This window comes from Mya arenaria, chromosome 13 (assembly GCF_026914265.1).
Source record: "Mya arenaria isolate MELC-2E11 chromosome 13, ASM2691426v1".
NCBI lineage: Eukaryota > Metazoa > Mollusca > Bivalvia > Myida > Myidae > Mya > Mya arenaria.
In genome coordinates this window covers 43577168-43649256 of record NC_069134.1, presented here as the reverse complement: position 1 = coordinate 43649256, position 72089 = coordinate 43577168, and the positions used below count along the sequence as shown (strand labels likewise).

The following is a 72089-nucleotide window of genomic DNA, read 5'->3' as shown; positions in this document are numbered from 1 at the left end:
ATTTTTCTTTCATCATGGGTATGTTGAAAACCAGGACCATGAATTTAAAAACATACGAACTCTTATCCTGAAACGGTTGAACAAATACATGGAAATAGTTTAAGCCCGGAATGACAAATATTCTAGTTTTCTCCTAAGCTAATCAGAATCATTGATCTGTTACATGAATTTTAATAGCTCGAAAACCTTTCATTTATACCGGCATGGGGAAACCCCAGTTATGTGAATTCTGGGCTATATTTATAGACTAATCACCTTTAAAGAGAAACAAATTAATAGAGGATGATTGTTTGTTTCAGTGTACGATCGTAATATATTTCACCGAGTGAGCACCAAAATTCATATTTCACGAATTCGGAGCCACGAGTGAAATATTCACTATAAGTGTTCACGAGATATACAGCTGCAAAATGCAAATACGGAATGTATCTTTTTGTTTCGTACTAATTCTGAAAAAAGTGTATTGCCTTTAACCATTTCGAAAGGAAACATCAATTTTAATTGTTTCCTTTAAATTTCTTAATCGTAGCACACTTAAAAAGCGTGTGAAGTTGTTATTTTTATCAATTTATAACAGGTAATTTGCTCTTGATAATTAAGCAGAACAAGAGGCGGACGCCGCTAATTATAACCACGCGTTGATTGGCCAAGCTGACCGCATGACAGGTAATCGGCTTACTGTGAGCCAATAGGAAGGCGTCTACTATCATTACACCTTTTTGTCAACAAATCCACGAATAGGCATATTTAATATCAGAAAAAAATGTTTCGACAATCAAAGTCGGTTCTCATCTGTTATCACTTACATTTAAATAAAAATTGTTCTAGTGAAACTGTGGATGTTTTTTTACAAAAACGCAAATATGGACTACAGATATTTGATGTAAGTAATAAAATGAGTTATAAAAAGCAACAGCAATATAAACGTTTTATTGTTCGCCATACATGTCTATTCGGCAATGGACCATGCCTCTTCGTATAGTCAACACATTCAAACTACTCACACTGAACGATTTGGAACAAGTTACTATTTATTTTCACATGTTGAATTGTAGAAGTGCTTCCTCGTTCTACATGTATAATGAAATCCGTCCTTATTTTTGTTTCAGCATGGTCGTTGTGGTTCTAGAAGTGGTGCTGTCAATAGTGGAGACCAAAGAAACACCAGCAGGTAAATGGGTGCTTAATGATTTAAAACAATTACGTTTAAAATTTCATTGCGAGAAAAAATAAAGATCATCAACATAGAGAATGTTTATGAAACTGTGGCCTTTTTATCATTTCATACATTGGACGTTTTTACGAATATAAAAAGGGCGATGTAGCGATGCTTATTCAAGGCCAACAAGTTATGTACTTGAATGTCTATATGTAATACTGGTGCTTAATTTGAGCTTAACTTAACAAACCAGACGCTTTTATCTTTCTGTATGTACTGTACCGCAGTCATGCTATCGCAAAGAATCTTCAAGTTTATCCAGATTATGACGAGTAGTAGAGATTTCGGCGCTCCGTGTTGCAATTCAAATGTCCGGATTGAAATGTTTAACCACTCAGTGCTTGTTTAGAAAGGTTGATATTTTTAGCGAATTGCGAAAGAATAAGGGGGTCTGAGTTGAACAACTACCTCAACTTGATATACCGAGTATTTGCCATAAACACTAACAAATACTTATGCATATATATTTTCTAAAAGGCATATTATTATCCGGATTTGAAAAATGGACACACCTATGACAATAGCTTTATTCTTAGACAATTTTAGAGTATATTAGGCTTAAAGGGGTCCCTAGACTTACCGAAATACGATTATTTACCGAAAGACGGATAAAATTACCGAAATACGCATGAAAGTTACCGAAAGACGCCTTCTAATGCATTTATTTTTATATAATCTTGTATATATAATGATTATACGCATTGTAGCCAAAAATTATAAAATAATATTTAGAAATAATGACTTTATTGACAAAAGAATTTCCCTTTTTTAGTCAAATAGAGTTATCTTCCGTCGTCAACCGAAATACGATTTATGGATATGGTTAAACTGGAGTAAACATGATAGAAATTTACCGAAAGACGCTTGCTATTGTATTTATTTTTAATATTCATATATATTTGATGATTTTACACATTGTAGCCAAAAATTATAAAATAATATCTAGAAATAATGAGTTTTTTGACAAAAGAATTTCCTTTATTTAGCCAATAAGAGTATTCTCCTGTTCTCAACCGAAATACTATTTATTGATATGTTTAAGGTGAAGTAAGAACATGACAAATATAAACAGTTAACTTAATACTATATTTCTATTTTATTTTTCATCATTTCTCTACATACATGACACATACAATTAGAACAATGTATGCATTGATCACTACTACAGTCAACAAAACATATAGCACAAGGAAACTCATCCATCATTAATGATTTCAGAGTATAAAGTTCTATTAATTTGGACTTCTTTAATACTCACAGCAATAACTTACCTTTTTACTCGCGATTGTTATTTATGAATCTTCAAATGAAGCCGTTAATTTGTGTGAAAATCACCCGCAATTATAAATGTACACGTAATGCGGTCCTTTAATGCGTTATTATTATGGTATTTACTCAACACGTGTCACAGAGCCGAAAAGGGTTTACCCAAATTAATACACTTTCAATAATACCAAACTGTCCCCCAAAAAACGTGCCGCTACTTTGTGGGGTGTCATATACCGGGTGATAATTATGTTGTTTTAAACATCGCCTGATTCTGTGTATTTGGTGTGGTCTGGTTATTAGTGTCCATAAGTAAGCTAATTTATCTAAAGATGAGAACTTCGCTGTTTAAAAACTTCTTTTTTCAATTTTCATATAAACAAAAAATAAAATTTGAAAGCCCTGAACTATACTGTACTGCAGTAGATCTAAGTTAGTTTAAAAGAAAATGATTTTAGCGACATTTTCGACCTATTTCAAAGACAATGTTTCAAGTATATTCCAAAATACTTTCAAATGCTGTTTATTGATCTAACATTTCCATTAGAATATAAATTATATTATTTGAATCCAAATTCAATCATTTTCATAATACAACAACTAATAAGTTATTTTTACATGCGTTAAATCGTCTTTCGGTTGGCGAAGGGAGACAACTATTTCACTGACATATTGTCTTTATTCAATTGAACAATAAGTAAATATTTTCATGAACTTTTTCATTTTTATGAGTGTGTTTTAGTTATATGAATATTATGAGATCATCATTAATTGGAATAATTGATTATTTTGGAAGCTTTTATCTGTCTTTCGGTTGGCATGCGGAATTCGATCTCGAACACTGAAATTTCAACTGCCTATTACATCATTATATTTTAATATTTTTCTCTAAAATTTTGTTTGGTAATGTATTTGTATAATATTAATATAAAAACAATAAAATAAATGCACTAGAAGGCGTCTTTCGGTAACTTTCATGCGTCTTTCGGTAATTTTATCCGTCTTTCGGTAAATAATCGTATTTCGGTAAGTCTAGGGACCGGGCTTAAAGGCTTATACATGTTAAGAACATGATAATAAGGAAATGGGATCGAATCTTTTCATGCGCAGTGCTAATTTACCCGTTAAAGGTTTAAGCTATTGTTGTAAAGATCCAAAGATTAAAGTTTAGATTGTATGATGATCTTTATATTTTAAAACGTACCTTAAATACAATATTTGCTAATTTGTTAAATCTTGCTCGACATTTTTTTATTTTCTATTTTAATAGAAAGAAAACGTAAACTTCTTTGAAACCTTCGTATTTGGAAAATATACCTACTCTATGGTTTGACCACGGCTTTCTTTACTCACAGACCAAAAGCCCCGATAAGCCCAAAACATATGGTACAAGAACATCATAAATATTGAGTGCAGTATGCGCCAAACACCAGAGACCACTTCAGAAACTTTTACTTCCACCTTTGTTACCAGCTTTAAAATTATACGACCAAGAGTCATAATCGCTTCAAATCATGGTCATACAAGACTGGATAAGCTATATAGCTCAATAGCGATAAACGTTTTCTGAATTCGAAAGGATTTGAACATTAGTTAAAGTGACTTCTGTATTTAGAAAGTATTAAAATCTCACCATATCTCCTATTTTCAGATGTTCTGGGAAAGTCTCTCCGTTCTTCAAACCAAGAGATTATCATACCCGGGCCAAATATAGACAACACCATCGGTAAGTCAATGCTTACATAACTATTCATAATAAGTGAACTAATTTTAAAACACTGGATGCTAAATAATAATATTTTGCGAAACTTAATGGTGCCGGATAAACCAGATACAGAATGTTCGATTTGAGAAAGTTATTTTATCTTCCTAAGACGCTATTTTCTTTCGCGACCTTTATATAAATGGTAGATTATAACGTATACTAGTATAATTAACGCGGGACGTTGTGTACCAGGTTTGTTTTGATTTTAATAAAAGTGTCATTGGTGGCACTTTAGGGCCGCATTCCTTATAAGGTGAATTATTATCTGATCTGCTAGGCGAGTGACACGTGCATTATGGCAACTTGCTATACACAGAGCGATGACATTTGAGATGTTCAGTAGCTGATTATTGACATGGCCCCAAGATTGACATCCACATAAGTGTGAAGGGCCATGCAAGGAGACCCTTGTCCCTTTTGGAATGCCCATCATTTAAATGATTACCTACCTATGGTGCCCACTTCTCAAATCAAATAGAATTATACCTGACAGTATGACTAATGTATAACAATATAAAGGAATGCATGAAATGAGGGGGTGGGGGGAGGCGGTGTAAATGTATTTGCAATTATAATTGTTTCTTGACACAAACTACTTAAACACATACTAGATACCTTACCTACGAAGTGTATGTCAATATATACTCTTATTAATTAATTTAGCTTATAAGTTAATTCACAAACCGATTCCCACAAATGTTCCCACTTATATTTATTCGTCACTATTTCGCATTACAGAGGTATTGCCGACGCCGACGATGTCGGATGACGGTTACGAGCTGATTGGCGGCAACAAGGACGATAACTGTTGTCTCAACGGCGGGATCTGCATCATGAAATCATTTTGTTACTGCAGCGAGTAAGTTTTCCGTCAAAATATAAACTTTTTCTATCAAAGAAACTACATCCCGATTATAAGAATATTTAACGGCAAACCTTTGACTTTTAGTTATTTTTATAACCATAAATTACTTTTCAATTCTGTACATTTTGTGATCACGGACTAATGTTACAAGACTCATCGTCGGATACCAACAGTCACCCCTTTCCATAATCTCCATTCATTGATCCGTCAATGAACATGGCAAACAGTGGTCATAACCCAGTACTTAGCAATACAAAATCAGTTTTCATTTATGGAATCTTTCACTGTTTTCAGAGAGTATTACGGCAGATTTTGCGAACACCGCATGCAGGAGCGCTCGTGTGGAACATTACCTCACGGCACGTGGATGGCGGCCGGATGTCATCTGTGTCACTGCTTTGACGGCCAGCTCCGCTGTAAGGTCACCAGCATCAAGGGGTGTGGTAAGTACATTTGAAGTTACGAAGAAAACAAAGACATAATCATGTATTTAAGACCCTTCATTTGTTTTTAAATATAATGCATAATAAGTAGAAGTATAAGGTTTTAGTCTTAACGTCATGTTGCTTAAAGTTGTCGTACCATCCTACGTAAGTAACGTAACGTATTTTATCTATTCTAAAAACTATTCAATAAAACTGCAAGTACACTGATGCTGTTCTCCGACTATTTCAGACGGTCACGGTCTTGTGGAAGGTGTAGAGGAAGATCCCGAATATTACGTAGATCAAGACGTCAAGAATTCCGATTATGACGATTTCTACACTGACACACCTGCAAATGAGGTCGACATGCCCGCTGATGACGTCAGCGCACCTGCCACTTCCAGTTCAACAGTTGCCATTGTGACGAGAAGCTTTATTGTTGGTGTGATGTTGTTCTATATGATCTCCCGACGCGAATGGTCTTGATAGATGAAAATACAGTGTGCGTTTGGAAATAAGCTACGTTGACTTAATTGGGCTTTCCGAGTCCTCCGGTGTTTGGGCATCGAGATGGCAGTGGCTCTATGCGGAGCTGTCGGTGCTAGTTTTGCCGTTACAACAGCTGCTGGTGTGATTCCATTTCAAAACATAGTGAAAAGTAAATTGCTCTGACTGCAAATGAATGTTCGAGTCTCTGTATATTATGTGCTAATATGAAACATGTTTGACATGGCTATATTATATGCCTTCCAACTCGTATTGAACAGAAGTGCTTTTTATTACTGACTTAATAGCAATGGCCTTCAGGTAAAACTACGAGGAAGACATAAGTATAGAGTGTCAATAGAAGGAATTGATGTGTGCAATACTATTTGTATTGCATGTCGTTTTCTGATTATAATAATATGTGACTTCAAGGGGAAAAAAACAACTTTTCTAAACCCACGCATTGTATTCATACTGTGTTTTTATGCAGTTCCGATTGTGCTTTTATTATTGTAATTCTGGTCATTATTGGTGCAAAACATCTGTTGTTACAATATGCAGTTTTTAATTATTGTTGAAAATATTAATAAAAAGATAAGAAAATAAAAACATGCGTAAACACATTTCTTTTGATATTTTTGGCTCATGAACTGCATTTGTCGTTGTGGTTGTTTTTGTTTTGAATGATAAAAAACAGTTTCCTTTGACGTCGTCTTAGTCGTGAAAAACACGTCACCCCGTGACCACCAATCAAATGTTCGAAACGACTCCCATTAATGGCATGTTTACACAGTTTTAAGAAATCATCTAAAAAGTTTACCCTTAAATATTATATTTTTTAAATGAGGGAACAGTTTATATTTCTGCCACAAATAAAATTAAACGAAAATTATTTTCAATTTTGAGGTATTTTTCATACTTCAACCTTGAAAGACATTGACCTTGACATTGAAGTTGTCAATGGCACGTGTCAATTTGAAATTCATTGTAGGAGAAGAAATATATCCATGTGAATATTCACCCCTATATTTTATTGATTATTGCCGCATTCCAATATAATGTTTTAACTGAAATTGCAAGTTATGGTGGCCATCTTGGGCGCCATCTTAGATTTCTCTATCTTCAACACGTGTTTGCAATTAATCACACCAGCTCCATATACTTGAGACTTTGCCAAACATTTGGCTTTATACCATTGTTTGTTTTACTTTCGTTTCCAGTCTTCACCAAAGCCCTCTGATTGTCACTAAGCTATTAATGCCAATACAGGTGGTGTATAACCTTTAAACCTTAACTGTAATTGTGGTGTATAACCTTAAAAGGACCTTAACCGTTATTTATTCTCAAGTTAAATGCTTCATACATGATACATTGCCACAGATCATTCATTTATAAGAATTTAAAGTATTGATGTTTACATATAAATTAAATCATTTAATTGCCAAAAATAAATAAATGAATATTGTTTGTTGATTAAAAATTGTATTAGAAATTGTTCAGAAAAGTCGATATAAGGAGGTGGTACGTAATAGTCTGGTGTATCTTACCAGAATATCTTATGCGGTTCTCTTTTGGCTTAATATGATGGGAAATGATAACATATTATTTAAATATATGCTCTTTGAATGCAATATTGCATTAGATTGCAAACGATTAAAAACAATTTGAGGTAAATAACTGATATTTTAGCACTTTTTCACATTTCGACCTTGAAATGACCTTGACCTTGACCTTTGCTGACCTTGATGGTCAGTGTGTTAGAAAGCATAGCATATGTACATAACTTACTTCAAATATTTAAGTCAATAAATGTTTATGTTAAATAGTTATAATAAATACTGTAAGACAAGTCATGGGATATGAAAACGGCGGCCATCTTGGCTGTTGTCTTGGTTACCATGGTAACCTGGGGGATGCCAGCTGTCCACACTTGCTAAAAATGAACTTCAGACATCCCCCGACACAAATGTCCGCCCGGTTAGCTCAGTCGGTAGAGCGTTGGACTGCGAATCGGACAACCCCGGGCGGACCAAGTCACTTCTGTTGTGATTGGTTATGAAATCCTTTCTACGACCATTCACACTGTACCACTGCCCCTGGCATGTACAGAAGTTGTCAGTTCCTTGCAGAGGTGAAGGCACCTAGTACTGGTTAACCGCCCAGGATATGTGTGCGGTGGTTGAACTGTCACTCTGGGACCCTTCAATGTGCTCACGCCGGGACCCGGAGTATAAACTACTAACACTACCACCCCCGACACAAATATACCAAGAAACGCTATGGACAAAACATGCACACAAAGACTCTAGGGACTAGACTGTCTAGATGTATTTTTCTTTCATCATGGGTATGTTGAAAACCAGGACCATGAATTTAAAAACATACGAACTCTTATCCTGAAACGGTTGAACAAATACATGGAAATAGTTTAAGCCCGGAATGACAAATATTCTAGTTTTCTCCTAAGCTAATCAGAATCATTGATCTGTTACATGAATTTTAATAGCTCGAAAACCTTTCATTTATACCGGCATGGGGAAACCCCAGTTATGTGAATTCTGGGCTATTTATAGACTAATCACCTTTAAAGAGAAACAAATTAATAGAGGATGATTGTTTGTTTCAGTGTACGATCGTAATATATTTCACCGAGTGAGCACCAAAATTCATATTTCACGAATTCGGAGCCACGAGTGAAATATTCACTATAAGTGTTCACGAGATATACAGCTGCAAAATGCAAATACGGAATGTATCTTTTTGTTTCGTACTAATTCTGAAAAAAGTGTATTGCCTTTAACCATTTCGAAAGAAAACATCAATTTTAATTGTTTCCTTTAAATTTCTTAATCGTAGCACACTTAAAAAGCGTGTGAAGTTGTTATTTTTATCAATTTATAACAGGTAATTTGCTCTTGATAATTAAGCAGAACAAGAGGCGGACGCCGCTAATTATAACCACGCGTTGATTGGCCAAGCTGACCGCATGACAGGTAATCGGCTTACTGTGAGCCAATAGGAAGGCGTCTACTATCATTACACCTTTTTGTCAACAAATCCACGAATAGGCATATTTAATATCAGAAAAAAATGTTTCGACAATCAAAGTCGGTTCTCATCTGTTATCACTTACATTTAAATAAAAATTGTTCTAGTGAAACTGTGGATGTTTTTTTACAAAAACGCAAATATGGACTACAGATATTTGATGTAAGTAATAAAATGAGTTATAAAAAGCAACAGCAATATAAACGTTTTATTGTTCGCCATACATGTCTATTCGGCAATGAAGCATGCATTTTCGTATAGTCAACACATTCAAACTACTCACACTGAACGGTTTGGAACAAGTTACAATTTATTTTCACATGTTGAATTGTAGAAGTGCTTCCTCGTTCTACATGTATAATGAAATCCGTCCTTATTTTTGTTTCAGCATGGTCGTTGTGGTTCTAGAAGTGGTGCTGTCAATAGTGGAGACCAAAGAAACACCAGCAGGTAAATGGGTGCTTTATGATTTAAAACAATTACGTTTAAAATTTCATTGCGAGAAAAAATAAAGATCATCAACATAGGGAATGTTTATGAAACTGTGGCCTTTTTATCATTTCATACATTGGACGTTTTTACGAATATAAAAAGGGCGATGTAGCGATGCTTATTCAAGGCAAACAAGTTATGTACTTGAATGTCCGTATGGATTATTGATGCTTAATTTGAGCTTAACTTAACAAACCAGACGTTTTTATCTTTTTGTATGTACTGTACCGCAGTCATGTTATCGCAAAGACTCTTCATGTTTATCCAGATTATGACGAGTAGTAGAGATTTCGGCGCTCCGTGTTGCAATTCAAATGTCCGGATTGAAATGTTTAACCACTCAGTGTGTTTAGAAAGGTTGATATTTTTAGCGAATTGCGAAAGAATAAGGGGTCTGAGTTGAACAACTACCTCAACTTGATATACCGAGTATTTTCCATAAACACTAACAAATACTTATGCATATATATTTTCTAAAGGCATATTATTATCCGGATTTGAAAAATGGACACACCTATGACAATAGCTTTATTCTTAGGCAAGTTTAGAGTATATTAGGCTTAAAGGCTTATACATGTTAAGAACATGATAATAAGGAAATGGGATCGAATCTTTTCATGCGCAGTGCTAATTTACCCGTTAAAGGTTTAAGCTATTGTTGTAAAGATCCAAAGATTAAAGTTTAGATTGTGTGATGATCTTTATATTTTAAAACGTACCTTAAATACAATATTTGCTAATTTGTTAAATCTTGCTCGACACTTTTTTATTTTCTATTTATAGAAAGAAAACGTAAATTTCTTTGAAACCTTCGTATTTGGAAAATATACCTACTCCATGGTTTGACCATGGCGTTCTTTATTCACAGACCAAAAGCCCCGATAAGCCCAATACATATGGTACAAGAACATCATAAATATTGAGTGCAGTATGCGCCAAACACCAGAGACCACTTCAGAAACTTTTACTTCCACTTTTGTTACCAGCTTTAAAATTATACGACCAAGAGTCATAATCGCTTCAAATCATGGTCATACAAGACTGGATAAGCTATATAGCTCAATAGCGATAAACGTTTTCTGAATTCGAAAGGATTTGAACATTAGTTAAAGTGACTTCTGTATTTAAAAAGTATTAAAATCTCACCATATCTCCTATTTTCAGATGTTCTGAGAAAGTCTCTCCGTTCTTCAAACCAAGAGATTATCATACCCGGGCCAAATATAAACAACACCATCGATAAGTCAATGCTTACATAACTATTCATAATAAGTTAACTAATTTTAAAAGACTGGATGCTAAATAATAATATTTTGCGAAACTTAATGGTGCCGGATAAACCAGATACAGAATGTTCGATTTGAGAAAGTTATTTTATCTTCCTAAGACGCTATTTTCTTTCGCGACCTTTATATAAATGGTAGATTATAACGTATACTAGTATAATTAACGCGGAACGTTGTGTACCAGGATTGTTTTGAATTAAATAAAAGTGTCTTAAAAGAGCCATTGGTGACACTTTAGGGCCGCATTCCTTATAAGGTGAATTATTATCTGATCTGCTAGGCGAGTGACACGTGCATTATGGCAACTTGCTATACACAGAGCGATGACATTTGAGATGTTCAGTAGCTGATTATTGACATGGCCCCAGATTGACATCCACATAACTGTGAAGGGCCATGCAAGGAGACCCTTGTCCCTTTTGGAATGCCCATCATTTAAATGATTACCTACCTATGGTGCCCACTTCTAAAATCAAATAGAATTATACCTGACAGTATGACTAATGTATAACAATATAAAGGAATGCATGAAATGAGGGGGTGGGTGGAGGCGGTGTAAATGTATTTGCAATTATAATTGTTTCTTGACACAAACTACTTAAACACATACTAGATACCTTACCTACGAAGTGTATGTCAATATATACTCTTATTAATTAATTTAGCTTATAAGTTAATTCACAAACCGATTCCCACAAATTTTCCCACTTATATTTATTCGTCACTATTTCGCATTACAGAGGTATTGCCGACGCCGACGAAGTCGGATGACGGTTACGAGCTGATTGGCGGCAACAAGGACGATAACTGTTGTCTCAACGGCGGGATCTGCATCATGAAATCATTTTGTTACTGCAGCGAGTAAGTTTTCCGTCAAAATATAAACTTTTTCTATCAAAGAAACTACATCCCGATTATAAGAATATTTAACGGCAAACCTTTGACTTTTAGTTATTTTTATAACCATTAATTACTTTTCAATTCTGTACATTTTGTGATCACGGACTAATGTTACAAGACTCATCGTCGGATACCAACAGCCACCCCTTTCCATAATCTCCATTCATTGATCCGTCAATGAACATGGCAAACAGTGGTCATAACCCAGTACTTAGCAATACAAAATCAGTTTTCATTTATGGAATCTTTCACTGTTTTCAGAGAGTATTACGGCAGATTTTGCGAAACCGCATGCAGGAGCGCTCGTGTGGAACATTACCTCACGGCACGTGGATGGCGGCCGGATGTCATCTGTGTCACTGCTTTGACGGCCAGCTCCGCTGTAAGGTCACCAGCATCAAGGGGTGTGGTAAGTACATTTGAAGTTACGAAGAAAACAAAGACATAATCATGTATTTAAGACCCTTCATTTGTTTTTAAATATAATGCATAATAAGTAGAAGTATAAGGTTTTAGTCTTAACGTCATGTTGCTTAAAGTTGTCGTACCATCCTACGTAAGTAACGTAACGTATTTTCTCTATTCTAAAAACTATTCAATAAAACTGCAAGTACACTGATGCTGTTCTCCGACTATTTCAGACGGTCACGGTCTTGTGGAAGGTGTAGAGGAAGATCCCGAATATTACGTAGATCAAGACGTCAAGAATTCCGATTATGACGATTTCTACACTGACACACCTGCAAATGAGGTCGACATGCCCGCTGATGACGTCAGCGCACCTGCCACTTCCAGTTCAACAGTTGCCATTGTGACGAGAAGCTTTATTGTTGGTGTGATGTTGTTCTATATGATCTCCCGACGCGAATGGTCTTGATAGATGAAAATACAGTGTGCGTTTGGAAATAAGCTACGTTGACTTAATTGGGCTTTCCGAGTCCTCCGGTGTTTGGGCATCGAGATGGCAGTGGCTCTATGCGGAGCTGTCGGTGCTAGTTTTGCCGTTACAACAGCTGCTGGTGTGATTCCATTTCAAAACATAGTGAAAAGTAAATTGCTCTGACTGCAAATGAATGTTCGAGTCTCTGTATATTATGTGCTAATATGAAACATGTTTGACATGGCTATATTATATGCCTTCCAACTCGTATTGAACAGAAGTGTTTTTATTACTGACTTAATAGCAATGGCCTTCAGGTAAAACTACGAGGAAGACATAAGTATAGAGTGTCAATAGAAGGAATTGATGTGTGCAATACTATTTGTATTGCATGTCGTTTTCTGATTATAATAATATGTGACTTCAAGGGGAAAAAAACAACTTTTCTAAACCCACGCATTGTATTCATACTGTGTTTTTATGCAGTTCCGATTGTGCTTTTATTATTGTAATTCTGGTCATTATTGGTGCAAAACATCTGTTGTTACAATATGCAGTTTTTAATTATTGTTGAAAATATTAATAAAAAGATAAGAAAATAAAAACATGCGTAAACACATTTCTTTTGATATTTTTGGCTCATGAACTGCATTTGTCGTTGTGGTTGTTTTTGTTTTGAATGATAAAAAACAGTTTCCTTTGACGTCGTCTTAGTCGTGAAAAACACGTCACCCCGTGACCACCAATCAAATGTTCGAAACGACTCCCATTAATGGCATGTTTAACACAGTTTAAGAAATCATCTAAAAAGTTTACCCTTAAATATTATATTTTTTAAATGAGGGAACAGTTTATATTTCTGCCACAAATAAAATTAAACGAAAATTATTTTCAATTTTGAGGTATTTTTCATACTTCAACCTTGAAAGACATTGACCTTGACATTGAAGTTGTCAATGGCACGTGTCAATTTGAAATTCATTGTAGGAGAAGAATATATCCATGTGAATATTCACCCCTATATTTTATTGATTATTGCCGCATTCCAATATAATGTTTTAACTGAAATTGCAAGTTATGGTGGCCATCTTGGGCGCCATCTTAGATTTCTCTATCTTCAACACGTGTTTGCAATTAATCACACCAGCTCCATATACTTGAGACTTTGCCAAACATTTGGCTTTATACCATTGTTTGTTTTACTTTCGTTTCCAGTCTTCACCAAAGCCCTCTGATTGTCACTAAGCTATTAATGCCAATACAGGTGGTGTATAACCTTTAAACCTTAACTGTAATTGTGGTGTATAACCTTAAAAGGACCTTAACCGTTATTTATTCTCAAGTTAAATGCTTCATACATGATACATTGCCACAGATCATTCATTTATAAGAATTTAAAGTATTGATGTTTACATATAAATTAAATCATTTAATTGCCAAAAATAAATAAATGAATATTGTTTGTTGATTAAAAATTGTATTAGAAATTGTTCAGAAAAGTCGATATAAGGAGGTGGTACGTAATAGTCTGGTGTATCTTACCAGAATATCTTATGCGGTTCTCTTTTGGCTTAATATGATGGGAAATGATAACATATTATTTAAATATATGCTCTTTGAATGCAATATTGCATTAGATTGCAAACGATTAAAAACAATTTGAGGTAAATAACTGATATTTTAGCACTTTTTCACATTTCGACCTTGAAATGACCTTGACCTTGACCTTTGCTGACCTTGATGGTCAGTGTGTTAGAAAGCATAGCATATGTACATAACTTACTTCAAATATTTAAGTCAATAAATGTTTATGTTAAATAGTTATAATAAATACTGTAAGACAAGTCATGGGATATGAAAACGGCGGCCATCTTGGCTGTTGTCTTGGTTACCATGGTAACCTGGGGGATGCCAGCTGTCCACACTTGCTAAAAATGAACTTCAGACATCCCCCGACACAAATGTCCGCCCGGTTAGCTCAGTCGGTAGAGCGTTGGACTGCGAATCGGACAACCCCGGGCGGACCAAGTCACTTCTGTTGTGATTGGTTATGAAATCCTTTCTACGACCATTCACACTGTACCACTGCCCCTGGCATGTACAGAAGTTGTCAGTTCCTTGCAGAGGTGAAGGCACCTAGTACTGGTTAACCGCCCAGGATATGTGTGCGGTGGTTGAACTGTCACTCTGGGACCCTTCAATGTGCTCACGCCGGGACCCGGAGTATAAACTACTAACACTACCACCCCCGACACAAATATACCAAGAAACGCTATGGACAAAACATGCACACAAATGACTCTAGGGACTAGACTGTCTAGATGTATTTTTCTTTCATCATGGGTATGTTGAAAACCAGGACCATGAATTTAAAAACATACGAACTCTTATCCTGAAACGGTTGAACAAATACATGGAAATAGTTTAAGCCCGGAATGACAAATATTCTAGTTTTCTCCTAAGCTAATCAGAATCATTGATCTGTTACATGAATTTAATAGCTCGAAAACCTTTCATTTATACCGGCATGGGGAAACCCCAGTTATGTGAATTCTGGGCTATATTTATAGACTAATCACCTTTAAAGAGAAACAAATTAATAGAGGATGATTGTTTGTTTCAGTGTACGATCGTAATATATTTCACCGAGTGAGCACCAAAATTCATATTTCACGAATTCGGAGCCACGAGTGAAATATTCACTATAAGTGTTCACGAGATATACAGCTGCAAAATGCAAATACGGAATGTATCTTTTTGTTTCGTACTAATTCTGAAAAAAGTGTATTGCCTTTAACCATTTCGAAAGAAAACATCAATTTTAATTGTTTCCTTTAAATTTCTTAATCGTAGCACACTTAAAAAGCGTGTGAAGTTGTTATTTTTATCAATTTATAACAGGTAATTTGCTCTTGATAATTAAGCAGAACAAGAGGCGGACGCCGCTAATTATAACCACGCGTTGATTGGCCAAGCTGACCGCATGACAGGTAATCGGCTTACTGTGAGCCAATAGGAAGGCGTCTACTATCATTACACCTTTTTGTCAACAAATCCACGAATAGGCATATTTAATATCAGAAAAAAATGTTTCGACAATCAAAGTCGGTTCTCATCTGTTATCACTTACATTTAAATAAAAATTGTTCTAGTGAAACTGTGGATGTTTTTTTACAAAAACGCAAATATGGACTACAGATATTTGATGTAAGTAATAAAATGAGTTATAAAAAGCAACAGCAATATAAACGTTTTATTGTTCGCCATACATGTCTATTCGGCAATGAAGCATGCATTTTCGTATAGTCAACACATTCAAACTACTCACACTGAACGGTTTGGAACAAGTTACAATTTATTTTCACATGTTGAATTGTAGAAGTGCTTCCTCGTTCTACATGTATAATGAAATCCGTCCTTATTTTTGTTTCAGCATGGTCGTTGTGGTTCTAGAAGTGGTGCTGTCAATAGTGGAGACCAAAGAAACACCAGCAGGTAAATGGGTGCTTTATGATTTAAAACAATTACGTTTAAAATTTCATTGCGAGAAAAAATAAAGATCATCAACATAGGAATGTTTATGAAACTGTGGCCTTTTATCATTTCATACATTGGACGTTTTTACGAATATAAAAAGGGCGATGTAGCGATGCTTATTCAAGGCAAACAAGTTATGTACTTGAATGTCCGTATGGATTATTGATGCTTAATTTGAGCTTAACTTAACAAACCAGACGTTTTTATCTTTTTGTATGTACTGTACCGCAGTCATGTTATCGCAAAGACTCTTCATGTTTATCCAGATTATGACGAGTAGTAGAGATTTCGGCGCTCCGTGTTGCAATTCAAATGTCCGGATTGAAATGTTTAACCACTCAGTGCTTGTTTAGAAAGGTTGATATTTTTAGCGAATTGCGAAAGAATAAGGGGTCTGAGTTGAACAACTACCTCAACTTGATATACCGAGTATTTTCCATAAACACTAACAAATACTTATGCATATATATTTTCTAAAGGCATATTATTATCCGGATTTGAAAAATGGACACACCTATGACAATAGCTTTATTCTTAGGCAAGTTTAGAGTATATTAGGCTTAAAGGCTTATACATGTTAAGAACATGATAATAAGGAAATGGGATCGAATCTTTCATGCGCAGTGCTAATTTACCCGTTAAAGGTTTAAGCTATTGTTGTAAAGATCCAAAGATTAAAGTTTAGATTGTGTGATGATCTTTATATTTTAAAACGTACCTTAAATACAATATTTGCTAATTTGTTAAATCTTGCTCGACACTTTTTTATTTTCTATTTAATAGAAAGAAAACGAAATTTCTTTGAAACCTTCGTATTTGGAAAATATACCTACTCCATGGTTTGACCATGGCGTTCTTTATTCACAGACCAAAAGCCCCGATAAGCCCAATACATATGGTACAAGAACATCATAAATATTGAGTGCAGTATGCGCCAAACACCAGAGACCACTTCAGAAACTTTTACTTCCATTTTGTTACCAGCTTAAAATTATACGACCAAGAGTCATAATCGCTTCAAATCATGGTCATACAAGACTGGATAAGCTATATAGCTCAATAGCGATAAACGTTTTCTGAATTCGAAAGGATTTGAACATTAGTTAAAGTGACTTCTGTATTTAAAAAGTATTAAAATCTCACCATATCTCCTATTTTCAGATGTTCTGAGAAAGTCTCTCCGTTCTTCAAACCAAGAGATTATCATACCCGGGCCAAATATAAACAACACCACCTCGAAGTCATGCTTACATAACTATTCATAATAAGTTAACTAATTTTAAAAGACTGGATGCTAAATAATAATATTTTGCGAAACTTAATGGTGCCGGATAAACCAGATACAGAATGTTCGATTTGAGAAAGTTATTTTATCTTCCTAAGACGCTATTTTCTTTCGCGACCTTTATATAAATGGTAGATTATAACGTATACTAGTATAATTAACGCGGGACGTTGTGTACCAGGTTTGTTTTGAATTAAATAAAAGTGTCTTAAAAGAGCCATTGGTGACACTTTAGGGCCGCATTCCTTATAAGGTGAATTATTATCTGATCTGCTAGGCGAGTGACACGTGCATTATGGCAACTTGCTATACACAGAGCGATGACATTTGAGATGTTCAGTAGCTGATTATTGACATGGCCCCAGAATTGACATCCACATAACTGTGAAGGGCCATGCAAGGAGACCCTTGTCCCTTTTGGAATGCCCATCATTTAAATGATTACCTACCTATGGTGCCCACTTCTAAAATCAAATAGAATTATACCTGACAGTATGACTAATGTATAACAATATAAAGGAATGCATGAAATGAGGGGGTGGGTGGAGGCGGTGTAAATGTATTTGCAATTATAATTGTTTCTTGACACAAACTACTTAAACACATACTAGATACCTTACCTACGAAGTGTATGTCAATATATACTCTTATTAATTAATTTAGCTTATAAGTTAATTCACAAACCGATTCCCACAAATTTTCCCACTTATATTTATTCGTCACTATTTCGCATTACAGATGTATTGCCGACGCCGACGAAGTCGGATGACGGTTACGAGCTGATTGGCGGCAACAAGGACGATAACTGTTGTCTCAACGGCGGGATCTGCATCATGAAATCATTTTGTTACTGCAGCGAGTAAGTTTTCCGTCAAAATATAAACTTTTTCTATCAAAGAAACTACATCCCGATTATAAGAATATTTAACGGCAAACCTTTGACTTTTAGTTATTTTTATAACCATTAATTACTTTTCAATTCTGTACATTTTGTGATCACGGACTAATGTTACAAGACTCATCGTCGGATACCAACAGCCACCCTTTCCATAATCTCCATTCATTGATCCGTCAATGAACATGGCAAACAGTGGTCATAACCCAGTACTTAGCAATACAAAATCAGTTTTCATTTATGGAATCTTTCACTGTTTTCAGAGAGTATTACGGCAGATTTTGCGAAAACCGCATGCAGGAGCGCTCGTGTGGAACATTACCTCACGGCACGTGGATGGCGGCCGGATGTCATCTGTGTCACTGCTTTGACGGCCAGCTCCGCTGTAAGATCACCAGCATCAAGGGGTGTGGTAAGTACTTTTGAAGTTACGAAGAACACAAAGACATAATCATGTATTTATGACCCTTCATTTGTTTTAAAATATAATGCATAATAAGTAGGAGTATAAGGTTTTAGTCTTTACGTCATGTTGCTTAATTTGTCGCACCATCCTACGTAAGTAATGTAACGTATTTTCTCTATTCTAAAAACTATTCAATAAAACTGCAAGTACACTGATGCTGTTCTCCGACTATTTCAGACGGTCACGGTCTTGTGGAAGGTGTAGAGGAAGATCCCGAATATTACGTAGATCAAGACGTCAAGAATTCCGATTATGACGATTTCTACACTGACACACCTGCAAATGAGGTCGACATGCCCGCTGATGACGTCAGCGCACCTGCCACTTCCAGTTCAACAGTTGCCATTGTGACGAGAAGCTTTATTGTTGGTGTGATGTTGTTCTATATGATCTCCCGACGCGAATGGTCTTGATAGATGAAATCACAGTGTGCGTTTGGAAATAATCTACGTTGACTTAATTGGGCTTTCCGAGTCCTCCGGTGTTTGGGCATCGAGATGGCAGTGGCTCTATGCGGAGCTGTCGGTGCTAGTTTTGCCGTACAACAGCTGCTGTGTGATTCCATTCAAAGCATAGTGAAAAGTAAATTGCTCTGACTGCAAATGAATGTTCGAGTCTCTGTATATTATGTGCTAATATGAAACATGTTTGACATGGCTATATTATATGCCCTTCCAACTCGTATTGAACAGAAGTGCTTTTTAAACTGACTTAATAGCAATGGCCTTCAGGTAAAACTACGAGGAAGACATAAGTATAGAGTGTCAATAGAAGGAATTGATGTGTGCAATACACTATTTGTATTGCATGTCGTTTTCTGATTATAATAATATTGACTTCAAGGGGAAAAAACAACTTTTCTAAACCCACGCATTGTATTCATACTGTGTTTTTATGCAGTTCCGATTGTGCTTTTATTATTGTAATTCTGGTCATTATTGGTGCAAAACATCTGTTGTTACCAATATGCAGTTTTTAATTATTGTTGAAATATTAATAAAAAAGATAAGAAAATAAAAAACATGCGTAAACACATTTCTTTTGATATTTTTGGCTCATGAACTGCATTTGTCGTTGTGGTTGTTTTTGTTTTGAATGATAAAAAACAGTTTCCTTTGACGTCGTCTTAGTCGTGAAAAACACGTCACCCCGTGACCACCAATCAAATGTTCGAAACGACTCCATTAATGGCATGTTTTAACAAGTTTTAAGAAATCATCTGAAAAGTTTACCCTTAAATATTATATTTTTTAAATGAGGGAACAGTTTATATTTCTGCCACAAATAAAATTAAACGAAAATTATTTTCAATTTTGAGGTATTTTTCATACTTCAACCTTGAAAGACATTGACCTTGACATTGAAGTTGTCAATGGCACGTGTCAATTTGAAATTCATTGTAGGAGAAGAAATATTCCATGTGAATATTCACCCCTATACATTTTATTGATTATTGCCGCATTCCAATATAATGTTTTAACTGAAATTGGCAAGTTATGGTGGCCATCTTGGGCGCCATCTAGATTCTCTATCTTCAACACGTGTTTGCAATTAATCACACCAGCTCCCATATACTTGAGACTTTGCCAAACATTTGGCTTTATACCATTGTTTGTTTTACTTTCGTTTCCAGTCTTCACCAAAGCCCTCTGATTGTCACTAAGCTATTAATGCCAATACAGGTGGTGTATAACCTTTAAAACCTTAACTGTAATTGTGGTGTATAACCTTTAAAGGACCTTAACCGTTATTTATTCTCAAGTTAAATGCTTCATACATGATACATTGCCACAGATCATTCACATTATAAGATTTAAAGTTTGAGTATTGATTTACATATAAATTAAATCACTTTAATTGCCAAAAATAAATAATGAATATTGTTTGTTGATTAAAAATTGTATTAGAAATTGTTCAGAAAAGTCGATATAAGGAGTGGTACGTAATAGTCTGGTGTATCTTACCAGAATATCTTATGCGGTTCTCTTTTGGCTTAATATGATGGGAAATGATAACATATTATTTAAATATATGCTTTTGAATGCAATATTGCATTAGATTGCAAACGATTAAAAACAATTTGAGGTAAATAACTGATATTTTAGCACTTTTTCACATTTCGACCTTGAAATGACCTTGACCTTGGACCTGCTGACCTTGATGGGTCAATGTGTTAGAAAGCATAGCATATGTACATAACTTACTTCAAATATTTAAGTCAATAAATGTTTATGTTTAAATAGTTATAATAAATACTGTAAGACAAGTCATGGGATATGAAAACGGCGGCCATCTTGGCTGTTGTCTTGGTTACCATGGTAACCTGGGGGATGCCAGCTGTCCACCCTTGCTAAAAATGAACTTCAGACATCCCCCGACACAATGTCCGCCCGGTTAGCTCAGTCGGTAGAGCGTTGGACTGCGAATCGGACAACCCCGGCGGACCAAGTCACTTCTGTTGTGATTGGTTATGAAATCCTTTCTACGACCATTCACACTGTACCACTGCCCCTGGCATGTACAGAAGTTGTCAGTTCCTTGCAGAGGTGAAGGCACCTAGTACTGGTTAACCGCCCAGGATATGTGTGCGGTGGTGGTGAACTGTCACTCTGGGACCCTTCAATGTGCTCACCCGGGACCCGGAGTATAAACTACTAACACTACCACCCCCGACACAAATATACCAAAAAACGCTATGGACAAAACATGCACACAAATGACTCTAGGGACTAGACTGTCTAGGTGTATTTTTCTTTCATCATGGGTATGTTGAAAACCAGGACCATGAATTTAAAAACATACGAACTCTTATCCTGAAACGGTTGAACAAATACATGGAATAGTTTAAGCCCGGAATGACAAATATTCTAGTTTTCTCCTAAGCTAATCAGAATCATTGGATCTGTTACATGAATTTTAAATAGCTCGAAAACCTTTCATTTATACCGGCATGGGGAAACAACCCAGTTATGTGAATTCTGGGCTATATTTATAGACTAATCACCTTTAAAGAGAAACAAATTAATAGAGGATGATTGTTTGTTTCAGTGTACGATCGTAATATATTTCACCGAGTGAGCACCAAAATTCATATTTCACGAATTCGGAGCCACGAGTGAAATATTCACTATAAGTGTTCACGAGATATACAGCTGCAAAATGCAAATACGGAATGTATCTTTTTGTTTTCGTACTAATCTGAAAAAGTGTATTGCCTTTAACCATTTCGAAAGGAAACCAATTTTAATTGTTTCCTTTAAATTTCTTAATCGTAGCACACTTAAAAAGCGTGTGAAGTTGTTATTTTTATCAATTTATAACAGGTAATTTGCTTAGATAATTAAGCAGAACAAGAGGCGGACGCCGCTAATTATAACCACGCGTTGATTGGCCAAGCTGACCGCATGACAGGTAATCGGCTTACTGTGAGCCAATAGGAAGGCGTCTACTATCATTACCACCTTTTTGTCAACAAATCCACGAATAGGCATATTTAATATCAGAAAAAATGTTTCGACAATCAAAGTCGGTTCTCATCTGTTATACACTTACATTTAATAAAAATTGTTCTAGTGAAACTGTGGATGTTTTTTTACACAAAACGCAAATATGGACTACAGAATATTTGATGTATGTAATAAAATGAGTTATAAAAAGCAACAGCAATATAAACGTTTTATTGTTCGCCATACATGTCTATTGGCAATGAAGCATGCATTTTCGTATAGTCAACACATTCAAACTACTCACACTGAACGATTTGGAACAAGTTACTATTTATTTTCACATGTTGAATTGTAGAAGTGCTTCCTCGTTCTACATGTATAATGAAATCCGTCCTTATTTTTGTTTCAGCATGGTCGTTGTGTTCTAGAAGTGGTGCTGTCAATAGTGGAGACCAAAGAAACACCAGCATGAAATGGGTGCTTTAATGATTTAAAATAATTACGTTTAAAATTTCATTGCGAGAAAAATAAAGATCATCAACATAGAGAATGTTTATGAAACTGTGGCCTTTTTATCATTTCTACATTGGACGTTTTTACGAATTAAAAGGGCGATGTAGCGATGCTTACAAGGCAACACACAGAGTACTTGAATGTCCATATGTAAACTGGTGCTTAATTGAGCTTTAACTTAACAAAACCAGGACTCTTTTTTGATCTTTCGTATGTACTGTACCGCACGCTCATGCTATCGCAATAGAATCTTCAAGTTTATCCAGATTATGACGAGTAGTAGAGATTTCGGCGCTCCGTGTTGCAATTCAAATGTCCGGATTGAAATGTTAACCACTCAGTGCTTGTTTAGAAAGGTTGATATTTTTAGCGAATTGCGAAAGAATAAGGGGGTCTGAGTTGAACAACTACCTCAACTTGATATACCGAGTATTTGCCATAAACACTAACAAAATACTTATGCATATATATTTTCTAAAGGCATACTATTATCCGGATTTGAAAAATGGACACACCTATGACAATAGCTTTATTCTTAGGCAAGTTTGGAGTATATTAGGCTTAAAGGCTTATACATGTTAAGAACATGATAATAAGGAAATGGGATCGAATCTTTTCATGCGCAGTGCTAATTTACCCGTTAAAGGTTTAAGCTATTGTTGTAAAGATCCAAAGATTAAAGTTTAGATTGTGTGATGATCTTTATATTTTAAAACGTACCTTAAATACAATATTTGCTAATTTGTTAAATCTTGCTCGACATTTTTTTATTTTCTATTTTAATAGAAAGAAAACGTAAACTTCTTTGAAACCTTCGTATTTGGAAAATATACCTACTCTATGGTTTGACCACGGCTTTCTTTACTCACAGACCAAAAGCCCCGATAAGCCCAAAACATATGGTACAAGAACATCATAAATATTGAGTGCAGTATGCGCCAAACACCAGAGACCACTTCAGAAACTTTTACTTCCACCTTTGTTACCAGCTTTAAAATTATACGACCAAGAGTCATAATCGCTTCAAATCATGGTCATACAAGACTGGATAAGCTATATAGCTCAATAGCGATAAACGTTTTCTGAATTCGAAAGGATTTGAACATTAGTTAAAGTGACTTCTGTATTTAGAAAGTATTAAAATCTCACCATATCTCCTATTTTCAGATGTTCTGGGAAAGTCTCTCCGTTCTTCAAACCAAGAGATTATCATACCCGGGCCAAATATAGACAACACCATCGGTAAGTCAATGCTTACATAACTATTCATAATAAGTTAACTAATTTTAAAAGACTGGATGCTAAATAATAATATATTTTGCGAAACTTAATGGTGCCGGATAAACCAGATACAGAATGTTCGATTTGAGAAAGTTATTTTATCTTCCTAAGACGCTATTTTCTTTCGCGACCTTTATATAAATGGTAGATTATAACGATACTAGTATAATTAACGCGGAACGTTGTGTACCAGGATTGTTTTGAATTAAAAAAGTGTCTTAAAAGAGCCATTGGTGACACTTTAGGGCCGCATTCCTTATAAGGTGAATTATTATCTGATCTGCTGCGAGTGACACGTGCAGTATGGCAACTTGCTATACACAGAGCGATGACATTTGAGATGTTCAGTAGCTGATTATTGACATGGCCCAGATTGACATCCACATAACTGTGAAGGGCCATGCAAGGAGACCCTTGTCCCTTTTGAATGCCCATCATTTAAATGATTACCTACTATGGTGCCCACTTCTAAAATCAAATAGAATTATACCTGACAGTATGACTAATGTATAACAATATAAAGGAATGCATGAAATGAGGGGGTGGGTGGAGGCGGTGTGTAAATGTATTTGCAATTATAATTGTTTCTTGACACAAACTACTTAAAACACATACTAGATACCTTACCTACGAAGTGTATGTCAATATATACTCTTATTAATTATTTAGCTTATAAGTTAATTCAAACCGATTCCCACAAATTTTCCCACTTATATTTATTCGTCACTATTTCGCATTACAGATGTATTGCCGACGCCGACGAAGTCGGATGACGGTTACGAGCTGATTGGCGGCAACAAGGACGATAACTGTTGTCTCAACGGCGGATCTGCATCATGAAATCATTTTGTTACTGCAGCGAGTAAGTTTTCCGTCAAAATATAAACTTTTTCTATCAAAGAAACTACATCCCGATTATAAGAATATTTACGGCAAACCTTTGACTTAGTTTTATTTTTATAACCATTAATTACTTTCAATTCTGTACATTTTGTGATCACGGACTAATGTTACAAGACTCATCGTCGGATACCAACAGCCACCCCTTTCCATAATCTCCATTCATTGATCCGTCAATGAACATGGCAAACAGTGGTCATAACCCAGTACTTAGCAATACAAAATCAGTTTTCATTTATGGAATCTTTCACTTTTCAGAGAGTATTACGGCAGATTTTGCGAAAACCGCATGCAGAGAGCGCTCGTGTGGAACATTACCTCACGGCACGTGGATGGCGGCCGGATGTCATCTGTGTCACTGCTTTGACGGCCAGCTCCGCTGTAGGTCACCAGCATCAAGGGGTGTGGTAAGTACATTTGAAGTTACGAAGAAAACAAAGACATAATCATGTATTTAAGACCCTTCATTTGTTTTTAAATATAATGCATAATAAGTAGAAGTATAAGGTTTTAGTCTTAACGTCATGTTGCTTAAATTTGTCGCACCATCCTACGTAAGTAATGTAACGTATTTTCTCTATTCTAAAAACTATTCAATAAAACTGCAAGTACACTGATGCTGTTCTCCGACTATTTCAGACGGTCACGGTCTTGTGGAAGGTGTAGAGGAAGATCCCGAATATTACGTAGATCAAGACGTCAAGAATTCCGATTATGACGATTTCTACACTGACACACCTGCAAATGAGGTCGACATGCCGCTGATGACGTCAGCGCACCTGCCACTTCCAGTTCAACAGTTGCATTGTGACGAGAAGCTTATTGTGGTGTGATGTTGTTCTATATGATCTCCGACGCGAATGGTCTTGATAGATGAAAATACAGTGTGCGTTTGGAAATAAGCTACGTTGACTTAATTGGGCTTCCGAGTCCTCCGGTGTTTGGGCATCGAGATGGCAGTGGCTCTATGCGGAGCTGTCGGTGCTAGTTTTGCCGTTACAACAGCTGCTGGTGTGATTCCATTTCAAAACATAGTGAAAAGTAAATTGCTCTGACTGCAAATGAATGTTCGAGTCTCTGTATATTATGTGCTAATATGAAACATGTTTGACATGGCTATATTATATGCCTTCCAACTCGTATTGAACAGAAGTGCTTTTTTATTACTGACTTAATAGCAATGGCCTTCAGGTAAAACTACGAGGAAGACATAAGTATAGAGTGTCAATAGAAGGAATTGATGTGTGCAATACTATTTGTATTGCATGTCGTTTTCTGATTATAATATATGTGACTTCAAGGGGAAAAAAACAACTTTTCTAAACCCACGCATTGTATTCATACTGTGTTTTTATGCAGTTCCGATTGTGCTTTTATTATTGTAATTCTGGTCATTATTGGTGCAAAACATCTGTTGTTACAATATGCAGTTTTTAATTATTGTTGAAAATATTAATAAAAAGATAAGAAAATAAAAAACATGCGTAAACACATTTCTTTTGATATTTTTGGCTCATGAACTGCATTGTCGTTGTGGTTGTTTTTGTTTTGAATGATAAAAACAGTTTCCTTTGACGTCGTCTTAGTCGTGAAAAACACGTCACCCCGTGACCACCAATCAAATGTTCGAAACGACTCCCATTAATGGCATGTTTAACACAGTTTTAAGAAATCATCTAAAAAGTTTACCTTAAATATTATATTTTTAAATGAGGGAACAGTTTATATTTGCCACAAATAAAATTAAACGAAAATTATTTTCAATTTTGAGGTATTTTCATACTTCAACCTTGAAAGACATTGACCTTGACATTGAAGTTGTCAATGGCACGTGTCAATTTGAAATTCATTGTAGGAGAAGAAATATATCCATGTGAATATTCACCCCTATATTTTATTGATTATTGCCGCATTCCAATATAATGTTTTAACTGAAATTGCAAGTTATGGTGGCCATCTTGGGCGCCATCTTAGATTTCTCTATCTTCAACACGTGTTTGCAATTAATCACACCAGCTCCATATACTTGAGACTTTGCCAAACATTTGGCTTTATACCATTGTTTGTTTTACTTTCGTTTCCAGTCTTCACCAAAGCCCTCTGATTGTCACTAAGTATTAATGCCAATACAGGTGGTGTATAACCTTTAAACCTTAACTGTAATTGTGGTGTATACCTTAAAAGGACCTTAACCGTTATTTATTCTCAAGTTAAATGCTTCATACATGATACATTGCCACAGATCATTCATTTATAAGAATTTAAAGTATTGATGTTTACATATAAATTAAATCATTTAATTGCCAAAATAAATAAATGAATATTGTTTGTTGATTAAAAATTGTATTAGAAATTGTTCAGAAAAGTCGATATAAGGAGGTGGTACGTAATAGTCTGGTGTATCTTACCAGAATATCTTATGCGGTTCTCTTTTGGCTTAATATGATGGGAAATGATAACATATTATTTAAATATATGCTCTTTGAATGCAATATGCATTAGATTGCAAACGATTAAAAACAATTTGAGGTAAATAACTGATATTTTAGCACTTTTTCACATTTCGACCTTGAAATGACCTTGACCTTGACCTTGCTGACCTTGATGGTCAGTGTGTTAGAAAGCATAGCATATGTACATAACTTACTTCAAATATTTAAGTCAATAAATGTTTATGTTAAATAGTTATAATAAATACTGTAAGACAAGTCATGGGATATGAAAACGGCGGCCATCTTGGCTGTTGTCTGGTTACCATGGTAACCTGGGGGATGCCAGCTGTCCACACTTGCTAAAAATGAACTTCAGACATCCCCGACACAAATGTCCGCCCGGTTAGCTCAGTCGGTAGAGCGTTGGACTGCGAATCGGACAACCCCGGGCGGACCAAGTCACTTCTGTTGTGATTGGTTATGAAATCCTTTCTACGACCATTCACACTGTACCACTGCCCTGGCATGTACAGAAGTTGTCAGTTCCTTGCAGAGGTGAAGGCACCTAGTACTGGTTAACCGCCCAGGATATGTGTGCGGTGGTTGAACTGTCACTCTGGGACCCTTCAATGTGCTCACGCCGGGACCGGAGTATAAACTACTAACACTACACCCCCGACACAAATAACCAAGAAACGCTATGGACAAAACATGCACACAAATGACTCTAGGGACTAGACTGTCTAGATGTATTTTTCTTTCATCATGGGTATGTTGAAAACCAGGACCATGAATTTAAAAACATACGAACTCTTATCCTGAAACGGTTGAACAAATACATGGAAATAGTTTAAGCCCGGAATGACAAATATTCTAGTTTTCTCCTAAGCTAATCAGAATCATTGATCTGTTACATGAATTTTAATAGCTCGAAAACCTTTCATTTATACCGGCATGGGGAAACCCCAGTTATGTGAATTCTGGGCTATATTATAGACTAATCACCTTTAAAGAGAAACAAATTAATAGAGGATGATTGTTTGTTTCAGTGTACGATCGTAATATATTTCACCGAGTGAGCACCAAAATTCATATTTCACGAATTCGGAGCCACGAGTGAAATATTCACTATAAGTGTTCACGAGATATACAGCTGCAAAATGCAAATACGGAATGTATCTTTTTGTTTCGTACTAATTCTGAAAAAAGTGTATTGCCTTTAACCATTTCGAAAGAAACATCAATTTTAATTGTTTCCTTTAAATTTCTTAATCGTAGCACACTTAAAAAGCGTGTGAAGTTGTTATTTTTATCAATTTATAACAGGTAATTTGCTCTTGATAATTAAGCAGAACAAGAGGCGGACGCCGCTAATTATAACCACGCGTTGATTGGCCAAGCTGACCGCATGACAGGTAATCGGCTTACTGTGAGCCAATAGGAAGGCGTCTACTATCATTACACCTTTTTGTCAACAAATCCACGAATAGGCATATTTAATATCAGAAAAAAATGTTTCGACAATCAAAGTCGGTTCTCATCTGTTATCACTTACATTTAAATAAAAATTGTTCTAGTGAAACTGTGGATGTTTTTTTACAAAAACGCAAATATGGACTACAGATATTTGATGTAAGTAATAAAATGAGTTATAAAAAGCAACAGCAATATAAACGTTTTATTGTTCGCCATACATGTCTATTCGGCAATGAAGCATGCATTTTCGTATAGTCAACACATTCAAACTACTCACACTGAACGGTTTGGAACAAGTTACAATTTATTTTCACATGTTGAATTGTAGAAGTGCTTCCTCGTTCTACATGTATAATGAAATCCGTCCTTATTTTTGTTTCAGCATGGTCGTTGTGGTTCTAGAAGTGGTGCTGTCAATAGTGGAGACCAAAGAAACACCAGCAGGTAAATGGGTGCTTTATGATTTAAAACAATTACGTTTAAAATTTCATTGCGAGAAAAAATAAAGATCATCAACATAGGGAATGTTTATGAAACTGTGGCCTTTTTATCATTTCATACATTGGACGTTTTTACGAATATAAAAAGGGCGATGTAGCGATGCTTATTCAAGGCAAACAAGTTATGTACTTGAATGTCCGTATGGATTATTGATGCTTAATTTGAGCTTAACTTAACAAACCAGACGTTTTTATCTTTTTGTATGTACTGTACCGCAGTCATGTTATCGCAAAGACTCTTCATGTTTATCCAGATTATGACGAGTAGTAGAGATTTCGGCGCTCCGTGTTGCAATTCAAATGTCCGGATTGAAATGTTTAACCACTCAGTGCTTGTTTAGAAAGGTTGATATTTTTAGCGAATTGCGAAAGAATAAGGGGGTCTGAGTTGAACAACTACCTCAACTTGATATACCGAGTATTTGCCATAAACACTAACAAATACTTATGCATATATATTTTCTAAAGGCATTATTATCCGGATTTGAAAAATGGACACACCTATGACAATAGCTTTATTCTTAGGCAAGTTTAGAGTATATTAGGCTTAAAGGCTTATACATGTTAAGAACATGATAATAAGGAAATGGGATCGAATCTTTTCATGCGCAGTGCTAATTTACCCGTTAAAGGTTTAAGCTATTGTTGTAAAGATCCAAAGATTAAAGTTTAGATTGTGTGATGATCTTTATATTTTAAAACGTACCTTAAATACAATATTTGCTAATTTGTTAAATCTTGCTCGACACTTTTTTATTTTCTATTTAATAGAAAGAAAACGTAAATTTCTTTGAAACCTTCGTATTTGGAAAATATACCTACTCCATGGTTTGACCATGGCGTTCTTTATTCACAGACCAAAAGCCCCGATAAGCCCAATACATATGGTACAAGAACATCATAAATATTGAGTGCAGTATGCGCCAAACACCAGAGACCACTTCAGAAACTTTTACTTCCACTTTTGTTACCAGCTTTAAAATTATACGACCAAGAGTCATAATCGCTTCAAATCATGGTCATACAAGACTGGATAAGCTATATAGCTCAATAGCGATAAACGTTTTCTGAATTCGAAAGGATTTGAACATTAGTTAAAGTGACTTCTGTATTTAAAAAGTATTAAAATCTCACCATATCTCCTATTTTCAGATGTTCTGAGAAAGTCTCTCCGTTCTTCAAACCAAGAGATTATCATACCCGGGCCAAATATAAACAACACCATCGATAAGTCATGCTTACATAACTATTCATAATAAGTTAACTAATTTTAAAAGACTGGATGCTAAATAATAATATTTTGCGAAACTTAATGGTGCCGGATAAACCAGATACAGAATGTTCGATTTGAGAAAGTTATTTTATCTTCCTAAGACGCTATTTTCTTTCGCGACCTTTATATAAATGGTAGATTATAACGTATACTAGTATAATTAACGCGGAACGTTGTGTACCAGGATTGTTTTGAATTAATAAAAGTGTCTTAAAAGAGCCATTGGTGACACTTTAGGGCCGCATTCCTTATAAGGTGAATTATTATCTGATCTGCTAGGCGAGTGACACGTGCATTATGGCAACTTGCTATACACAGAGCGATGACATTTGAGATGTTCAGTAGCTGATTATTGACATGGCCCCAGAATTGACATCCACATAACTGTGAAGGGCCATGCAAGGAGACCCTTGTCCCTTTTGGAATGCCCATCATTTAAATGATTACCTACCTATGGTGCCCACTTCTAAAATCAAATAGAATTATACCTGACAGTATGACTAATGTATAACAATATAAAGGAATGCATGAAATGAGGGGGTGGGTGGAGGCGGTGTAAATGTATTTGCAATTATAATTGTTTCTTGACACAAACTACTTAAACACATACTAGATACCTTACCTACGAAGTGTATGTCAATATATACTCTTATTAATTAATTTAGCTTATAAGTTAATTCACAAACCGATTCCCACAAATTTTTCCCACTTATATTTATTCGTCACTATTTCGCATTACAGATGTATTGCCGACGCCGACGAAGTCGGATGACGGTTACGAGCTGATTGGCGGCAACAAGGACGATAACTGTTGTCTCAACGGCGGGATCTGCATCATGAAATCATTTTGTTACTGCAGCGAGTAAGTTTTCCGTCAAAATATAAACTTTTTCTATCAAAGAAACTACATCCCGATTATAAGAATATTTAACGGCAAACCTTTGACTTTTAGTTATTTTTATAACCATTAATTACTTTTCAATTCTGTACATTTTGTGATCACGGACTAATGTTACAAGACTCATCGTCGGATACCAACAGCCACCCCTTTCCATAATCTCCATTCATTGATCCGTCAATGAACATGGCAAACAGTGGTCATAACCCAGTACTTAGCAATACAAAATCAGTTTTCATTTATGGAATCTTTCACTGTTTTCAGAGAGTATTACGGCAGATTTTGCGAAAACCGCATGCAGGAGCGCTCGTGTGGAACATTACCTCACGGCACGTGGATGGCGGCCGGATGTCATCTGTGTCACTGCTTTGACGGCCAGCTCCGCTGTAAGGTCACCAGCATCAAGGGGTGTGGTAAGTACATTTGAAGTTACGAAGAAACAAAGACATAATCATGTATTTATGACCCTTCATTTGTTTTAAATATAATGCATAATAAGTAGGAGTATAAGGTTTTAGTCTTTACGTCATGTTGCTTAAATTTGTCGCACCATCCTACGTAAGTAATGTAACGTATTTTCTCTATTCTAAAAACTATTCAATAAAACTGCAAGTACACTGATGCTGTTCTCCGACTATTTCAGACGGTCACGGTCTTGTGGAAGGTGTAGAGGAAGATCCCGAATATTACGTAGATCAAGACGTCAAGAATTCCGATAATAACGATTTCTACACTGACACACCTGCAAATGAGGTCGACATGCCCGCTGATGACGTCAGCGCACCTGCCACTTCCAGTTCAACAGTTGCCATTGTGACGAGAAGCTTTATTGTTGGTGTGATGTTGTTCTATATGATCTCCCGACGCGAATGGTCTTGATAGATGAAATCACAGTGTGCGTTTGGAAATAATCTACGTTGACTTAATTGGGCTTTCCGAGTCCTCCGGTGTTTGGGCATCGAGATGGCAGTGGCTCTATGCGGAGCTGTCGGTGCTAGTTTTGCCGTTACAACAGCTGCTGGTGTGATTCCATTTCAAAGCATAGTGAAAAGTAAATTGCTCTGACTGCAAATGAATGTTCGAGTCTCTGTATATTATGTGCTAATATGAAACATGTTTGACATGGCTATATTATATGCCTTCCAACTCGTATTGAACAGAAGTGCTTTTTATTACTGACTTAATAGCAATGGCCTTCAGGTAAAACTACGAGGAAGACATAAGTATAGAGTGTCAATAGAAGGAATTGATGTGTGCAATACTATTTGTATTGCATGTCGTTTTCTGATTATAATAATATGTGACTTCAAGGGGAAAAAACAACTTTTCTAAACCCACGCATTGTATTCATACTGTGTTTTTATGCAGTTCCGATTGTGCTTTTATTATTGTAATTCTGGTCATTATTGGTGCAAAACATCTGTTGTTACAATATGCAGTTTTTAATTATTGTTGAAAATATTAATAAAAAGATAAGAAAATAAAAACATGCGTAAACACATTTCTTTTGATATTTTTGGCTCATGAACTGCATTTGTCGTTGTGGTTGTTTTTGTTTTGAATGATAAAAAACAGTTTCCTTTGACGTCGTCTTAGTCGTGAAAAACACGTCACCCCGTGACCACCAATCAAATGTTCGAAACGACTCCCATTAATGGCATGTTTAACACAGTTTTAAGAAATCATCTGAAAAGTTTACCCTTAAATATTATATTTTTTAAATGAGGGAACAGTTTATATTTCTGCCACAAATAAAATTAAACGAAAATTATTTTCAATTTTGAGGTATTTTTCATACTTCAACCTTGAAAGACATTGACCTTGACATTGAAGTTGTCAATGGCACGTGTCAATTTGAAATTCATTGTAGAGAAGAAATATATCCATGTGAATATTCACCCCTATATTTTATTGATTATTGCCGCATTCCAATATAATGTTTTAACTGAAATTGCAAGTTATGGTGGCCATCTTGGGCGCCATCTTAGATTTCTCTATCTTCAACACGTGTTTGCAATTAATCACACCAGCTCCATATACTTGAGACTTTGCCAAACATTTGGCTTTATACCATTGTTTGTTTTACTTTCGTTTCCAGTCTTCACCAAAGCCCTCTGATTGTCACTAAGCTATTAATGCCAATACAGGTGTGTATAACCTTTAAACCTTAACTGTAATTGTGGTGTATAACCTTAAAAGGACCTTAACCGTTATTTATTCTCAAGTTAAATGCTTCATACATGATACATTGCCACAGATCATTCATTTATAAGAATTTAAAGTATTGATGTTTACATATAAATTAAATCATTTAATTGCCAAAAATAAATAAATGAATATTGTTTGTTGATTAAAAATTGTATTAGAAATTGTTCAGAAAAGTCGATATAAGGAGGTGGTACGTAATAGTCTGGTGTATCTTACCAGAATATCTTATGCGGTTCTCTTTGGCTTAATATGATGGGAAATGATAACATATTATTTAAAATATGCTCTTTGAATGCAATATTGCATTAGATTGCAAACGATTAAAAACAATTTGAGGTAAATAACTGATATTTTAGCACTTTTTCACATTTCGACCTTGAAATGACCTTGACCTTGACCATTGCTGACCTTGATGGTCAGTGTGTTAGAAAGCATAGCATATGTACATAACTTACTTCAAATATTTAAGTCAATAAATGTTTATGTTAAATAGTTATAATAAATACTGTAAGACAAGTCATGGGATATGAAAACGGCGGCCATCTTGGCTGTGTCTTGGTTACCATGGTAACCTGGGGGATGCCAGCTGTCCACCCTTGCTAAAAATGAACTTCAGACATCCCCGACACAAATGTCCGCCCGGTTAGCTCAGTCGGTAGAGCGTTGGACTGCGAATCGGACAACCCGGGCGGACCAAGTCACTTCTGTTGTGATTGGTTATGAAATCCTTTCTACGACCATTCACACTGTACCACTGCCCCTGGCATGTACAGAAGTTGTCAGTTCCTTGCAGAGGTGAAGGCACCTAGTACTGGTTAACCGCCCAGGATATGTGTGCGGTGGTTGAACTGTCACTCTGGGACCCTTCAATGTGCTCACGCCGGGACCCGGAGTTTAAACTACTAACACTACCACCCCGACACAAATATACCAAGAAACGCTATGGACAAAACATGCACACAAATGACTCTAGGGACTAGACTGTCTAGATGTATTTTTCTTTCATCATGGGTATGTTGAAAACCAGGACCATGAATTTAAAAACATACGAACTCTTATCCTGAAACGGTTGAACAAATACATGGAAATAGTTTAAGCCCGGAATGACAAATATTCTAGTTTTCTCCTAAGCTAATCAGAATCATTGATCTGTTACATGAATTTTAATAGCTCGAAAACCTTTCATTTATACCGGCATGGGGAAACCCCAGTTATGTGAATTCTGGGCTATATTTATAGACTAATCACCTTTAAAGAGAAACAAATTAATAGAGGATGATTGTTTGTTTCAGTGTACGATCGTAATATATTTCACCGAGTGAGCACCAAAATTCATATTTCACGAATTCGGAGCCACGAGTGAAATATTCACTATAAGTGTTCACGAGATATACAGCTGCAAAATGCAAATACGGAATGTATCTTTTTGTTTCGTACTAATTCTGAAAAAAGTGTATTGCCTTTAACCATTTCGAAAGGAAACATCAATTTTAATTGTTTCCTTTAAATTTCTTAATCGTAGCACACTTAAAAAGCGTGTGAAGTTGTTATTTTTATCAATTTATAACAGGTAATTTGCTCTTGATAATTAAGCAGAACAAGAGGCGGACGCCGCTAATTATAACCACGCGTTGATTGGCCAAGCTGACCGCATGACAGGTAATCGGCTTACTGTGAGCCAATAGGAAGGCGTCTACTATCATTACACCTTTTTGTCAACAAATCCACGAATAGGCATATTTAATATCAGAAAAAAATGTTTCGACAATCAAAGTCGGTTCTCATCTGTTATCACTTACATTTAAATAAAAATTGTTCTAGTGAAACTGTGTGGTTTTTTTTACAAAAACGCAAATATGGACTACAGATATTTGATGTAAGTAATAAAATGAGTTATAAAAAGCAACAGCAATATAAACGTTTTATTGTTCGCCATACATGTCTATTCGGCAATGACCATGCCTCTTCGTATAGTCAACACATTCAAACTACTCACACTGAACGATTTGGAACAAGTTACTATTTATTTTCACATGTTGAATTGTAGAAGTGCTTCCTCGTTCTACATGTATAATGAAATCCGTCCTTATTTTTGTTTCAGCATGGTCGTTGTGGTTCTAGAAGTGGTGCTGTCAATAGTGGAGACCAAAGAAACACCAGCAGGTAAATGGGTGCTTAATGATTTAAAACAATTACGTTTAAAATTTCATTGCGAGAAAAAATAAAGATCATCAACATAGAGAATGTTTATGAAACTGTGGCCTTTTTATCATTTCATACATTGGACGTTTTTACGAATATAAAAAGGGCGATGTAGCGATGCTTATTCAAGGCCAACAAGTTATGTACTTGAATGTCTATATGTAATACTGGTGCTTAATTTGAGCTTAACTTAACAAACCAGACGCTTTTATCTTTCTGTATGTACTGTACCGCAGTCATGCTATCGCAAAGAATCTTCAAGTTTATCCAGATTATGACGAGTAGTAGAGATTTCGGCGCTCCGTGTTGCAATTCAAATGTCCGGATTGAAATGTTTAACCACTCAGTGCTTGTTTAGAAAGGTTGATATTTTTAGCGAATTGCGAAAGAATAAGGGGGTCTGAGTTGAACAACTACCTCAACTTGATATACCGAGTATTTGCCATAAACACTAACAAATACTTATGCATATATATTTTCTAAAGGCATATTATTATCCGGATTTGAAAAATGGACACACCTATGACAATAGCTTTATTCTTAGGCAAGTTTGGAGTATATTAGGCTTAAAGGCTTATACATGTTAAGAACATGATAATAAGGAAATGGGATCGAATCTTTTCATGCGCAGTGCTAATTTACCCGTTAAAGGTTTAAGTTATTGTTGTAAAGATCCAAAGATTAAAGTTTAGATTGTGTGATGATCTTTATATTTTAAAACGTACCTTAAATACAATATTTGCTAATTTGTTAAATCTTGCTCGACATTTTTTTATTTTCTATTTTAATAGAAAGAAAACGTAAACTTCTTTGAAACCTTCGTATTTGGAAAATATACCTACTCTATGGTTTGACCACGGCTTTCTTTACTCACAGACCAAAAGCCCCGATAAGCCCAAAACATATGGTACAAGAACATCATAAATATTGAGTGCAGTATGCGCCAAACACCAGAGACCACTTCAGAAACTTTTACTTCCACCTTTGTTACCAGCTTTAAAATTATACGACCAAGAGTCATAATCGCTTCAAATCATGGTCATACAAGACTGGATAAGCTATATAGCTCAATAGCGATAAACGTTTTCTGAATTCGAAAGGATTTGAACATTAGTTAAAGTGACTTCTGTATTTAGAAAGTATTAAAATCTCACCATATCTCCTATTTTCAGATGTTCTGGGAAAGTCTCTCCGTTCTTCAAACCAAGAGATTATCATACCCGGGCCAAATATAGACAACACCATCGGTAAGTCAATGCTTACATAACTATTCATAATAAGTGAACTAATTTTAAAACACTGGATGCTAAATAATAATATTTTGCGAAACTTAATGGTGCCGGATAAACCAGATACAGAATGTTCGATTTGAGAAAGTTATTTTATCTTCCTAAGACGCTATTTTCTTTCGCGACCTTTATATAAATGGTAGATTATAACGTATACTAGTATAATTAACGCGGGACGTTGTGTACCAGGTTTGTTTTGATTTTAATAAAAGTGTCATTGGTGGCACTTTAGGGCCGCATTCCTTATAAGGTGAATTATTATCTGATCTGCTAGGCGAGTGACACGTGCATTATGGCAACTTGCTATACACAGAGCGATGACATTTGAGATGTTCAGTAGCTGATTATTGACATGGCCCCAAGATTGACATCCACATAAGTGTGAAGGGCCATGCAAGGAGACCCTTGTCCCTTTTGGAATGCCCATCATTTAAATGATTACCTACCTATGGTGCCCACTTCTCAAATCAAATAGAATTATACCTGACAGTATGACTAATGTATAACAATATAAAGGAATGCATGAAATGAGGGGGTGGGGGGAGGCGGTGTAAATGTATTTGCAATTATAATTGTTTCTTGACACAAACTACTTAAACACATACTAGATACCTTACCTACGAAGTGTATGTCAATATATACTCTTATTAATTAATTTAGCTTATAAGTTAATTCACAAACCGATTCCCACAAATGTTCCCACTTATATTTATTCGTCACTATTTCGCATTACAGAGGTATTGCCGACGCCGACGATGTCGGATGACGGTTACGAGCTGATTGGCGGCAACAAGGACGATAACTGTTGTCTCAACGGCGGGATCTGCATCATGAAATCATTTTGTTACTGCAGCGAGTAAGTTTTCCGTCAAAATATAAACTTTTTCTATCAAAGAAACTACATCCCGATTATAAGAATATTTAACGGCAAACCTTTGACTTTTAGTTATTTTTATAACCATAAATTACTTTTCAATTCTGTACATTTTGTGATCACGGACTAATGTTACAAGACTCATCGTCGGATACCAACAGTCACCCCTTTCCATAATCTCCATTCATTGATCCGTCAATGAACATGGCAAACAGTGGTCATAACCCAGTACTTAGCAATACAAAATCAGTTTTCATTTATGGAATCTTTCACTGTTTTCAGAGAGTATTACGGCAGATTTTGCGAACACCGCATGCAGGAGCGCTCGTGTGGAACATTACCTCACGGCACGTGGATGGCGGCCGGATGTCATCTGTGTCACTGCTTTGACGGCCAGCTCCGCTGTAAGGTCACCAGCATCAAGGGGTGTGGTAAGTACATTTGAAGTAACGAAGAAAACAAAGACATAATCATGTATTTAAGACCCTTCATTTGTTTTTAAATATAATGCATAATAAGTAGAAGTATAAGGTTTTAGTCTTAACGTCATGTTGCTTAAATTTGTCGCACCATCCTACGTAAGTAATGTAACGTATTTTCTCTATTCTAAAAACTATTCAATAAAACTGCAAGTACACTGATGCTGTTCTCCGACTATTTCAGACGGTCACGGTCTTGTGGAAGGTGTAGAGGAAGATCCCGAATATTACGTAGATCAAGACGTCAAGAATTCCGATTATGACGATTTCTACACTGACACACCTGCAAATGAGGTCGACATGCCCGCTGATGACGTCAGCGCACCTGCCACTTCCAGTTCAACAGTTGCCATTGTGACGAGAAGCTTTATTGTTGGTGTGATGTTGTTCTATATGATCTCCCGACGCGAATGGTCTTGATAGATGAAAATACAGTGTGCGTTTGGAAATAAGCTACGTTGACTTAATTGGGCTTTCCGAGTCCTCCGGTGTTTGGGCATCGAGATGGCAGTGGCTCTATGCGGAGCTGTCGGTGCTAGTTTTGCCGTTACAACAGCTGCTGGTGTGATTCCATTTCAAAACATAGTGAAAAGTAAATTGCTCTGACTGCAAATGAATGTTCGAGTCTCTGTATATTATGTGCTAATATGAAACATGTTTGACATGGCTATATTATATGCCTTCCAACTCGTATTGAACAGAAGTGCTTTTTATTACTGACTTAATAGCAATGGCCTTCAGGTAAAACTACGAGGAAGACATAAGTATAGAGTGTCAATAGAAGGAATTGATGTGTGCAATACTATTTGTATTGCATGTCGTTTTCTGATTATAATAATATGTGACTTCAAGGGGAAAAAAACAACTTTTCTAAACCCACGCATTGTATTCATACTGTGTTTTTATGCAGTTCCGATTGTGCTTTTATTATTGTAATTCTGGTCATTATTGGTGCAAAACATCTGTTGTTACAATATGCAGTTTTTAATTATTGTTGAAAATATTAATAAAAAGATAAGAAAATAAAAACATGCGTAAACACATTTCTTTTGATATTTTTGGCTCATGAACTGCATTTGTCGTTGTGGTTGTTTTTGTTTTGAATGATAAAAAACAGTTTCCTTTGACGTCGTCTTAGTCGTGAAAAACACGTCACCCCGTGACCACCAATCAAATGTTCGAAACGACTCCCATTAATGGCATGTTTAACACAGTTTTAAGAAATCATCTAAAAAGTTTACCTTAAATATTATATTTTTTAAATGAGGGAACAGTTTATATTTCTGCCACAAATAAAATTAAACGAAAATTATTTTCAATTTTGAGGTATTTTTCATACTTCAACCTTGAAAGACATTGACCTTGACATTGAAGTTGTCAATGGCACGTGTCAATTTGAAATTCATTGTAGGAGAAGAAATATATCCATGTGAATATTCACCCCTATATTTTATTGATTATTGCCGCATTCCAATATAATGTTTTAACTGAAATTGCAAGTTATGGTGGCCATCTTGGGCGCCATCTTAGATTTCTCTATCTTCAACACGTGTTTGCAATTAATCACACCAGCTCCATATACTTGAGACTTTGCCAAACATTTGGCTTTATACCATTGTTTGTTTTACTTTCGTTTCCAGTCTTCACCAAAGCCCTCTGATTGTCACTAAGCTATTAATGCCAATACAGGTGGTGTATAACCTTTAAACCTTAACTGTAATTGTGGTGTATAACCTTAAAAGGACCTTAACCGTTATTTATTCTCAAGTTAAATGCTTCATACATGATACATTGCCACAGATCATTCATTTATAAGAATTTAAAGTATTGATGTTTACATATAAATTAAATCATTTAATTGCCAAAAATAAATAAATGAATATTGTTTGTTGATTAAAATTGTATTAGAAATTGTTCAGAAAAGTCGATATAAGGAGGTGGTACGTAATAGTCTGGTGTATTACCAGAATATCTTATGCGGTTCTCTTTTGGCTTAATATGATGGGAAATGATAACATATTATTTAAATATATGCTCTTTGAATGCAATATTGCATTAGATTGCAAACGATTAAAAACAATTTGAGGTAAATAACTGATATTTTAGCACTTTTTCACATTTCGACCTTGAAATGACCTTGACCTTGACCTTTGCTGACCTTGATGGTCAGTGTGTTAGAAAGCATAGCATATGTACATAACTTACTTCAAATATTTAAGTCAATAAATGTTTATGTTAAATAGTTATAATAAATACTGTAAGACAAGTCATGGGATATGAAAACGGCGGCCATCTTGGCTGTTGTCTTGGTTACCATGGTAACCTGGGGGATGCCAGCTGTCCACACTTGCTAAAAATGAACTTCAGACATCCCCCGACACAAATGTCCGCCCGGTTAGCTCAGTCGGTAGAGCGTTGGACTGCGAATCGGACAACCCCGGGCGGACCAAGTCACTTCTGTTGTGATTGGTTATGAAATCCTTTCTACGACCATTCACACTGTACCACTGCCCCTGGCATGTACAGAAGTTGTCAGTTCCTTGCAGAGGTGAAGGCACCTAGTACTGGTTAACCGCCCAGGATATGTGTGCGGTGGTTGAACTGTCACTCTGGGACCCTTCAATGTGCTCACGCCGGGACCCGGAGTATAAACTACTAACACTACCACCCCGACACAAATATACCAAGAAACGCTATGGACAAAACATGCACACAAATGACTCTAGGGACTAGACTGTCTAGATGTATTTTTCTTTCATCATGGGTATGTTGAAAACCAGGACCATGAATTTAAAAACATACGAACTCTTATCCTGAAACGGTTGAACAAATACATGGAAATAGTTTAAGCCCGGAATGACAAATATTCTAGTTTTCTCCTAAGCTAATCAGAATCATTGATCTGTTACATGAATTTTAATAGCTCGAAAACCTTTCATTTATACCGGCATGGGGAAACCCCAGTTATGTGAATTCTGGGCTATATTTATAGACTAATCACCTTTAAAGAGAAACAAATTAATAGAGGATGATTGTTTGTTTCAGTGTACGATCGTAATATATTTCACCGAGTGAGCACCAAAATTCATATTTCACGAATTCGGAGCCACGAGTGAAATATTCACTATAAGTGTTCACGAGATATACAGCTGCAAAATGCAAATACGGAATGTATCTTTTTGTTTCGTACTAATTCTGAAAAAAGTGTATTGCCTTTAACCATTTCGAAAGAAAACATCAATTTTAATTGTTTCCTTTAAATTTCTTAATCGTAGCACACTTAAAAAGCGTGTGAAGTTGTTATTTTTATCAATTTATAACAGGTAATTTGCTCTTGATAATTAAGCAGAACAAGAGGCGGACGCCGCTAATTATAACCACGCGTTGATTGGCCAAGCTGACCGCATGACAGGTAATCGGCTTACTGTGAGCCAATAGGAAGGCGTCTACTATCATTACACCTTTTTGTCAACAAATCCACGAATAGGCATATTTAATATCAGAAAAAAATGTTTCGACAATCAAAGTCGGTTCTCATCTGTTATCACTTACATTTAAATAAAAATTGTTCTAGTGAAACTGTGGATGTTTTTTTACAAAAACGCAAATATGGACTACAGATATTTGATGTAAGTAATAAAATGAGTTATAAAAAGCAACAGCAATATAAACGTTTTATTGTTCGCCATACATGTCTATTCGGCAATGAAGCATGCATTTTCGTATAGTCAACACATTCAAACTACTCACACTGAACGGTTTGGAACAAGTTACAATTTATTTTCACATGTTGAATTGTAGAAGTGCTTCCTCGTTCTACATGTATAATGAAATCCGTCCTTTTTTGTTTCAGCATGGTCGTTGTGGTTCTAGAAGTGGTGCTGTCAATAGTGGAGACCAAAGAAACACCAGCAGGTAAATGGGTGCTTTATGATTTAAAACAATTACGTTTAAAATTTCATTGCGAGAAAAAATAAAGATCATCAACATAGGGAATGTTTATGAAACTGTGGCCTTTTTATCATTTCATACATTGGACGTTTTTACGAATATAAAAAGGGCGATGTAGCGATGCTTATTCAAGGCAAACAAGTTATGTACTTGAATGTCCGTATGGATTATTGATGCTTAATTTGAGCTTAACTTAACAAACCAGACGTTTTTATCTTTTTGTATGTACTGTACCGCAGTCATGTTATCGCAAAGACTCTTCATGTTATCCAGATTATGACGAGTAGTAGAGATTTCGGCGCTCCGTGTTGCAATTCAAATGTCCGGATTGAAATGTTTAACCACTCAGTGCTTGTTTAGAAAGGTTGATATTTTTAGCGAATTGCGAAAGAATAAGGGGGTCTGAGTTGAACAACTACCTCAACTTGATATACCGAGTATTTGCCATAAACACTAACAAATACTTATGCATATATATTTTCTAAAGGCATATTATTATCCGGATTTGAAAAATGGACACACCTATGACAATAGCTTTATTCTTAGGCAAGTTTAGAGTATATTAGGCTTAAAGGCTTATACATGTTAAGAACATGATAATAAGGAAATGGGATCGAATCTTTTCATGCGCAGTGCTAATTTACCCGTTAAAGGTTTAAGCTATTGTTGTAAAGATCCAAAGATTAAAGTTTAGATTGTGTGATGATCTTTATATTTTAAAACGTACCTTAAATACAATATTTGCTAATTTGTTAAATCTTGCTCGACATTTTTTTATTTTCTATTTAATAGAAAGAAAACGTAAATTTCTTTGAAACCTTCGTATTTGGAAAATATACCTACTCCATGGTTTGACCACGGCTTCTTTATTCACAGACCAAAAGCCCCGATAAGCCCAATACATATGGTACAAGAACATCATAAATATTGAGTGCAGTATGCGCCAAACACCAGAGACCACTTCAGAAACTTTTACTTCCACTTTTGTTACCAGCTTTAAAATTATACGACCAAGAGTCATAATCGCTTCAAATCATGGTCATACAAGACTGGATAAGCTATATAGCTCAATAGCGATAAACGTTTTCTGAATTCGAAAGGATTTGAACATTAGTTAAAGTGACTTCTGTATTTAAAAGTATTAAAATCTCACCATATCTCCTATTTTCAGATGTTCTGAGAAAGTCTCTCCGTTCTTCAAACCAAGAGATTATCATACCCGGGCCAAATATAACAACACCATCGATAAGTCAATGCTTACATAACTATTCATAATAAGTTAACTAATTTTAAAAGACTGGATGCTAAATAATATTTTGCGAAACTTAATGGTGCCGGATAAACCAGATACAGAATGTTCGATTTGAGAAAGTTATTTTATCTTCCTAAGACGCTATTTTCTTTCGCGACCTTTATATAAATGGTAGATTATAACGTATACTAGTATAATTAACGCGGGACGTTGTGTACCAGGTTTGTTTTGAATTAATAAAAGTGTCTTAAAAGAGCCATTGGTGACACTTTAGGGCCGCATTCCTTATAAGGTGAATTATTATCTGATCTGCTAGGCGAGTGACACGTGCATTATGGCAACTTGCTATACACAGAGCGATGACATTTGAGATGTTCAGTAGCTGATTATTGACATGGCCCCAGATTGACATCCACATAACGTGTGAAGGGCATGCAAGGAGACCCTTGTCCCTTTTGGAATGCCCATCATTTAAATGATTACCTACCTATGGTGCCCACTTCTAAATCAAATAGAATTATACCTGACAGTATGACTAATGTATAACAATATAAAGGAATGCATGAAATGAGGGGGTGGGTGGAGGCGGTGTAAATGTATTTGCAATTATAATTGTTTCTTGACACAAACTACTTAAACACATACTAGATACCTTACCTACGAAGTGTATGTCAATATATACTCTTATTAATTAATTTAGCTTATAAGTTAATTCACAAACCGATTCCCACAAATTTTCCCACTTATATTTATTCGTCACTATTTCGCATTACAGATGTATTGCCGACGCCGACGAAGTCGGATGACGGTTACGAGCTGATTGGCGGCAACAAGGACGATAACTGTTGTCTCAACGGCGGGATCTGCATCATGAAATCATTTTGTTACTGCAGCGAGTAAGTTTTCCGTCAAAATATAAACTTTTTCTATCAAAGAAACTACATCCCGATTATAAGAATATTTAACGGCAAACCTTTGACTTTTAGTTATTTTTATAACCATTAATTACTTTTCAATTCTGTACATTTTGTGATCACGGACTAATGTTACAAGACTCATCGTCGGATACCAACAGCCACCCCTTTCCATAATCTCCATTCATTGATCCGTCAATGAACATGGCAAACAGTGGTCATAACCCAGTACTTAGCAATACAAAATCAGTTTTCATTTATGGAATCTTTCACTGTTTTCAGAGAGTATTACGGCAGATTTTGCGAAAACCGCATGCAGGAGCGCTCGTGTGGAACATTACCTCACGGCACGTGGATGGCGGCCGGATGTCATCTGTGTCACTGCTTTGACGGCCAGCTCCGCTGTAAGATCACCAGCATCAAGGGGTGTGGTAAGTACTTTGAAGTTACGAAGAACACAAAGACATAATCATGTATTTATGACCCTTCATTTGTTTTAAAATATAATGCATAATAAGTAGGAGTATAAGGTTTTAGTCTTTACGTCATGTTGCTTAAATTTGTCGCACCATCCTACGTAAGTAATGTAACGTATTTTCTCTATTCTAAAAACTATTCAATAAAACTGCAAGTACACTGATGCTGTTCTCCGACTATTTCAGACGGCCACGGTCTTGTGGAAGGTGTAGAGGAAGATCCCGAATATTACGTAGATCAAGACGTCAAGAATTCCGATAATAACGATTTCTACACTGACACACCTGCAAATGAGGTCGACATGCCCGCTGATGACGTCAGCGCACCTGCCACTTCCAGTTCAACAGTTGCCATTGTAACAAGAAGCTTTATTGTTGCTGTGATGTTGTTCTATATGTTCTGCCGACGCGAATGGTCTTGATAGAAGAAATCAAAGTGTGCTTTTGGAAATAATCTACGTTGACTTAATTGGGATTTCCGAGTCCTCCGGTGTTTGGGCATCGAGATGGCAGTGGCTCTTTGCGGAGCTGTCGGTGCTAATTTTGCCGTAACAACAGCTGCTGGTGTGATTCCATTTCAATGCATAGTACAGAGTAAATTGCTCTGACTGCAAATGAGTGTTCGAGTCTCTGTATATTATGTGCTAATATGAAACATGTTTGACATGGCTATATTATATGCCTTCCAACTCGTATTGAACAGAAGTGCTCTTTATTACTGACTTAATAGCAATGGCCTTCAGGTAAAACTACGAGGAAGACATTAGTATAGAGTGTCAATAGAAGGAATTGATGTGTGCAATACTATTTGTATTGCATGTCGTTTTCTGATTATAATAATATGTGACTTCAAGGGAAAAAAAAACAACTTTTCTAAACCCACGCATTGTATTCATACTGTGTTTTTATGCAGTTCCGATTGTGCTTTTATTATTGTAATTCTGGTCATTATTGGTGCAAAACATCTGTTGTTACAATATGCAGATTTAAATCATTGTTGAAAATAAAAAGATAAAAAAAATAAAAACATGCGTAAAATCATTTCTTTTGATATTTTTGGCTCATGAACTTCATTTGTCGTTGTGGTTGTTTTTGTTTTGAATGATAAAAAACTGTTTCCTTTGACGTCGTCTTAGTCGTGAAAAACACGTCACCCCGTGACCACCAATCAAATGTTCGAAAAGACTCCCATTAATGGCATGTTTAACACAGTTTTAAGAAATCATCTGAAAAGTTTACCCTTAAATATTATATTTTTTAAATGAGGGAACAGTTTATATTTCTGCCACAAATAAAATTAAACGAAAATTATTTTCAATTTTGAGGTATTTTTCATACTTCAACCTTGAAAGACATTGACCTTGACATTGAAGTGGTCAATGGCACGTGTCAATTTGAAATTCATTGTAGAAGAAGAAATATATCCATGTGAATATTCACCCCTATATTTTATTGATTATTGCCGCATTCCAATATAATGTTTTAACTGAAATTGCAAGTTATGGTGGCCATCTTGGGCGCCATCTTAGATTTCTCTATCTTCAACACGTGTTTGCAATTAATCACACCAGCTCCATATACTTGAGACTTTGCCAAACATTTGGGTTTATACCATTGTTTGTTTTACTTTCGTTTCCAGTCTTCACCAAAGCCCTCTGATTGTCACTAAACTATTAATGCCAATACAGGTGGTGTATAACCTTTAAACCTTAACTGTAATTGTGGTGTATAACCTTTAAAGGACCTTAACCGTTATTTATTCTCAAGTTAAATGCTTCATACATGATACATTGCCACAGATCATTCATTTATAAGAATTTAAAGTATTGATGTTTACATATAAATTAAATCATTTAATTGCCAAAAATAAATAAATGAATATTGTTTGTTGATTAAAAATTGTATTACAAATTGTTCAGAAAAGTCGACATAAGGAGGTGGTACGTACTAGCCTGATGTATCTTACCAGAATATCTTATGCGGTTCTCTTTTGGCTTAATATGATGGGAAATGATAACATATTATTTAAATATATGCTCTTTGAATGCAATATTGCATTAGTTTGCAAACGATTAAAAACAATTTGAGGTAAATATCTGATAGTTTAACACTTTTTCACATTTCGACCTTGAAATGACCTTGACCTTGACCTTTGCTGACCTTGATGGTCAGTGTGTTAGAAAGCATAGCATATGTACATAACTTACTTTAAATATTTAAGTCAATAAATGATTATTTTAAATAGTTATAATAAATATTGTAAGACTAGTCATGGGGTATGAAAACGGCGGCCATCTTGGCTGTTGCCTTGGTTACCATGGTAACCTGGGGGATGCCAGCTGTCCACCCTCGCTAAAAATGAACTTCAGACATCCCCCGACACAAATATACCAAGAAACGCTATGGACAAAACATGCACACAAATGACTCTAGGGACCAGACTAGATGTATTTTTCTTTCATCATGGGTATGTTGAAAACCAGGACCATGAATTTAAAACCATACGAACTCTTACCCTGAAACGGTTGAACAAATACATGGAAATAGTTTAAACCCGGAATGACAAATATTCTAGTTTTCTCCTAAGCTAATCAGAATCATTGATCTGTTACATGAATTTTAATAGCTCGAAAACCTTTGATTTATACCAGCATGGGGAAACCCAGTTATGTGAATTCTGAGCTATATTTATAGACTAATCACCTTTAAAGAGAAAAAAAATGAATAGAGGATGATTGTTTGTTTCAGTGTACGATCGTAATACATTTCACCGAGTGAGCACCAAAATTCATATTTCACGAATTCGGAGCCACGAGTGAAATATTCACTATAAGTGTTCACGAGATACACAGCTGCAAAATGCAAATACGGAATGTATCTTTTTGTTTCGTACTAATTCTGAAAAAGTGTATTGCCTTTAACCATTTCGAAAGGAAACATCAATTTTAATTGTTTCCTTTAAATTTCTTAATCGTAGCACACTTAAAAAGCGTGTGAAGTTGTTATTTTTATCAATTTATAACAGGTAATTTGCTCTTGATAATTAAGCAGAACAAGAGGCGGACGCCGCTAATTATAACCACGCGTTGATTGGCCAAGCTGACCGCATGACAGGTAATCGGCTTACTGTCAGCCAATAGGAACGCGTCTACTATCATTTTTTGTCAACAAATCCACGAATAGGCATATTTAATATCAGAAAAAAATGTTACGACAATCAAAGTCGGTTCTCATCTGTTATCACTTACATTTAAATAAAAATTGTTCTAGTGAAACTGTGGATGTTTTTTTACAAAAACGCAAATATGGACTATAGATATTTGATGTATGTACTAAAATGAGTTATAAAAAGCAACAGCAATATAAACCTTTTATTGTTCGCCATACATGTCTATTTGGCAATGAAGCATGCATTTTCGTATAGTCAACACATTCAAACTACTCACACTGAACGGTTTGGAACAAGTTACAATTTATTTTCACATGTTGAATTGTAGACGAGCTTCCTCGTTCTACATGTATAATGAAATCCGTCCTTATCTTTGTTTCAGCATGGTCGTTGTGGTTCTAGAAGTGGTGCTGTCAATAGTGGATACCAAAGAAACACCAGCAGGTAAATGGGTGCTTTATGATTTAAAACAATTACGTTTAAAATTTCATTGCGAGAAAAAATAAAGATCATCAACATAGAGAATGTTCATGAAACTGTGGCCTTTTTATCATTTCATACATTGGACGTTTTTACGAATATAAAAAGGGCGATGTAGCGATGCTTATTCAAGGCAAACAAGTTATGTACTTGAATGTCTATATGGATTATTGATGCTTAATTTGAGCTTAACTTAACAAACCAGACGTTTTTATCTTTCTGTATGTACTGTACCGCAGTCATGTTATCGCAAAGAATCGTCATGTTTATCCAGATTATGACGAGTAGTAGAGATTTCGGCGCTCCGTGTTGCAATTCAAATGTCCGGATTTAAATGTTTAACCACTCACTGCTTGTTTAGAAAGGTTGATGTTTTTAGCGAATTGCGAAAGAATAAGGGGGTCTGAGTTGAACAACTACCTCAACTTGATATACCGAGTATTTGCCATAAACACTAACAAATGCTTATGCATATATATTTTCTAAAGGCATATTATTATCCGGATTTGAAAAATGGACACACCTATGACAATAGCTTTATTCTTAGGCAATTTTAGAGTATATTAGGCTTAAAGGCTTATACATGTTAAGAACATGATAATAAGGAAATGGGATCGAATCTTTTCATGCGCAGTGCTAATTTACCCGTTTAAGCTATTGTTGTAAAGATCCAAAGATTAAAGTTTAGATTGTGTGATGATCTTTATATTTTAAAACGTACCTTAAATACAATATTTGCTAATTTGTTAAATCTTGCTCGACACTTTTTTATTTTCTATTTTAATAGAAAGAAAACGTTAATTTCTTTGAAACCTTCGTATTGTGAAAATATACCTACTCCATGGTTTGACCACGGCGTTCTTTATTCACAGACCAAAAGCCCCGATAAGCCCAATACATATGGTACAAGAACATCATAAATATTGAGTGCAGTATGCGCCAAACACCAGAGACCACTTTAGAAACTTTTACTTCCACTTTTGTTACCAGCTTTAAAATTATACGACCAAGAGTCAAAATCGCTTCAAATCATGGTCATACAAGACTGGATAAGCTATATAGCTTAATAGCGATGAATGTTTTCTGAATTCGAAAGGATTTGAACATTAGTTAAAGTGACTTCTGTATTTAAAAAGTATTAAAATCTCACCATATCTCCTATTTTCAGATGTTCTGAGAAAGTCTCTCCGTTCTTCAAACCAAGAGATTATCATACCCGGGCCAAATATAGACAACACCATCGGTAAGTCAATGCTTACATAACTATTCATAATAAGTTAACTAATTTTAAAAGACTGGATGCTAAATAATAATATTTTGCGAAACTTAATGGTGCCGGATAAACCAGATACATAATGTTCGATTTGAGAAAGTTATTTTATCTTCCTAAGACGCTATTTTCTTTCGCGACCTTTATATAAATGGTAGATTATAACGTATACTAGTATAATTAACGCGGGACGTTGTGTACCAGGTTTGTTTTGAATTTAATAAAAGTGTCTTAAAAGAGCCATTGGTGACACTTTAGGGCCGCATTCCTTATAAGGTGAATTATTATCTGATCTGCTAGGCGAGTGACACGTGCATTATGGCAACTTGCTATACACAGAGCGATGACATTTGAGATGTTCAGTAGCTGATTATTGACATGGCCCCAAGATTGACATCCACATAACTGTGAAGGGCCATGCAAGGAGACCCTTGTCCCTTTTGGAATGCCCATCATTTAAATGATTACCTACCTATGGTGCCCACTTCTCAAATCAAATAAGAATTATACCTGACAGTATGACTAATGTATAACAATATAAAGGAATGCATGAAATGAGGGGGTGGGGGGAGGCGGTGTAAATGTATTTGCAATTATAATTGTTTCTTGACACAAACTACTTAAACACATACTAGATACCTTACCTACGAAGTGTATGTCAATATATACTCTTATTAATTAATTTAGCTTATAAGATAATTCACAAACCGATTCCCACAAATATTCCCACTTATATTTATTCGTCACTATTTCGCATTACAGAGGTATTGCCGACGCCGACGAAGTCGGATGACGGTTACGAGCTGATTGGCGGCAACAAGGACGATAACTGTTGTCTCAACGGCGGGATCTGCATCATGAAATCATTTTGTTACTGCAGCGAGTAAGTTTTCCGTCAAAATATAAACTTTTTCTATCAAAGAAACTACATCCCGATTATAAGAATATTTAACGGCAAACCTTTGACTTTTAGTTATTTTTATAACCATTAATTACTTTTCAATTCTGTACATTTTGTGATCACGGACTAATGTTACAAGACTCATCGTCGGATACCAACAGTCACCCCTTTCCATAATCTCCATTCATTGACCGTCAATGAACATGGCAAACAGTGGTCATAACCCAGCAATACAAAATCAGTTTTCATTTATGGAATCTTTCACTGTTTTCAGAGAGTATTACGGCAGATTTTGCGAAAACCGCATGCAGGAGCGCTCGTGTGGAACATTACCTCACGGCACGTGGATGGCGGCCGGATGTCATCTGTGTCACTGCTTTGACGGCCAGCTCCGCTGTAAGGTCACCAGCATCAAGGGGTGTGGTAAGTACATTTGAAGTTACGAAGAAAACAAAGACATAATCATGTACTTATGACCCTTCATTTGTTTTTAAATATAATGCATAATAAGTAGAAGTATAAGGTTTTAGTCTTAACGTCATGTTGCTTAAAGTTGTCGTACCATCCTACGTAAGTAATGTAACGTATTTTCTCTATTCTAAAAACTATTCAATAAAACTGCAAGTACACTGATGCTGTTCTCCGACTATTTCAGACGGTCACGGTCTTGTGGAAGGTGTAGAGGAAGATCCCGAATATTACGTAGATCAAGACGTCAAGAATTCCGATTATGACGATTTCTACACTGACACACCTGCAAATGAGGTCGACATGCCCGCTGATGACGTCAGCGCACCTGCCACTTCCAGTTCAACAGTTGCCATTGTGACGAGAAGCTTTATTGTTAGTGTGATGTTGTTCTATATGTTCTGCCGACGCGAATGGTCTTGATAGATGAAATCACAGTGTGCGTTTGGAAATAATCTACGTTGACTTAATTGGGCTTTCCGAGTCCTCCGGTGTTTGGGCATCGAGATGGCAGTGGCTCTATGCGGAGCTGTCGGTGCTAGTTTTGCCGTTACAACAGCTGCTTGTGTGATTCCATTTCAATGCATAGTGAAAAGTAAATTGCTCTGACTGCAAATGAGTGTTCGAGTCTCTGTATATTATGTGCTAATATGAAACATGTTTGACATGGCTATATTATATGCCTTCCAACTCGTATTGAACAGAAGTGCTCTTTATTACTGACTTAATAGCAATGGCCTTCAGGTAAAACTACGAGGAAGACATAAGTATAGAGTGTCAATAGAAGGAATTAATATGTGCAATACTATTTGTATTGCATGTCGTTTTCTGATTATAATAATATGTGACTTCAAGGGAAAAAACAACTTTTCTAAACCCACGCATTGTATTCATACTGTGTTTTTATGCAGTTCCGATTGTGCTTTTATTATTGTAATTCTGGTCATTATTGGTGCAAAACATCTGTTGTTACAATATGCAGATTTTAATCATTGTTGGAAATAAAAATAAAAAGATAAGAAAATAAAAACATGCGTAAACACATTTCTTTTGATTTTTTTGGCTCATGAACTTCATTTGTCGTTGTGGTTGTTTTTGTTGAATGATAAAAAACTGTTTCCTTTGACGTCGTCTTAGTCGTGTTAAACACGTTAACCCGTGACCACCAATCAAATGTTCGAAACAGTTCATGGCATGTTCATGGATTTTTTTACACGCGTTTATAATGATAACTGGTAAACATGCAACGATGTAAATAGTTAAGAAATTGAGTTTCTTTGCCAGTCGAGCGTTTGAAGCATCGCTCATGGTGTTAGAAATGGTTTCTTTACTGAAATCTAGAAAAATATGGGTTATTTCACGGTCCGGGGTTATTGAAACAAAATATTTTAGCAAGGCCGAAATAATTTCCTTGCAAAAAGAAATTAAAGAAAAACTAATTTTTGGTTGGAAATCGCTGCAAGATTTTGAAATGGATTGTTTTCCTTCATGCCTTAGTCGTAAGAATATCGTGTAGAAAGTAAAATCCCGCGAAATGAGTATACATGTCACCTCGTTGAAGGGATTCTTTTGAAGTTGTATTCATCAAAGACTAGTATGCATTTGATTACAACAAACCGCGCTCTTTCTACTCATATGGAATGGTTCATAGTTCTAAATTTACAAATCAATTTACTCAAATTAATCAATAATGTTCAAATTTTCAAAACCCTCAACCTCCTAGCCGCATAATTATAGTACTTATTGTAGTTCTACTTGACTTTTAGCTAATGAAATGGCATAATCTGCATACAACAGAAGAGGTATTTTGAAATTAATATCAACATCATCGTTATTAAGACAATTAATGAAAGTCGTAGAAATAGTAGCTACACTGACATAAACTGAGATAAATAATTCAAAACTAAACAGAACAAGATAGGAGATAAGTTTGCACCCTGACTCACACCGGTATGACGGTCCCCAGCACTACATTAAAGTTAAACACATGACTTGGCTTGACGAAAATTCTGGTGAAAATACGAAATATTTCCTTCCCGTCATCAGAGGCAGTTCTGCCCCGCCGAATGGAACACGTGTTTGTGATTTTAACGTAACACACTATTATGCACCAGTCAGTTATAACCACGGCCCCCAAGGTCCGGGGGTATACCGGGGAAAGCCGGGGAAATTAGCCGTGTTACCGGTATTATCTTTCAGGTGGCCACGCAGTGCCGGGTGAATGCGGTGGTTTTGCCTTCGCGCAAAATATAGCGGGGAATGGGCTTTACCTAGGGTCCTTGGGGTGCGGGGGCATTTGGCGGGGGATTTAACCAGCAGTTCGTCCCCGCAGGGCGGGGATTTTACCCGGGTTTGGCTAGACTGAAAGTCAAAGTCCCCGCTATTCCCCGGACATTGGGGCCGTGGTTACCATTGACTGGTGCATTACGTGAAATATGGCGTCTTTATCACGTTAAAATCGGTATTATTGAAATCGCCGAAGTCATTGAACTTGATCGATCAGGATTCCAAAATGATCCGATATTGTATGGAATAACGAATAGCTACGTTAGTATTACATGCATATATTTTCATATAAATTAACGTATTTGTGTTAAACATTATGCTACTAATAAATACATAAAGCTATATGAACCTAAAAGTATTGTAATAAACCATACCAATACCCTCGATGGTGCCATGAAATCGATCGGACATGTATACAGGCACATGTATAACTAGAGTCGATCGATTTGTTTAGTTTGTATACAAGGCGTGCATACTGTACTAGTATTTAGTACAGCCCTATAACTTTAAACAAACGTAGCTAAGTCATCTTATTAGTGTGCAAAACAAACAAAACTAAGGACTTTTACTTAATATGTAAGTACATCGTATTATTTTCTTATTTCTTTCTTCTTTATTTAAATTTGCAGTATAGTTGAATCCTTTAAAGGGTACAGTGACTAGTTCATACATGTATATAGACTACCTTATGTAAGGTCACTACATGTTTATTCACAGCGGGTATACAGATACCATAAAGGATTTACGCTATGAAGCAACATAATAAACTTGAGTTTCCACTGTTCCGGTATGTTAAGCTGGCTATAGAAAAGTACGCATCGTTAAGATGTGTTTATAAGTTTTTTTACGACGTTTTTACAGACTAACTCCCTCCATTTAAGAGTAGATTAGGCGCATGACAAATGAAATTAAACGTCCTTCCTTGGAGACGGCTAAAAGTATTGTTTGGGACGCGGCATTTACCCTGAGACCCTGAGACCATTTCGTTGACAGACAAGTGTTTTTCTTACCGCATGATTTAACTAAATTAAGTCATTTGAACACATACATGTTGTTCATAATACGCTGCAAATCGAAATAAATACAATAAACATACTTACATTGATAGCAGGATAGGTATGAAATTGAAACTAGAAAGGAATATATTATCAATCAATTAAAAGAATTCTGAAATGAGTATTTAGTTGGTATATAAGCTGAGTTTGTAATTAGTCTCTCTCTCTCTCTCTCTCTCTCTCTCTCTCTCTCTCTCTCTCTCACGCACACACGCACACACGCGCACGCACGCAAACACATTTTACGATAATTATTTACTTATATACCATATACATTATAAAGTTAACACATAATTAATTTATTTTGATTTAGACACACAATAACTAATGTTTTTGATTACGTGCCGATGCTACACAAGTGAAGTGAAATTCATCTTCGAATTACCAGTATTACAAAAATTGCAATGTCGTTGATTGTTAGTCATTATAACGTTTCCATAACAACAACAAGAAGTCTGGTATTAAATCAATTGTAATTTGCGAATGAAGAGCTGGTTTCTAATCTATAGTTGCATTTTTCCATATCTGCGAGAAAAGAAATTTGCCTCATTAGTAAATAAGTTTTATACATGAATACAGAACTAACTTACAACGGCGTTTATTTTGATTTGATATTACCACCGCCATCAACAGCAACAACGTTTATTTAATTGCCCGTATTCGCCATGGTAACATTTGTTACAATATACATGTACTATTCTTTATTTATTCTTTAAGCTTTAATGGCAGTCTTATTGATATTTTGATAATACACTAATACTATTTAAGCATGATTAGCGTACATTTTAGGATGAAAAAATCGAAAACAATTATGATGTATTGGGCAGGTTTGATTTATGGTCTTCCATATTGCATTATAATGATAGCAATAGTGGCTGGAATCTTGTTTCAAAGACAAGCTGTTTTGAAATATTCTTTACAGGGACTACTGTGCGTAGATTGGTATACTAAACCTTGACTTAGGCATCACCGCGATTGTTTTTGCTTCGAAATAACACACCACCACCACCACCATTAACTACAAAGGCAACAACAGCAAAAGCAGCATGAGAGACTTTATCAACAATCACAGCAACCCATCAACAACAGCAGCAGCAACAACAACAACAACAACACGCAAGCTTATTTAAAGAAAAAATGCCTATTGAAGAATAACAGATGTATAAAAATATATGTTTTCAGATATAGCAGTCTGTTGCAGAGAAGAAACCATGTTTTATCAAGACTCGCTGGGGTATGGTCTGACGAGGTTCTACGAATGGGCGTTGTCCAAAGGAGGTATCCAACGTACATGAAGAAGTGTACAGTTCATTCTCGCTACGTCGAAAACTGTTATCTCGATGGTCTCGTTATGTGTTTTTTTTTGTGTTGGGTTTAGTTTGACATGTTTTGTATCTCGGTTATAACACCTTGTAAACAGAGAATGTAAATATAGCTTTTGGTGAAATATGTTACTATCATACACATAAACAGTCATTCTCTATAAAAAAAATATTTTGAAGTGAAGGCGCCTGAACAAGGCCTTGTATTTCCTGTTGAACGTTAACGTGCATGTATTTAATATATATACTATCATGTATGGTGGATGGAACTATTTGTAGACCAATGAAAATCAAGTTTATTTCAAAATTCTGTGACACAGTAGGCCCGTCACATGCTTTCGGTTCAATTACGATGTTACGTCAGAAAAGCGGTTACATCCCTTACAACACAGTTCAGTTAGTGATTTAGTCTATGGAATACAGTAAATTCCAAAGAATATATCGTTAACTTTTTTTTTGACAATGTATGATAATTAGTTTACAACATTATTCATTTTGGTTGTCAAATATTCGATCGACGGATGACGTTCGGCTACATCTACATATTGTTGAAGGAGTTTCCTAAAAGTGTATTCATGCGAAGTACATTATTAATAAATAATTGTACAATTTACTTGGAATGATCATTCAATGGCAATTTTTTTTGGTTAAAATAATTGTGAAAATCTTTATTCTGAACTAGTCCATCCTCACAATACCCGCGGGTGGCAGACTTGCCCCTAATGACGTCCGGGACTCCACGCTCTCCACATTTTACATACGTGATGACTGTCCACCTTGTGCCGCGTCTCGCGTAGAATATTAATTTAGTAACTTAAACCTCATCTATTCTTACAGACCCGCGAGTGGCTGACTGGCCTCTGATGGCATCCCCGGTCGCCACGCTCTCCATCTTCTTCATGTACATTTTCACCGTTCGCCAAGGGCCGCGCCTCATGGAGGCTCAGAAGGCCATGGACATCTCCGCGGCCATCGTCATTTACAACGCCGGCCTTGTGCTTCTCTCTGCCTACATGTGCTATGAGGTTTGTCGACGTTTTGATTCACCAACCCAATACGCCAGATTGAAGAAAGGGAGAAAAGTCCTTTCATTTTTATTCAACTCCATGTGGATATTTAACTACGTTCTTGACGCTTGTTTTTGTCGATAATTCTAATCGCCACTCAAGTCATTAGCAGATTATAAAAAAATAAAGGCGTTTTAAAAATAGATATCATCGTAGATTACACAATCTTCATGGCTTTGTATGGACCATGTTCTTTTGTCTCCACATATATCTCCTCATTTACCCTCCCACATCTTGAGGTAGAAACTAGTATTGGAACATGCTTTTCCCAATACCATTCAACTACATATTTTCGGATACAACATATTGTATGTTTCATTATATTTTCCAGTTTTTGGTCACATCGATCCTGGCGGGATATAGCTATGTATGTCAGCCTACGAACTATTCAAACGACCCGCTGGCTTTACGAGTAGGTACACAAAATATTAGGATAAGTTATGAATGTATGGGTTTTCTCACACATAATGTTAGGACAGTTAGTGTCCAGGGACTGTGTTTAGTAACGTCTGATATCTGAGTTTGAGACTCAGGCTCAGAAAAGCAAAACTTGATGATCTTTATTTTGTTGTAAAATTTTAGCAGCCAAAATGCTAGCATTGTTAGAATATATTAAAAATTATATGTTCTACAATCAAACAGACATCTTTTGTAAAAAATGTTATACAGGTATTATAGACTTTCTCTATTTGTTTTGAGCCTCAAACGCAGACACAAGACTTGAGCGAAAAAAACAATCCTTTTCGTACTTGTAATTAGTGATAAAAGTACCGATTAAACACATTGTATGCAACTGTTTTATATAATGCCACTTAATTTTTCAGATGGCGAATGTCTGTTGGTGGTACTTTTTCTCCAAAATCATAGAACTCGTAGATACAGTAAGTACGAATAATTTCACACGTATTCATGCATTTGATACAAGTCCTTCGTTTTCCTCAAGAATTCTGCATGAATGCAATAGAAATTCTTCGAATAATGTTCATTAAAATTTACTTTTCTCTAGCAAATATTCCAGTTTTTACACTTAATTTTATTCTTATATGACATTAACGCTTTACATGTTTCTTTTGGAAAATATAAGCTCCATTATGTTAAAAAATAATGTCTAATCTCGATACCTAGCGTCCAACACATGATGACGTCATATACACAGATAACGTATATTGAAAGTGTTTCTCTACGACAGCGACCCGTCTTGCATTGTATGATGCTGGTCAGCTACTTTCTCAGCGTCAAAGACGTCGCCGGCTTACAATGTACGTCAGTTCATTTAAGGAATGAATTGCGGGGTTGATGTCATTATCGGGGTATGAACGCAATTGGGCTGGTCTAAGTGTGTGGAGTCCGAAGGACTCCACGCGTACTTTAACCAGCTCAATTGCGTTCATATCCCCGATAATGACATCAACCCCGCAATTCATTCCTTATATTTATACCAATAGTTCATTATTTTGTTAAAAAATCGTTAAAAAAATACTTCATTTCATTTCGGATTACCTTTCAGTAATCCTTTCTTACCCATTCTGTAAATAGGACGACCCGACTGTTACGGGAAACATTTTTTTTAAATGACGTCACAATAACGCGGGAAAAGATCAACCACTTGAAATCACTTTTAAAAGTAAAATTGAAACACCTTTGGCAACAGAACGTTTAAAATATAATAACTTAGCACTTTCTAAAATGTTGATTTATATTTTACGGGACCTGCTGACACAATACAAACAATAACAAAATCAATAGTTTTCATTTATATTGTTATGCGATGAATTGCGATCCGAACATATCCGAAGATGTTGCGTTCATCGATTGATGAACGCAATTGCCGAAAGGCAGTTCATATAAGGAATGGAAGTTGAGGTGTAAATATTTAAGGAATGAATTGCGGGGTTGATGTCATTATCGGGGTATGAACGCAATTGGGTTGGTCAATGTGTGTGGAGTCCGACTCCACACACATTGACCAACCCAATTGCGTTCATATCCCCGATAATGACATCAACCCCGCAATTCATTCCTTATATTTACACCAATAGTTCATTATTTCATTCAAGAATTGTAAAAAATATTTCATTTCATTTAAGAAAACCTTTCAGTAATCCGTTCTTACCCATTCTGTAAATAGAACGACCCGACTATAACCGGAAACATTTTTTTCAAATGATGTCACAATAACGCGGGAAAAGATCAACCACTTGAAATCACTTTAAAACGTAAAATTGAAACACTTCTGGTACCGATATATTTAAAATATAATAAACTAACACTTTTAAAAATGTTGATCTATATTTTACGGGACCTGCAGACACAATACAACCAATAACAAGATCAATAGCTTTCATGTATATTGTTATGCAATGAATTACGATCCGAAAATATCCGAAGATGTTGCGTTCATCGATTGATGAACGCAATTGCCTAAAGGCAGTTCATTTAAGGAACGGAAGTTGAGGTGTAAATATGCTAGGTTTAAAAACTCTGTCGCCGTGTCGGCTGGTAACGTACATTTATAACGTGATGACGTCATATTTTGGTTATTGCAGTTATTTTCATTATGACTGTATGGCCGTAATTGTTCATGCATGCAATGTTGTTCCTTCAAACGACAAGGAACGGTGCTGCTAAATTGGTGGCTTGAAATTTACTACAACACCCGCTAGCAACGTTCCTAACATTGCGTAATGTTTGATTCATTGCAGATACTTCATAATATAGTAATATGCGTACCACCATGTAGCTAAGGTGGCTTATTATGAAACCCACTGCCGGCGGGCAGCGTACGTTCACACAGTGATGACGTCATGCTTGTTTTATTTCAGGGATTTCATATTCTACGGAAACGGCCCGTCTCCTTCCTCCACGCGTATCATCACAGCACGATGCTGCTCAACTGGTGGCTTGGCGTTAAATACGTTGCCGGCGGACAATGTACGTTCTTTTCAAGATTTACTTGATATATACTCGTAAGTTTTAATGCTTTTAGATCTGAGGTTTAGAGAAATCAAATGCCGGCTTTGCAAGTTTGCCGGGGCCAAGTACATCTCGTTATGTTCACAGTGATTGTGGTTATGTTCATATTTTGCCTTGAACGTAAATATTTGGACTGATGATACATTTGCTATCAAGTGCAGGCAATGTGTCATAATGCCAGCGTGTCTCTTATCTATTTAAGAGGAACGTAAGATTTCATCAGTTCAATTCTAACATGAAAGAATATGCTTTGCATTACAGAAAAGAAATCCGTTCCCAAAATCATGTTTTAACATATTTTTTTTTCAACTCTTACAACATTTTTCAGCATGGTTCTTAAATACTAGTATGCTTACACATTTGTTCATGTACTACCACTTCGTGCTGTCCGCTCTGGGGCCGTCAGTCCGACCGTACCTCTGGAGTAGTATTAAACATGTTGAAACTTAATTGTAATTTAAACTGTAATAACTATATTTCAGCGTGGTTCCTGGCAATGCTGAACACGTTTGTTCACGTGATCATGTACTCATACTACGCCTTGTCCGCCCTGGGTCCGTCCGTCCGACCGTATCTCTGGTGGAAAAAGTATCTCACCATTCTACAACTGGTAATGCACCTTATTCTTTTAGCAGTGGTTTCAGGTTTGAATTCTAGCAGGATCGGTTTTACTGCCATGACAAGAGTACACGTTTTACTTCATTTATCAACGTGGTTATTCAAACATTGTGTGTGCTTCTGTTAATTTCTGTATGTAGAGAAGAAATGAGTGTATAGTATACCATCAATATACTAGTACTACTAAACCTAGATATGTTTGTAAACCACTAGTGGTTTGTCAGAAACATGTGTCATGATATGATTGTGACTGATGACTTTGATCCCTGTCTTTGACCTACTGACCATCTAAAGGGAGTCATTTGCCCAAATACAATCAACCACTTAAGTTCCATTAAATTAAAGAAAACATTCCTGATTGTTCATAGGACATAATTTCCTTAACAACATTGGCTATGACTATGACTTTGACTATTGAACTACTGATACCATAGCAACAGGAACATCTAATGGCCGTTGTCATACACACACAATTGTGTACCTAGTCACACGCCCGGGCGTACACACCAATTTTGGTGCCCCCGATATGGCAGGTGCTTATATATCGAAATCATGACTAACAATCGAAGGCTAATGGCGGCATGTTAATGTTCGTCATTTCAGTGAATGTTCACGTTCAGAAACTAGAGAATGCTTGAAAATGGTTCTTTCATTAGTGTTTTCTTAAAAATGTTTATATAGGATAGGACACGCCTCCCGCTGCCACCTAATATTGATGACAAACTAATGAAAGACCTTCAGATGTCGACACCTTGCTCAAACGTACGGGCGTATAGTTTTCAACCGTAGTAAAATGCTTTAGGTACGCCCCTGACATATACCATTAAAGTGTTATGGTCGTCTGTGAACCCGTTGTCAATCCACTGTGCGATGTTAAACGTGTTTCGTATATTTTATTTTCAGAGCCAGTTTGTAGCCGTCGTGATTCACACAGGGACGAACATGTTACAGCCAGACTGCGAGTTCCCACAGGGGTTCAACTATGCTGTGTTCATGTACGCCATCTCTCTTATAGTGCTGTTTACGAACTTCTATATCAAAACGTATAATAAAAAGGCCAGTCAAAAGACTAGCTAACGTATGTTTATGTTTAGGAAAACATTTTACCTCGCTATTTTTTCAGACAAACTAATATAACCCATGTCATAGTGTTAGTGATGTCGGAGTGATAAGACCATGGCTATTTACACGAAACTTACTAAACATATACGTCCAAAGACAGTACGCGCACGTATAACAAAAATCACAATTATGACTCAATCGGTAACGAGTTATTTCCCATTTTGACTAATAAAACTAACAACAGATGGGCGTTAGATCCGTTTGTGGTGCTCATGTGCATTGTCCATGCATAGAAAATTGTATAACATGACAATGGTGATATGATTGTCTTTTATCAATAAATCAGTAATCATTTGTAAAGATTTCTTGTTGAAAATTGTATTATATTTATTATCATTTTATTGTTCATCTGAATCTGTATTTGATTGAAATGTACACACATGTAGTTTATTCATACATTCTGATAACATGTGCGCACACGTGTACTGCTTATTGAATCCAAACAATTTCGTTATAGGCATGTAAACGTGCACTGCTTATTGATTCCAAACAACTTGGTTATAGGCATGTAAACGTGCACTGCTTATTGAATCCAAACAACTTGGTTATAGGCATGTAAACGTGCACTGCTTATTGATTCCAAACAACTTGGTTATAGGCATGTAAACGTGCACTGCTTATTGATTCCAAACAACTTGGTTATAGGCATGTAAACGTGCACTGCTTATTGAATCCAACAACTTGGTTCTAGGCATGTAAACGTGCACTGCTTATTGAATCCAACAACTTGGTTATAGGCATGTAAACGTGTACTGCTTATTGATTCCAAACAACTTGGTTATAGGCATGTAAACGTGTACTGCTTACTGAATTCAAACAACTTGGTTATAGGCATGTACACGTGTACTGCTTATTGAATCCAAAAACTTGGTTATAGGCATGTAAACGTGTACTGCTTATTGAATCCAAACAATTTCGTTATAAGCCTGTAAACGTGTACTGCTTATTGAATCCAAACAACTTGGTTATAGCTATGTAAACGTGCACTGCTTATTGAATCCAAACAACTTGGTTATAGGCATGTAAACGTGCACTGCTTATTGAATCCAAACAACTTGGTTATATACATGTAAACGTGCACTGCTTATTGAATCCAAACAACTTGGTTATATACATGTAAACGTGCACTGCTTATTGATTCCAAACAACTTGGTTATAGGCATGTAAACGTGTACTGCTTATTGAATCCAAACAACTTGGTTATAGGGATGTAAATGTGCACTGCTTATTGAATCCAAACAACTTGGTTATAGGGATGTAAACGTGTACTGCTTATTGAATCCAACAACTTGGTTATAGGCATGTAAACGTGTACTGCTTATTGAATCCAAACAACTTGGTTATAGGGATGTAAATGTGCACTGCTTATTGAATCCAAACAACTTGGTTATAGGGATGTAAATGTGCACTGCTTATTGAATCCAAACAACTTGGTTATAGGGATGTAAATGTGCACTGCTTATTGAATCCAAACAACTTGGTTATAGGGATGTAAATGTGCACTGCTTATTGAATCCAAACAACTTGGTTATAGGGATGTAAATGTGTACTGCTTATTGAATCCAAACAACTTGGTTATAGGGATGTAAATGTGCACTGCTTATTGAATCCAAACAACTTGGTTATAGGCATGTAAACGTGTACTGCTTATTGAATCCAAACAACTTGGTTATAGGGATGTAAACGTGTACTGCTTATTGAATCCAAACAACTTGGTTATAGGGATGTAAATGTGCACTGCTTATTGAATCCAAACAACTTGGTTATAGGGATGTAAATGTGCACTGCTTATTGAATCCAAACAACTTGGTTATAGGGATGTAAATGTGCACTGCTTATTGAATCCAAACAACTTGGTTATAGGGATGTAAATGTGTACTGCTTATTGAATCCAAACAACTTGGTTATAGGGATGTAAATGTGCACTGCTTATTGAATCCAACAACTTGGTTATAGGCATGTAAACGTGCACTGCTTTTTGAATCCAAACAACTTGGTTATAGGGATGTAAACGTGTACTGCTTATTGAATCCAAACAACTTGGTTATAGGGATGTAAACGTGTACTGCTTATTGAATCCAAACAACTTGGTTATAGGCATGTAAACGTGTACTGCTTATTGAATCCAAACATCTTGGTTATAGGCATGTAAACTTGTACTACTTATTGAATCCAAGCAATTTCGTTATAAGCATGTAAACGTGTACTGCTTATTGAATCCAAGCAACTTGGTTATAGGCATGTAAACGTGTACTGCTTATTGAATCCAACAACTTGGTTATAGGCATGTAAACGTGTACTGCTTATTGAATCCAAACAATTTCGTTATAGGCCTGTAAACGTGTACTGCTTATTGATTCCAAACAACTTGGTTATAGGCATGTAAACGTGTACTGCTTATTGAATTCAAACAACTTGATTATAGGCATGTAAACGTGCACTGCTTATTGAATCCAAACAACTTGGTTGTAGGCATGTACATGTGTACTGCTTATTGATTCCAAACAACTTGGTTATAGGCCTGTAAACATGTACTGCTTATTGAATCCAACAACTTGGTTATAGGCATGTAAACGTGTACTGCTAATTGATTCCAAACAACTTGGTTATAGGCCTGTAAACGTGTACTGCTTATTGATTCCAAACAACTTGGTTATAGGCATGTAACGTGTACTGCTTATTGAATCCAAACAACTTGGTTATAGGCATGTAAACGTGCACTGCTTATTGAATCCAACAACTTGGTTATAGGCCTGAAAACCTGCATTGCTTATTGAATCCAAACAACTTGTTTATAGGCCTGTAAACGTGCACTGCTTATTGAATCCAAACAACTTGGTTATAGGCATGTACATGTGTACTGCTTATTGAATCCAAACAACTTGGTTATAGGCCTGTAAACGTGTACTGCTTATTGAATCCAAACAACTTGGTTATAGGCATGTAAACGTGTACTGCTTATTGAATCCAAACAACTTGGTTATAGGCAGGTACATGTGTACTGCTTATTGAATCCAAACAACTTGGTTATAGGCATGTACATGTGCACTGCTTATTGAATCCAAACAACTTGGTTATAGGCCTGTAAACGTGTACTGCTTATTGAATCCAAACAACTTGGTTATAGGCATGTAAACGTGTACTGCTTATTGAATCCAAACAACTTGGTTATAGGCATGTAAACGTGTACTGCTTATTGAATCCAAACAACTTGGTTATAGGCATGTAAACGTGTACTGCTTATTGAATCCAAACAACTTGGTTATAGGCATGTACATGTGTCCTGCTTATTGAATCCAAACAACTTGGTTATAGGCATGTAAACGTGTACTGCTTATTGAATCCAAACAACTTGGTTATAGGCATGTAAACGTGTACTGCTTATTTAATTCAACAACTTGGTTATAGGGATGTAAACGTGTACTGCTTATTGAATCCAAACAACTTGGTTATAGGCATGTAAACGTGTACTGCTTATTGAATCCAAACAACTTGGTTATATGCATGTAAACGTGTACTGCTTATTGAATCCAAACAACTTGGTTATAGGCATGTAAACGTGTACTGCTTATTGAATCCAAACAACTTGGTTATAGGCATGTACACGTGTACTGCTTATTGAATCCAAACAACTTGGTTATAGGCATGTACACGTGTACTGCTTATTGAATCCAACAACTTGGTTATAGGCATGTAAACGTGTACTACTTATTGAATCCAAACAATTTCGTTATAGGCCTAAACACGTGTACTGCTTATTGAATCCAAACAACTTGGTTATAGGGATGTAAACGTGTACTGCTTATTGAATCCAAACAATTTCGTTATAGGCATGTAAACGTGTACTGCTTATTGAATCCAAACATCTTGGTTATAGGCATGTAAACGTGTACTACTTATTGAATCCAAACAATTTCGTTATAGGCATGTAAACGTGTACTGCTTATTGAATCCAAACAACTTGGTTATAGGCATGTAAACGTGTACTGCTTATTGAATCCAAACAATTTCGTTATAGGCATGTAAACGTGCACTGCTTATTGAATCCAAACAACTTGGTTATAGGCATGTAAACATGCACTGCTTATTGAATCCAACAACTTGGTTATAGGCATGTACACGTGTACTGCTTATTGAATCCAACAACTTGGTTATAGGGATGTAAACGTGTACTGCTTATTGAATCCAAACGACTTGGTTATAGGCATGTACACGTGTACTGTTTATTGAATCCAAACAACTTGGTTATAGGCATGTAAACGTGTACTGCTTATTGAATCCAAACAATTTCGTTATAGGCATGTAAACGTGTACTGCTTATTGAATCCAAACAATTTCGTTATAGGCATGTAAACGTGTACTACTTATTGAATCCAAACAATTTCGTTATAAGCATGTAAACGTGCACTGCTTATTGAATCCAAACAACTTGGTTATAGGCATGTAAACGTGTACTGCTTATTGAATCCAAACAACTTGGGTAAAGGCCTGTAAACGTGCACTGCTTATTGAATCCAAACAACTTGGTTATAGGAATGTAAACGTGTACTGCTTATTGAATCCAACAACTTGGTTATAGGCATGTAAACGTGCACTGCTTATTGAATCCAAACAACTTGGTTATAGGCCTGTAAACGTGTACTGCTTATTGAATCCAAACAATTTCGTTATAGGCATGTAAACGTGTACTGCTTATTGAATCCAAACAACTTGGTTATAGGCATGTAAACGTGCACTGCTTATTGAATCCAAACAACTTGGTTATAGGCATGTAAACGTGTACTGCTTATTGAATCCAAACAACTTGGTTATAGACATGTAAACGTGCACTGCTTATTGAATCCAAACAACTTGGTTATAGGCATGTAAACGTGTACTGCTTATTGAATCCAAACAATTTCGTTATAGGCATGTAAACGTGTACTGCTTATTGAATCCAACAACTTGGTTGTAGGCATGTAAACGTGTACTGCTTATTGAATCCAAACAACTTGGTTATAGGCATGTAAACGTGTACTGCTTAATGAATCCAAACAATTTCGTTATAGGCCTGTAAACGTGCACTGCTTATTGAATCCAAACAACTTGGTTTTAGGGATGTAAACGTGTACTGCTTATTGAATTCAAACAACTTGGTTATAGGCATGTAAACGTGTACTGCTTATTGAATCCAAACAACTTGGTTATAGGCATGTAAACGTGCACTGCTTATTGAATCCAAACAACTTGGTGATAGGGATGTAAACGTGTACTGCTTATTGAATTCAAACAACTTGGTTATAGGCATGTAAACGTGTACTGCTTATTGAATCCAAACAACTTGGTTATAGGCATGTAAACGTGCACTGCTTATTGAATCCAAACAACTTGGTTATAGGCATGTAAACGTGTACTGCTTATTGAATCCGAACAACTACTTCGTAAGAGGCATGTAAACGTGTACTGCTTATTGAATTCGTACTTCTTGGTTATAAGCATGTATAGTTGTACTGCTTATTGAATCCAAACATCTTGATTATAGGCATGTACAAAGGCACTTAACGTGTACTGCTTATTGAATCCAAACAACTAGGTTATAGGCATGTAAACGTGTACTGCTTATTGAATCCAAACAACTTGGTTATAGGCATGTACACGTGCACTGCTTATTGAATCCAAACAATTTCGTTATAGGCATGTAAACGTGTACTGCTTATTGAATTCGTACTTCTTGGTTATAAGCATGTATAGTTGTACTGCTTATTGAATCAAAACATCTTGATTATAGGCATGTACAAAGGCACTTAACGTGTACTGCTTATTGAACCCAAACAACTTGGTTATAGGCATGTAAACGTGTACTGCTTATTGATTCCAAACAACTTGGTTATAGGCATGTAAACGTGCACTGCTTATTGAATCCAAACAACTTGGTTATAGGCATGTAAACGTGCACTGCTTATTGATTCCAAACAACTTGGTTATAGGCATGTAAACGTGCACTGCTTATTGATTCCAAACAACTTGGTTATAGGCATGTAAACGTGCACTGCTTATTGAATCCAACAACTTGGTTCTAGGCATGTAAACGTGCACTGCTTATTGAATCCAACAACTTGGTTATAGGCATGTAAACGTGTACTGCTTATTGATTCCAAACAACTTGGTTATAGGCATGTAAACGTGTACTGCTTACTGAATTCAAACAACTTGGTTATAGGCATGTACACGTGTACTGCTTATTGAATCCAAAAACTTGGTTATAGGCATGTAAACGTGTACTGCTTATTGAATCCAAACAATTTCGTTATAAGCCTGTAAACGTGTACTGCTTATTGAATCCAAACAACTTGGTTATAGCTATGTAAACGTGCACTGCTTATTGAATCCAAACAACTTGGTTATAGGCATGTAAACGTGCACTGCTTATTGAATCCAAACAACTTGGTTATATACATGTAAACGTGCACTGCTTATTGAATCCAAACAACTTGGTTATATACATGTAAACGTGTACTGCTTATTGAATCCAAACAACTTGGTTATAGGGATGTAAATGTGCACTGCTTATTGAATCCAAACAACTTGGTTATAGGGATGTAAACGTGTACTGCTTATTGAATCCAACAACTTGGTTATAGGCATGTAAACGTGTACTGCTTATTGAATCCAAACAACTTGGTTATAGGGATGTAAATGTGCACTGCTTATTGAATCCAAACAACTTGGTTATAGGCATGTAAATGTGCACTGCTTATTGAATCCAAACAACTTGGTTATAGGGATGTAAATGTGCACTGCTTATTGAATCCAAACAACTTGGTTATAGGGATGTAAATGTGCACTGCTTATTGAATCCAAACAACTTGGTTATAGGGATGTAAATGTGTACTGCTTATTGAATCCAAACAACTTGGTTATAGGGATGTAAATGTGCACTGCTTATTGAATCCAAACAACTTGGTTATAGGCATGTAAACGTGTACTGCTTATTGAATCCAAACAACTTGGTTATAGGGATGTAAATGTGTACTGCTTATTGAATCCAAACAACTTGGTTATAGGGATGTAAATGTGCACTGCTTATTGAATCCAAACAACTTGGTTATAGGGATGTAAATGTGCACTGCTTATTGAATCCAAACAACTTGGTTATAGGGATGTAAATGTGCACTGCTTATTGAATCCAAACAACTTGGTTATAGGGATGTAAATGTGTACTGCTTATTGAATCCAAACAACTTGGTTATAGGGATGTAAATGTGCACTGCTTATTGAATCCAAACAACTTGGTTATAGGCATGTAAATGTGCACTGCTTTTTGAATCCAAACAACTTGGTTATAGGGATGTAAACGTGTACTGCTTATTGAATCCAAACAACTTGGTTATAGGGATGTAAACGTGTACTGCTTATTGAATCCAAACAATTTCGTTATAGGCATGTAAACGTGTACTGCTTATTGAATCCAAACATCTTGGTTATAGGCATGTAAACTTGTACTACTTATTGAATCCAAGCAATTTCGTTATAAGCATGTAAACGTGTACTGCTTATTGAATCCAAGCAACTTGGTTATAGGCATGTAAACGTGTACTGCTTATTGAATCCAACAACTTGGTTATAGGCATGTAAACGTGTACTGCTTATTGAATCCAAACAATTTCGTTATAGGCCTGTAAACGTGTACTGCTTATTGATTCCAAACAACTTGGTTATAGGCATGTAAACGTGTACTGCTTATTGAATTCAAACAACTTGATTATAGGCATGTAAACGTGCACTGCTTATTGAATCCAAACAACTTGGTTGTAGGCATGTACATGTGTACTGCTTATTGATTCCAAACAACTTGGTTATAGGCCTGTAAACATGTACTGCTTATTGAATCCAACAACTTGGTTATAGGCATGTAAACGTGTACTGCTAATTGATTCCAAACAACTTGGTTATAGGCCTGTAAACGTGTACTGCTTATTGATTCCAAACAACTTGGTTATAGGCATGTAAACGTGTACTGCTTATTGAATCCAAACAACTTGGTTATAGGCATGTAAACGTGCACTGCTTATTGAATCCAACAACTTGGTTATAGGCCTGAAAACCTGCATTGCTTATTGAATCCAAACAACTTGTTTATAGGCCTGTAAACGTGCACTGCTTATTGAATCCAAACAACTTGGTTATAGGCATGTACATGTGTACTGCTTATTGAATCCAAACAACTTGGTTATAGGCCTGTAAACGTGTACTGCTTATTGAATCCAAACAACTTGGTTATAGGCATGTAAACGTGTACTGCTTATTGAATCCAAACAACTTGGTTATAGGCAGGTACATGTGTACTGCTTATTGAATCCAAACAACTTGGTTATAGGCATGTACATGTGCACTGCTTATTGAATCCAAACAACTTGGTTATAGGCCTGTAAACGTGTACTGCTTATTGAATCCAAACAACTTGGTTATAGGCATGTACATGTGTACTGCTTATTGAATCCAAACAACTTGGTTATAGGCATGTAAACGTGTACTGCTTATTGAATCCAAACAACTTGGTTATAGGCATGTAAACGTGTACTGCTTATTGAATCCAAACAACTTGGTTATAGGCATGTACATGTGTCCTGCTTATTGAATCCAAACAACTTGGTTATAGGCCTGTAAACGTGTACTGCTTATTGAATCCAAACAACTTGGTTATAGGCATGTAAACGTGTACTGCTTATTTAATCCAACAACTTGGTTATAGGGATGTAAACGTGTACTGCTTATTGAATCCAAACAACTTGGTTATAGGCATGTAAACGTGTACTGCTTATTGAATCCAAACAACTTGGTTATATGCATGTAAACGTGTACTGCTTATTGAATCCAAACAACTTGGTTATAGGCATGTAAACGTGTACTGCTTATTGAATCCAAACAACTTGGTTATATGCATGTACACGTGTACTGCTTATTGAATCCAAACAACTTGGTTATAGGCATGTACACGTGTACTGCTTATTGAATCCAACAACTTGGTTATAGGCATGTAAACGTGTACTACTTATTGAATCCAAACAATTTCGTTATAGGCCTAAACACGTGTACTGCTTATTGAATCCAAACAACTTGGTTATAGGGATGTAAACGTGTACTGCTTATTGAATCCAAACAATTTCGTTATAGGCATGTAAACGTGTACTGCTTATTGAATCCAAACATCTTGGTTATAGGCATGTAAACGTGTACTACTTATTGAATCCAAACAATTTCGTTATAGGCATGTAAACGTGTACTGCTTATTGAATCCAAACAACTTGGTTATAGGCATGTAAACGTGTACTGCTTATTGAATCCAAACAATTTCGTTATAGGCATGTAAACGTGCACTGCTTATTGAATCCAAACAACTTGGTTATAGGCATGTAAACATGCACTGCTTATTGAATCCAACAACTTGGTTATAGGCATGTACACGTGTACTGCTTATTGAATCCAACAACTTGGTTATAGGGATGTAAACGTGTACTGCTTATTGAATCCAAACAACTTGGTTATAGGCATGTACACGTGTACTGTTTATTGAATCCAAACAACTTGGTTATAGGCATGTAAACGTGTACTGCTTATTGAATCCAAACAATTTCGTTATAGGCATGTAAACGTGTACTGCTTATTGAATCCAAACAATTTCGTTATAGGCATGTAAACGTGTACTACTTATTGAATCCAAACAATTTCGTTATAAGCATGTAAACGTGCACTGCTTATTGAATCCAAACAACTTGGTTATAGGCATGTAAACGTGTACTGCTTATTGAATCCAAACAACTTGGGTAAAGGCCTGTAAACGTGCACTGCTTATTGAATCCAAACAACTTGGTTATAGGAATGTAAACGTGTACTGCTTATTGAATCCAACAACTTGGTTATAGGCATGTAAACGTGCACTGCTTATTGAATCCAAACAACTTGGTTATAGGCCTGTAAACGTGTACTGCTTATTGAATCCAAACAATTTCGTTATAGGCATGTAAACGTGTACTGCTTATTGAATCCAAACAACTTGGTTATAGGCATGTAAACGTGTACTGCTTATTGAATCCAAACAACTTGGTTATAGGCATGTAAACGTGTACTGCTTATTGAATCCAAACAACTTGGTTATAGGCATGTAAACGTGCACTGCTTATTGAATCCAAACAACTTGGT

At 35.9% G+C, this 72089-nt stretch overlaps 1 protein-coding gene across 1 annotated transcript; it reads left to right on the top strand.

Annotated features, from left to right (window-relative positions):
• The first annotated feature begins 54223 nt into the window (after nt 1-54223).
• LOC128213990 (elongation of very long chain fatty acids protein 4-like) lies at nt 54224-62106 on the top strand. Its single transcript, XM_052920146.1, has 8 exons — nt 54224-54329; nt 55991-56086; nt 56968-57155; nt 57529-57609; nt 58022-58078; nt 60020-60128; nt 60653-60780; nt 61692-62106. Exons 2-8 carry the CDS (start codon nt 56020-56022, stop codon nt 61863-61865), a joined length of 804 nt encoding a protein of 267 aa, XP_052776106.1. The 5' UTR covers nt 54224-54329; nt 55991-56019; the 3' UTR covers nt 61866-62106.
• The last annotated feature ends 9983 nt before the right edge of the window (nt 62107-72089 follow it).

Bases quoted from the DNA above. Each gene is read 5' to 3' on its own strand.
- LOC128213990 (XM_052920146.1), top strand. From the start codon at position 56,020: ATGTTTTATCAAGACTCGCTGGGGTATGGTCTGACGAGGTTCTACGAA. The intron at 57,610-58,021 runs GTAGGTACACAA...TTAATTTTTCAG, and splicing joins ACGACCCGCTGGCTTTACGA to ATGGCGAATGTCTGTTGGTG. The intron at 60,129-60,652 runs GTACGTTCTTTT...ACTATATTTCAG, and splicing joins ATACGTTGCCGGCGGACAAT to CGTGGTTCCTGGCAATGCTG.